The sequence below is a fragment of the Clinocottus analis genome, unplaced genomic scaffold (assembly GCF_023055335.1).
Source record: "Clinocottus analis isolate CAN_PGR_092001 unplaced genomic scaffold, fCliAna1.0.p SCAF_23, whole genome shotgun sequence".
NCBI lineage: Eukaryota > Metazoa > Chordata > Actinopteri > Perciformes > Cottidae > Clinocottus > Clinocottus analis.
The window spans coordinates 2,465,775-2,537,863 of NW_027175965.1; the positions used below are offsets into that span (position 1 = coordinate 2,465,775).

The 72,089-nt window shown below is 41.1% G+C and overlaps 3 protein-coding genes and 1 long non-coding RNA gene across 6 annotated transcripts; 1 reads left to right on the forward strand and 3 right to left on the reverse strand.

The window, feature by feature from the left end:
* Positions 1–25,441: 25,441 nt before the first annotated feature.
* LOC137793423 (uncharacterized) lies at positions 25,442–29,388 on the reverse strand. 2 transcript variants are annotated; one of them, XR_011078220.1, is made up of 6 exons: positions 26,484–29,388; positions 26,340–26,389; positions 26,143–26,215; positions 25,942–26,061; positions 25,737–25,832; positions 25,442–25,632 (listed from the first exon to the last, which is right to left on the reverse strand). It is a non-coding gene; the product is annotated as an uncharacterized lncRNA (long non-coding RNA). The 2 variants fall into 2 exon arrangements; XR_011078219.1 differs by having other exon boundaries at positions 26,143–26,218.
* A 359-nt stretch (positions 29,389–29,747) lies between these two features.
* On the reverse strand, positions 29,748–32,963 carry LOC137793420 (proline-rich protein 2-like). The gene is made up of 4 exons (XM_068589567.1): positions 32,791–32,963; positions 31,906–32,052; positions 31,271–31,386; positions 29,748–31,062 (listed from the first exon to the last, which is right to left on the reverse strand). The coding sequence occupies exons 2-4, from the start codon at positions 32,050–32,052 to the stop codon at positions 30,012–30,014; spliced, it is 1,314 nt and encodes a 437-aa protein (XP_068445668.1). The 5' UTR covers positions 32,791–32,963; the 3' UTR covers positions 29,748–30,011.
* On the forward strand, positions 30,573–41,738 carry atpaf1 (ATP synthase mitochondrial F1 complex assembly factor 1). Its single transcript, XM_068589568.1, has 11 exons — positions 30,573–31,083; positions 31,240–31,392; positions 31,929–35,735; positions 37,226–37,334; positions 37,712–37,774; positions 38,236–38,298; positions 38,405–38,455; positions 38,909–38,956; positions 39,049–39,144; positions 40,053–40,160; positions 40,398–41,738. The coding sequence occupies exons 3-11, from the start codon at positions 35,521–35,523 to the stop codon at positions 40,581–40,583; spliced, it is 939 nt and encodes a 312-aa protein (XP_068445669.1). The 5' UTR covers positions 30,573–31,083; positions 31,240–31,392; positions 31,929–35,520; the 3' UTR covers positions 40,584–41,738.
* On the reverse strand, positions 41,004–56,713 carry rhpn1 (rhophilin, Rho GTPase binding protein 1). Of its 2 annotated transcripts, none has more exons than XM_068589566.1 (16): positions 56,506–56,713; positions 56,205–56,304; positions 53,530–53,645; positions 49,338–49,466; positions 47,963–48,038; positions 47,377–47,454; positions 47,075–47,199; positions 46,425–46,591; positions 45,815–46,002; positions 45,574–45,730; positions 44,983–45,108; positions 44,621–44,815; positions 44,457–44,533; positions 44,187–44,333; positions 43,433–43,585; positions 41,004–43,315 (listed from the first exon to the last, which is right to left on the reverse strand). In XM_068589566.1, exons 1-16 carry the CDS (start codon positions 56,523–56,525, stop codon positions 43,109–43,111), a joined length of 2,061 nt encoding a protein of 686 aa, XP_068445667.1. In that variant the 5' UTR covers positions 56,526–56,713; the 3' UTR covers positions 41,004–43,108. The 2 variants fall into 2 exon arrangements, with proteins under 2 accessions (XP_068445667.1, XP_068445666.1); XM_068589565.1 differs by having other exon boundaries at positions 41,005–43,318.
* Positions 56,714–72,089: the final 15,376 nt, after the last annotated feature.

Sequence of the window (72,089 nt, forward strand, 5' to 3'; positions counted from 1 at the left end):
ACATCTCTCACCCGTAAAGAGACGGAGCAAAAAGCAGCTGCCTCAGCACCTGCTGGCCCGCAGTGAAAATCAAAATATCAATAAGCTCTTATAGCATTAAGGAAAATGCCTAAATCTGACACTTTCTCTCCCTCCATCGCCTCCTCACTCGCTTTGCCAATATCACTCAACCACTTACTCTTGGCATGGGCCCACTGGAGAGTTTTACATGTACATTAAGAGAGGCTTTCTGCCTCTATTTGTCCTCCTCCGCCTCTTCCTCCTCTCCACTATATCTATTAAAGTAAATATACACTGGCTGGCCGGTGACACATAGTCCATCCTCATTCATTTTTGAGCAGGTGATTGACATGACTTGAGTTATCGCTTAAAGGAAATCGCCACAGAATAGGATTCCCTGCCAGTCTTATAATAAAGTTAATGTTTTATTACATGAGGGAAATAGTGAAAAAACAACCCGACTGGTTGTTCCTGGAGAAGAAGGTGGGAATCAGTCATGTTTAGTTAATCCATAAAGCACCGGTCGACCTCATGAAAAATTGCCTTGCCAAGGGAAAAAGGATGAAGATATGATACACATAAAAGAGCTGGAAAAGTGGGCAGAATAAGCAAAAAGAGATATCACAGAGCGAGAGGAGTTTAAGTAGGGAGTAAGGTGTGGAAGGGAAGAATGGCCGAGGGCAGGAAGTGGATAAAGAGAGGGATGAGGGACAGAGAGAGCGAGAGAGAGGTGGTAAAGCTGAATGATTGCTCTGTGAGAATTATTATTGATGATTCAGGCAGTGTGAATTATTAATGGGGAACGAAAAGCATCTTTGAACGTGTCTCTGACATTCAATACTGACAGAGATCAATGAGCTGGCGTGGACATGAAGAGAGGAAGGAGGAGGCGAGTTAGGAAGAGAGGAAAAATTAAAAGAAAAAAATGAAGAGGAGGAGGAGGAGGAGGAGGAGAGAGGAGAGGAAGGTGTGTTTGGACAAGTGGAGTCCTTCAGATGGGGGCTTGTCAGAAAGACTTAGGAGGGAGGAAGCATGACGAGACGGCCAACTGCGGGGAGTCATGTGACAGTGTTGAAGGTGATTGGCTGTGACATTGTCTTGGGTCTAATGCTCCTCCTCAGACGCAGGAAATAGCAGAGCAGCTCCTCCCTCCCCCCACGTCTTGGAACCTGTCTCTTCTTCCTGTCTACCACACCGCTTCCCTGCTACGTGTGTGTGTGTGTGTGTGTGTGTGTGTGTGTGTGTGTGTGTGTGTGTGTGTGTGTGTGTGTGTGGTTTGTCTCACAACATCTCACACACATGGTTAAAAATGGTACTGTACATGTTTACACTGTCCACCTCTGTAATACCATACATTGCCTTTGCCTCCACTTCTACGCGGATGATGTCCAGATCTATCCATTGAATCCATTGTCACTGCAACTCACTCTGCACTGGTCAGTTGCCCTGCTGATTTGCGAACTTTAACAAATGTTGTCTTTTCAACACACGACACATGAGTCTGTTTCGAGCTATTGGATGGTACTTTGTGTGAAAGTTGTATAAAGCCTATTTCTGCTAAACAAGGCGCTGCATGAAGTTTTCTAAAATGCCTCATTATAGATCTCGTGAGTCAGCGTCGGTTGGGCAAAGGACGATTGTGATTGGATTACAAAAAATACATACAAGCCAGCGCGTTCTTCTCTCTAATATGAGAATGATAATGTGTGGACGGACCAATTCCTTTAGCTCTGACACAGTGCTGTGGAGATGGGTCTACCTATGTGGGTCTACATTTTGGAGGATAGTCTTTCAAATGCCGTCTATCCAGAGCCGATTGAGAGACCTTTCTTTTACACATAGCCACATGAATTCATCTTCGTTGGTCATTTCTTCAATCTGATTGCAATCCGTCTTTGGGATCCTGAGCTACATTAGGTTTGTCTTTTCTCCAGTACAGATGGTGATGCAGCTGAAGCTGCCTGGTAGCTGCCAAAAACACCAGAAGAAGAAGAACTAATGCACTTAAGTGGTTCAGTCACATCACTAAGAGCAACTATCAATAAACAAACTCGAATTTGCGGATGAATCTTGATCACTAGTGAGATAAAAGATCAATTTTGCCTCCTATTTCTGTACATCTACCGTACGATAGCTTAATGTAAAAAAAAACAAAAAACTCCCGTGTGTGTGTGTGTGCGTGTTTGTGTGTGTTTACGTGTGTGTGTGTGCGTGTGTGTGTGTGTGTGTGTGTGTGTGTGTGTGTGTGTGTGTGTGTGTGTGTGTGTGTGTGCGTGTGTGGAGGCCAGAAGGTCATGCAGGAAGGATTGATACTAAAGGACAGACTGCCAGGGCCACTCAGCTGCTCCCCCCAAAACACAAACATATACACACACACTCACGCCATTCGTTTGGACTGACATGACATGGACGTCGCCGGGGCTGACACTAAAAGGGGACAGAGCTCAGCTCCTATCGTCACGGTAACAGGCTGATGGGGAGACAGACAAGCTCCAACCGCCACACCTGATCATGCAGCGGGACCGGAGTTTCTCTGAAACAATCGGGAGCTGCACACCGAGCATTCGCTTTCTCTCACTGTCATACACACATACTGACATGCATTCAGCTTGACGGGCCAACATGGACTTTGCAACATGTGTCTTGTGTGTGTGTGTGTGTGTGTGTGTGTGTGTGTGTGTGTGTGTGTGTGTGTGTGTGTGTTTCCAGAGACATCTGACGGCCATATTCAGCCATTTCTGAGGTTAAATAAAAGGTGGGCTGCTGGGCGGTGTGGGAGGAGCCCAACTAATTGTTTTACATTGAGTTTTGTTTCACCCTCCATCTTGTATTTGTGGCTGTCCATTTACGGGGGTGCTGATTTAATGTGGGCTTCAGCTATTGTGAACGAGCAAACGCTTTCAAAAAGTCTCTAGCTTTAAAAATGCTTTCTGTGTAGGATAATCTGAGCGTATTGGTCGCGTTAAAGCAATAAAATATGGATCAATCTGTACTTGAACGTGAAAAGCATGCAGGTGTTTTTTTGTGCGTAGCCTATTACCAAATATAATCCTGCTGGCACCGCTGGCAACCCACCCGACCCATCTCGAAACACGATCCCTGTCTCGTTCACCATGCCTCGAGGGTGTGACATTTTGCCGTGACATCACTTTTCATATCTATTCGATGCATTTAAAATGAAATTGATTAATTAATAGAGCACAAAGTTCTTCATAAATGTAGCTGCTTTTTGCTCTCAAACTGCACCAGCATGATTTGAACATAGACTGCTTAAGGTTCCCTACACTCTCATGGTTAGTGACTGAAGTGGTTGATCGGTCCCTAAGTTCTTGAGTGTACACAAAATAGATGTTTATGCAGTTATTTAAGTTTGGGACATGGGGTCAAAACACTTGTTTACTACCAAAGGATGATGGTGTGCATATGAATGATGAACATATATGACTGAGCGCTCACGGCTGGCGCTGTGTTCATATCAACGTGTTTTGTTGAGGTCTGATGTTCAGCTTCTATCGCAGCCTGAAAGTGGCTGTTATGCATTTATCTAATTTTGTTTGTGCAGTACTTTTTCCCAGCTCTCCCTCTCTTTGCTTCCAGGTTTTTCTCAGTTCCCATCACCAGGCAAGCCTGAACGCTGACATGCCTGTTTTTTATGATCTGAGAGCAATGTGAGCAAAATCCAATTTTTTTTGCATCCAGATACAGTATGTCATTTAATGCATAAAAACTGCATTGAGACGGTAACTGTAACCAGAGACTTCACAGACATGTCTATTTGTAGTCCTTGAGTCAGATGAAATGTTTGTATGTAGTTGTTTGCAGTTGCTAACAAAGGTGTTTTCTTTTGTCATTGACAGTGTAATTGTTGCGATATCAAGGGCCTTTATTGTTTGTATAATTAGCTTTTATAACTATGAAACAATATAACAGCTGGTTGCCGATCAGCACTATTTGGAATTCAGGGAGAGGAGAATGTTACAGTTTCGTTCCAACATTACAACATTTCTTATTGTGTATTTTACCCACTACAGAACTGTCAATTCAGCAAACGTTCTGCAGTCAACTCTAAGATCTCAGATGTTGGCGCCTCACACCAATGCACAACAAGTCAACAGAAGACTTTGCAGGTGGGCCCAAATGAAAATATGCTTTGAATTAAACTAATCTGTCGAAAGAAGCAGTTTTCTTCACTTCTCGTCTCCCAGAAGCAGCTCTTATTCGGCCTCAACCATATCTTCCTGCAGGGGTAAACACTACTTTTTGGTTCATGGGGACCAAATCTGTTGAATCCCATATTTTCCTTTAAACTACATACTTGTATAGTGTGTGATAGGATATCTTCATGACTAACTTGTAATGTGTAACACATACACAGCAACACATAAATAAGTAAGAAGTAAGTGTCCTACTGCTGTCCATGATACTTACATGTCCTTCGAGCCTGGTCATGTAGTTACCTCATGTAGTCACCTCAGCTGATGTTAAGCAGTAGTTTTGGCTCTACCTGCCTGTGACTGGAAACTATAATACCTCCTGCCCTGTCTCCTCCCTCAGCTCCCCCTTGTCCTGCTCCTCCTGCTGTCTGTCACCTCTGAGCTTTAATACAAAGGGACATGTACGATTGACCTGGCACTAAAGCACTAACAGACTGTCTGGGCCCTTTATACGGCCAGTAAAGGGAGACGGACTATTAACCTCCATCACCTTCTCCCCCCTCACCCTCGCACCTTGTCACTCTCCTCTCGGTCCCCCTTTCCACTCCACCATCACTACCTGGAATTAGCAGCGGGTGGGGTGTGAGGGGATGGGGGGAAGGTAGGGAGGGGGGGCATGAGTGTCGGCTTGGCCGAAAGAGAGGGGTTAAGAGCAGGGTCGGTGGCTTTATGTGACATGTCACCCCGGTGGTTTTATAGGGATGTACAGCAGAAATGATCGCTCTGCCTCAAAGTACTCAGTTATTGGATTGATGCAGCCACTGATACAGGAGTGCAATCATGTTGTAGCTGGTGAATCGCAGCGCCTTCAGTGATGAAAACCATAAGCTCACAAGATATTGTTTTCCACGTTTGTGTGAAATGGTGGTGATGCTGGATGAGGAAAACACAAAATAACAGATGTGGACTGTGACAGGGTTTTCACTGTATCTAAAATCCTTCCCTGTGTACTACCTTGTGTTTACTACCTTTTTGGATTGGCGTGTAACAATATGTATTTGTTTTTTAATTAGGATAGAAATAAGCTATGATGTCAGCTCCTCTGCAACCCTTTAATATTGACGCTACCTCTAACCATAACTAGATAAACCAAACTGCCATTCTACATTTTACTGATTATTACATTTATTTGTCTTCCCTGATGTTGCAAAAAGCTTGATGATTTCTTTTATCAGGTTTCAAGGTGGAGAAACAAATTGGACCTGATGTCATAAATAGTAAATGTAGAAATGACACTGCCCTAGAAAATGACAGATTCAGGAAAGTGCCCCAAAACAACATGGCTTCAAGTGACAAAGCCCTCTAGCAGCCGAGGTCTGGTGACAAAGCCACACTTTTGAAGTTTTTACATGGTTCCCCATTCATTTGTTCAGGTTTTTAATATGTCACTTGTGTGTATGTACAGGATAGTTTCATTTTTTACATTAGATTCTTGAGACAAATGATCAAAGTTGTATGTTTATACAGTGGTATGTATCACATTTGTTCACTGTCATCTCTTGTCAAACACATATTTGATCCGTGGCTACTGTCCTTTGTGTTTGACTGACTGCCTCCAGTTGAGGAGAGATAAATCGCGCCTCATTTGGAAGCAATTCTCATCATGCATCATTTGCCCTGTTCATGGGGCGTTCGCTAAGAGGAACACAGAGAGTACAATCAACAGAAAAGAGTCATGGAGGCAAACAGGGTCCTCAGTCCGCACTGGAGAGTGGCAGAGGAGTCCCCATAAAGCCAAGGTTAATTCCTCTGCCTCTCCATCCATCACTGAGCATCTGAGAGAGGGGGGTGAGGAAGGTGATGGACCACTTTGAGCCATATCTATATCTATATATGTGTGTGTGTGTGTGGGGGGGGGGGGGGGGGGGGTAAGACAGAGGGGGGTGACGAGAAATACAATTGAGAGAGAGAGATGGGGGAGAAGGGTCTGCATCGCCCCATTGTCTCCCCAAGCACCCATAAAGGGCGTAGGAGGCGAGGGATCATAAGCCTCATTTGCCAGGAGTTATGGCTGCCAACAGAAGGCGAGTTGGAGTAGGCAGGCTGGCAGGCTGGCCCAATAACAGCTTAGGATGTAGTTGTCACGGTAACCGGCAGGTACTGATGCCGACGGGGTCAGGAGGGATCCCGGGGTGGACGACGCAGCGCTGCCTGAGAGAGACATCACTGTCACTGGGGATCAATGGTCAGCAGAGAGAGAGAGAGGAGGGGGTGTTAGCGACCCATCAAGAGACGCATGGTGAGTGACGATGACCAGCACAAAAGGTAGTAGATGATGGGAAGAAGAGGAATTTGGCCAGTTTAGGCTTCTTAGTAACTTGAGTGGTCCAGATTCAACAAGCCCACTGTGAGGATTGTGATGTGGAGGAAAACAAAGAGTGATACGACTAAAAAGTTGAACCTGAATGATCTTTTCCACAACACAACCCAATGTGTCATCTATTGACAGACACAGACAAGTATACACAAACATTACTTTATGACCTAACAAAATGAATCACGCTGTAATAACTCACTGTATTAACTCACTGTATTATAACCCGGCAACTCATTTCAGCTTCACTCCTTCGGTTTTTACCTTTCACAATAAAAGCCAGGCTTAATATAGGAAACTCAACAAAACATGTTCATAATAGCGTCAGAAGACTATATACTCACTCATCTGCCCTCTTGGCAAAGCTTCTTGTTCTCTTTAAACTCCACTTTATCTTTGGGACCTTTGTGCTCTTCATGGTAATGCCCACACAGGCTCAATGATTGCGACAGCATCCATCCTAAACATGCAAACAGTTTGAAGTTCTTCCTCACCACCAACTACATCACTGGATCCAGGATGTACAAGCAGATTTTGCAAGAGGAAACAGAGCTTTCTCTGTCAATACAGCGGGCACTGAGGAATGTATTGCTGCAGTCAAAATATGTTTACCAACACTGATGGGACATCCACATAAAAAGTCTCTTTTAATGAGTATACTCAAACTGGACATCTCACTCTATTCGTTGGTTTAGGTATTTTCTGGGATTTGTTGATAATAACAAACATACAGAATAAGTTATCCTTTAAATCACAGCTGAATCATACAGAATCAGCTTTAAATTGGTGTGTTATGACTGATTGTGCGTGTTTTCTTTTTTAGCAGACCGTCATCCAGAGGGACAAATATACACCTCCTATTAGTTTTTTATCTCATTGTTCCTGCAAACATTTCTTGTGCCAGACAGGTGGATGTTATTTAAACCATGCTATGCTCATTTTACTCTCTCTCTTTCTCTCTCTCCTCCTTCTCTTGCTTCTGTCTCTCCCTCGTTCTGTATGTCTCATAGGGTCATTTGCTTGTTCAAGATGAGATTGTGAGCTATAATGGAGGAGGTGTGGAGTGCTGAGACAAGGAGAAATGGCCCACCATGCAGATAGGAGATTTGATGGTTAGTCGATAGCGCTTCTCCTTCGTCAGAGAGAGGAGGAGAGCATGGAGATGGGCATGCATGGACCTTGATATTATATAGGAAATGCATTATTTTTGAAGATTACCTGAAACGGTCTCAGAAAATCATTTTAGCATGAACTAACCTTGAACACTTCCATACTTATGTAAATGATCTCCATCAGTGGTAATCAATGGATGGAATAGCCTTGAGGGTCTAACATGTTACTGAGAACATTTTAGATTTAAACGACATTTCGTTGTCAAGTTGGTTATAACGGCCTTGTATGACAAGATGAGGGGTCATTTTGCTTCCAACCCTTTTTTTCTCCTTTCATAATGATCATTCAAAAAGGGTTTGTTCAATTGAATATGTGTCCATGTTACATTCAAGTGCTGTTACTCATTTGTCTTGCACTCGATCAGTTTGTTCCTGGGCTGGAGAGGAGAAAGGTTCTTTGTCCTTTTGCTGAAGACCCGTTCACATCGTAACCTTTTTTGTTCAAATGGACTGATGCACTCTGTCAATCTGATGCAAGCTGTCAATCTAACTCAACTTGAAGTATCAAGCTCTTGTGAATCTTGGCACAGACCTTAGATACATATTATAAATGGAAAATGTAGTTCTTGGTGTGCTGCGGTCTAAATTTATGATTGACATTGTCTCAGATGTTGAAAACATCTTGATAGTGAACACATTCAGCCTCGCCACAAATTGGTTAACCAACCACTGAAATAGCTATCCCATAATCTGAACAAGTTAGTGACTTCATTTTAAAAGATGCAGCTGGAAGGATGGAAAGTTCTTGTGAACTGTCAGTTCACATCTGGACTGTAGTGTCATGTTCATCTTATGTCTCTCCTGATACGCCAGCTTTCTGAGTGGAAGAAGGACATATTGACATCAAACACGTGAGGGATAAGCTCGTCATCAACACTGACAGGAAGCATGAATGACACCTGACACACGGCTGAACTCAAAGAGTGCTGCCTGCTGCTAACAGCTGCCTGAAAGGACTCTGATTGACCAAACCTGACACAAACACAAGCGAACACACACATTCACACACCCACACACATGCAAGGATGATGGCACATTCAAGGGCAAAGGGTACATGTGGCTCAATAACACAGCTGTGTTGCCTTAAATCTCACTCACGAATGCCATTTTTGATGCTATATTGTTGTCCCCACATAGCTAGCTCGCCAGCAAGATGCCGACTGCATTATTAATGCTGTCTTTAAAGCTCTGATTGGTTGATGGGTTCTCCAACAACTGGAAATAACTGTCCACGAGCACAACACCAGTCTATTTGTGCCACTGAATACGTTGGAGGTGCTCCAGAGATCTGGGCGCAAGCTAGCTTTAATGGTGCAATGTGTTAGATGTGGCAGGATTTTAGTTCATAAGATTAGCTTACATTATCAACTGAATTTGATGATTGTAACCCACCATAGAGGTGAAAGAAGTATATGTGTTGCAGAAATATCAACTGAAATGAGCATGCCCACAAGCTAGCCCAAGGCTGTCTTGCAATACCGCTTGTTAGCAAAAGGCGATAGTGTGCCGCCCTCAGCTCAGAGGACGAAGACGTAGAGCTACACAGAGGGCTTGTCAATAATACATCCATAGTCCATGTTTGATAATTTGTTTATTGGATTAAATCTAAGTGGCAGACATGAGAAAACGACTCAACCTCTCCTCACTGGGAGGCAGCTTGACTGGGAGTCGAGTGTGGGTAGCGGGGCGAAAGTACCTCCAGTTAGCAGTTAGCTTGAATTCAGCCAGTGCAAGTTGTAGCACACGGGGGTCTGATCCTGATGGACTACGCTGACTTCCCACCGGATCTGCAAACTATCTTTGCCTGCCGACATACAGGTTTGACCCAGCGCTGGGCTTTGTGCTGGCTGAATTGGAATGGCTGCAGCGGCTGACACGTGGTCCGTCTTAGCAGGTGGATAGGCAATAAACACCTTTGCTAAGTGTGTTTTGCCAATACTTATGCATGTTTTACCAGTTTTAAGTGAAATTGGGATATTTATTCTTTTACACACACATGAACAAAACTTCTCAGCCGAGAACTAATTCTGTCCTCGAACACTCCCACCTCTGAAGGCCAGAGCGCCCACTGTGTTGTGCGTGCAGATTTGTTAGTAAAGTCCTATGTGAGAATGTGTCTAAAATGCATGTGAATGTGTGCAGTGAGCTGAGTGAATATGCATCGCCGCACCCACTTTAATGCATGAAGGCGATCTGCTGCTCATTCATATTTATCTGCAGCACATATGTATGCATCCGGACACACAGCTGTTCTTGTGTGTGGAATCAAAAGTTTGCAAACAGTTTGCGTGAATGTATTCAGTATGAAGCAGCAGCTGCGTCACTTATGTGTGTGTGGCTCAAGTGGAACAGACAGTAGCAGTAAGAAGAAAACATGACACTCACACACACACACACACACACACACACACACACACACACACACACACACACACACACTTAGCTTCTGTCATTGAGAATATTGACGTGGTGATCAAGTGGAATCAAGGATTATCTTAACCTTCGCCCTGCTGCTCCCCAGACTCCACCAACATACAGGAGGCTTTATCACAGTGAGAATTATGAAGGCTCAAATTGGACTTATTATAGTGACTAGTGAACAAATTGATAAAATGCTCAAAGAAATCAGGTTTAGCAAATTTTAGTTTACAAATGTTTTATAAATGAACTTCACATCCAATTTCATTTTAACAATCATAAATCTAACACATTTTATTTTTCCATAAAATAAATGATTGTTGAGATGACAGCAGGAGAAAACATGTATACATATATACATACATACATACATACATACATACATACATACATACATACATACATACATACATACATACATACATACATACATACTTCATCAAACAATTTTATTTCCGATTTTTAAAAAAATGGCCCCCGTAGTCTTACCCCTCACCACATACTTACTCTTTTGTTATACAGAACACATTCATTACTACATTCATAACCTGACCTAACCACAGCATGAATTGGTCGACATGACTCTTTCCTTGTCTTTTTCTAGAACCCTGCTTATTACTCCTCACCTCGCTCCAAATACCCTTACATTATGCCTCCCACACTCTTGTCCTCTCCCACCATATCTCCCCCTCCTCATCTCTCTCTCTGTCTCACTCCGCCTCTGACACCCTGATCAATTCCCCATCAAATCCTAATGCTGCGGTTTAACTCAAGTGTGGCATCTTAATTAGAACGATAACTGCACACTGTCAGGGTCATCGACTGCGCCGGCCGCCAACCAATGCTTCTCATCGACAGACTGCCAGCGCTCAGAGAGGCTCTGAAAGCTGGGGACAGATAGACAGAGGGGGGACAGAGAGGGATGGATGGACAGGGACAGAGAGAAGGGAACAGACAGACCGAGAGTAGGTGGTGAGTAAAAAGAAGGCCGTTTAAATGTTTAAATGAGAGACAGTGGGGTTTATTTTCGAGGGGGAGGACAGACTGAAGGTGACTAAAACAGAAGAGGGTGTCTGGAGGGAATAAAACAACCTGGAGATGTTTCATTGTTCTGTCAACCTCGTGTCCTCAGCAGCAGACGGCTGTCCCTGTCAACCTCTACTGCTCTGAGACTGAATGATGGGCTGCAGAGCCTCATATAACATCTCAATGAATGTGTGTGTTTTGGTGAAAGAAAAGCAAATATTAGGGAAGAATAAAGGAAGAAAGAAATTAAAGGAAACACTAGCAGAATGGAATAAAAGAAAACAAGGACAAAAACTAAACAAAGCAAGACAGAGAAAGAAAAAAATTAAGCAAACAATTTGAAAGGAAATTAATTCATTGAAATAATTAATAGACAGGGTTATGAATAAAGGGCAGAATTAAGTAGCAATGCAGGAAAGGCAGGAAATGAAATGAGGACGAGGAAATGACAAGAAAGAAGGAAGGGAAAGGAAAATAAAGGAAATACAGAGAAGAAAGAAGAAGAGGAGAGGAATTATGGAAGTACGATGGAAAAGGAAAGGGGAGGGAAAAAAGGAGAGAAAACATGTGGGAGTGAAAAGAAGAAGAAAGGAAGGGTATACAATTTTAACCCTGCTGTATTTTTATCACTGTAAAAACTGATGCAGTGATAAGTACTCCACACACACACACACACACACACACACACACACACACACACACACTCTCACACACACACACACACACACACACACACACTCACAGGGAATTCCCTCTTGTTCAACCTGTCAAGTGGCGATTTGTCCTCCCTTGTTTTTTTTTCAGAGAGGACGGGAAGAAGAAGACGAGAGAAAAAAAGAGGGAGACATGAGGAGCGAGTTTCCCTTTTTATGTGACAAATAAAGAAATCAATAAATCATTGTGGGCCTTTGACAGGTTGTGGTGAGGAGGGGCCGTTCGTTCCTCATGGACTATTTATGAAGCTGTCGCCGCTGTCGCCGCCGTCCCCCCCCCCCTCTCTCTCTCTCTCTCTCTCTCTCTCTCTCTCGCTCTCTCTCTGTGTTGGCTGGTTGGAGGCTGGTTGGTGAGCAAGAGTACTGTCTAAAATATTTAAATGTTTGCGTGCACTTCATACCGGACCTGTGGCCCCACGGTGGGTCGGCGGCTAGGTGAGAGGGAGGAAGAGGAAGACGAGGAGGAGGGTCCAGGAGTCAGTTTATGTTCATGTTCACGTTAACGTTATTGTGAGACTCATACCGTCCTCTTGATTCATGGAGCTACAGATAACGTTTCTTGGACTTGTTAAATCAGGATTTTCCTCTTCACTTTCTCCTTGAGTAGTGTCAAAGTTACACATTTGTTGTTTTGCAATATGTCGGCCTTCGTCACGGTTCAACTCCTCGACTGCACCACATCGTGTTCATGTAGCATCCACACAATATTGTTCAGACAAGTAGAGGTCAGGTTTATGTAATGAAAAACACTTGGTTAGGAATAGGAAAAACATCATGGTTTGGCCTAAAATAAATAGGCTTTATTAAAACATGTTATGTGTCAGACATAACGTGTCATGTGACTCAGTGACATTACCCTGTCAGTAAAAATCACACTTTTGGTTTCAGGCAGGACACGGATGACATTCCCCTCAGTAAAGGTGATGTGTATATTGAACCAATACGTCACCTCTCCCACTACACTTTAGAGGACGTCTCACGCTCAACCTTTTTCGCCCCAAACTCCGTGGCGCCCATTATCGGCAAAGAAAAGAGAAGAAGAAGTCAAGTGACGTTACCTACAGGATCTCCGGAACCACAGCGTTGACTAACTTCATTTACACTGCTGAAATAAAGCCTTGTGGGAGGAGTTATATCAACTCAGAAAATATTAAACTTACCGTTAAGTTTATGTGGCCGTAACGTTTCACTAGATCGTTAATAAGTACACTTTATAAAGTCGGATTTCCATAATAGACTCTTCTTCGTAACCATACAAGCTTGTATAGTCTAATAAAGCATTATAGATCATTGTGTGTAGTATATTAGTACTCCCTTTGACTTTTTCGAGTGCAGCGGCTTCCATGGTCGGGGGAGGTTTCTTAGAACATGTCACGCGACACAGTTTATACAACTGAAACTCCTTCGAAACACCCCAATGCTTTGTTTTATTGGAATTTTTGTTGCAGATGACAATTTTTTGAACTCCTAATCTTCTCAAAAAGATGTCTTATTAATATGTGGGATGGTAAATAGAATAAATTCTTAAAAATATATATATAAAATAATAACACAAGTATTAGAACTCATTTGGGGACTTGAGGCCTTTTGAAGATTGACATCTTCCTGAGGAACCAATGGGGAGCTGAGAGCCACGGAAGCCACAGACAGGAAGCAAGACCTAGATTCACTTGATTTTGGCCTTTTCTTGAATTTGTCGGCAAATCTATTACAGCTTTACCATTAAAGATAACGTTGAACAAAGCCTGTCTGTGTAATAACGGACCCAGCGTTGGGTTGAAGCTCCGAGCTCCGCTGAGTCCCTCTGTGTCTCTAAGTAGTCCTTGAATGGGCATTAGTCGATTAATGAATTAGAGTTTAGATCCAGAGGATGTCTCTGACAAAGAGTACAGTGTCCTTAACCTGCTGTAATCCAGCTATTACAGGCAGATTATCCTGATTATAACACCAGTACAGGCTCACCATGTCCTGAGCTTCAATTACAAAGAAGGGTTGGTTGAAAGATTTCTCCGTTTTTACTTTGGGATAATCCCTAAATGAGAGTCATTACCCTGTAAAACCCGCACTGGATGTGTTCACCGTCTGCCAAGCCGCACTTTAATTTTTCGTCATTTGAACTGCTGAGTCCTGAGATAAATTGTTAAAAATCGACACATTGGGAGATTGTTATTTTTACAGCCACAGTTTCTTATTCTGACGCCGTCCTCGCTACACCAATCACTCGTCCCAGCCTTTCCATACTTAAGATAATTCCTTATTATTGTTGTTTAATATCTGTGTCCACATTAGCTTGTTCGATTTGCCCTTTTGATAGCTTTGGTAATCCTTTTTTTGCTGTTTTCGTAGGTTATGTCATATTAATTAAGGATCATTATTTTACCGATTTTCTTTGTTCATAGGGCTAGTATAAAGCTTTAATACTTAGAAAATACAGCATGCCAAAGTATTAACATTATTATCCCTATTTATCCTCAGCAGGCTTGCAAAGCCGGTCCCTATGGGCTTTTATACATTTTCCATTTCACTTGATACGCTGCTGTTACTGCGGTGTGCGTTTGGCTGCAGTTGTATTCACTCTGTGGCCCAATGTATGCAGACACACATGTGTTTACTCCTTCTAATGCCAATGAAGTAGAACCTTAAAGCTCCAGCATGAAATGACATTTTAGACAATAGTAAGCTTCCAACTATGAGTTTATCCCGTTTCAACATGGCAATGCTCCTGTGCACAAAGCGATCTCCTTAATAAATGGTTTTCTCACTTTGTTGTGGAAGAATTTGACTGGAACCGGTTGAATTTAGATGTTCAGATAATGATGGCGTCATTGGTGTCCAGTATGTTCCCTTTCTAAAGACATGAAAACTTCTCTAAAATATCATGTTGTTCTTTTTTACTTCTGTGTTGTGTAACCTTTGAAGCCCAATCTGTGCAGTGTGTGTAGAATGTGTGTGTGTGTGTGTGTGTGTGTGTGTGTGTGTGTGTGTGTGTGTGTGTGTGTGTGTGTGTGTGTGTGTGAGAGAAAGAGAGTGAGAGAGAGAGAGAGAGCGAGTGCAAACAGTAGATGAAGCAGTCTCAGAGCTTGCGGCAATGCTGAGATTTAGACTCATTCTGTCTATGGCTCCATCAGATAACGAGCTGAATCAGCACGCGCTGAGGATATGCACAGAGTAGGACACTCACAGACACACACACACACACACACACACACACACCGAGAGAGCGTTAAAGTGAGCATACATCTGACATTTATAGCGATACAGGAGGGAGGCATGGACTGACACCAGGCGTTATAATGAGCAGGAGTCCCTTTACAGACACAACTGTCACTTCATCCTCATCCCGCCATTGTTGTGTTTTTTTCTCCTACTTTACTCTTCTCTGTTATGTCTCTCTCTCTCTCTCATCCAATCTCATCCCTCTAATGCATGAGTGCCCAACACCAGGTCACAAAGTAAATGTGAGGGGGATCTTAAGATGATGAAATGTGCTCTGTCACGTTTTCTAAGAATTAGAATTAGAAAAGTTTTTGTTGAATTCAATGTTTCGCTTCAAAACTTTATTAAAAATGATGTGCATGTGTGTGTGTGTCTGTGTGTGTGTCCATGAGGCCTTTACACAAAGTTATACTGTACACGCTTGCAAGTACACAGAAGTTGGCTCGGGTCCGGGTGACATCAGAGTGGTCATCAGAGGGCGGACGTCCTCTGATGACCACTCTGTGCGGACTTCCACGTACCGCCCATTTGTTGCGACTGCTCGTCTGGGCTCGTCCTCGCGGCCACCACGCTAAAAGTTGCAGCTTCGTGATCAATTGCGCACGTGTGGAACGTGTCCTCCAAGCAGACGATGCAAACAGAATGGCATCTGTTCTGTCCACAGCTGTCCATGTGACACGTCCGTTTGGGAGGATAACCATTGCCTTGTAAGCATTTCCTTTCTCACAAAACACAAAGCTCCATAATTAGTTTTACTCTCCATTTCAGCTGGAGGTGGTAAAATGTTGGCAGGTCGTGTGTGTCCTGTGCTGTCGCTCTTGCTCGTTTATTATTGGTTATTGTGACAAGAAATAGAATAAATATGGCCTTTAAAAGTTTATTTTGTCCTAAAAAATAACTTGTAAATGTTCAACGGTGACACTGGTATTGTTTGCACATTGTGTGTGTGTGTGTGTGTGTGTGTGTGTGTGTAAGTCATCTTGGACCCACTGTAGCAGGATCAAAGAGGTCGCTTTGAGTATTTTATTCTTCAGTCTGTAGACTGATTGTGTCACAGCGATAACGTCACAACTGTGGAAGATGCAGTCACAAAATGAGTTAGAAGATGGGCGTGGTCCAAGCAAGAGCAGTGGGGAAGAGACCGAGCGTCTCGGTTGGTGTGATCCCATCACAACATGTTTTTATTTAACAAATCATCATTTTTATTGATTTCTATTTAGCCTAGGTAGGAGTTAAGAAACATTGATCTGCACAGGATCTGGACCATGATCCATTCATTTATCACAACTGTCATTGTTGTGAATGCTCATTATTAAAAGCTTTAAAACATTTAGAACTGGATAAAACATTGATGATTATATATTAACCACTAATAAAATATTATCTTTTTTTCTGATCACTTCAAGGACTTTTTGTCATTGTTGGCTTAAAATTTGAGATTTAAAAATGTTCTATTGACCATGAAAATGTGTGATGTGGGGATTTTTTTCAATTTACTTTACTTTTACCTGAAACATAGAACCTTTTGCCTTTTCCATTTGGAGTATGTGAGGATTTGTACTTCATCAAGATCTAAAAACCATTAAAATGAGTGCCCATAGCCCTTAAAGGTGGTGAGCCTGTGTTCTAATGGTTCCCATCCTCCATATAAATGATCGTCCTCCATCACCGCTCCTCATCCCCTCTCCTTCCTCCGTCGTTTTCCTCCTTCTTGCACCGTCTTGTTTTCTGCCTCTCTGTTAGCGCTCCTGCTGGATCGCTTTCAGAGTCCTGCTGTCAGTGCTAACCACACTGTGACCCCGCTGACCCCTCTTATATCCGCCGCCTTATCTCCACCAACCCACCACAGCACCCTGCACCTCAGCCCTCACCACATACTCGGATGCTACCTCTCCCCGTGGAGGAAGAGGGAGAGGAGGAGGAGGAGGAGGTGGTTAGTGACGCACTGAGCTTCAGGCCTGTCCCTGCTCATTTCAGGTTAGCCCGTCTGCATTAGCACCAGCCAAAGTGACAGCTGTCAGCGCCACTGAGCGCGCTCCAGATGCTCCCCCTCCATCCGTCCTTGGAGCGTGGCCAGGACGAAGGAGAGGAGAGGTAAGAGGAGGAGAGGAGAGGAGAGGGGAGGGAAAAACAGAGAGATGTTAGGAAACAAGATTGAGAAGACAAGAAGAACGATGAGTAGAAGGGGAAAAATATTGATTTGCAATCAAAGGAGTGAAGGGGAAACAAAAGAAGGAAAAGTAATTCTAAGAAAAGGAAACAGGAGAAATGAGGAAGGAGGAAATAAAGAAAGAACTAAAGAAAGAAAGAACTCGAGGAAAGTAGGGAAGAAAGACTAGAGAAAATTTGATTTTAAGTGAGCAGAAAGTAATGGAAAAGGAGCAGAGGAGAAAAGAAAGAATGGAAGTGAGGAAAGAGGACAAACAAGGAGATGTGAGGAAAGGAAACAGGAAAGCAAAAAGCAAAATAAAGGAAGAGGAAGTAGGAAAGGACAACGGCAGACACTAAAACCTTTAAAATCTAAATCAATTAGTGGAGGAAGCAAGGAGAGAGCGCAAGGAGATGAAAGAGGAGAGAAGAAGGCAAAGGACAAGAGGGAAGACATGAAGGAGAGGAGCAATTGAGAAAGGAAAGGCAGTGGAGCATTGAAGAGAAAATAAGACGTAAAGGGGGACTACAAAGTGATAACAGAGTGAAATAAATCCACATTTTGGGGAACTATTAAGGAGCAGCGGCGTGGAAGCAAGTCCTCACTCAGCTGCACTTTGTTCAGCAAAGTAACCGTAAGATGTGTGTGTGTTATGTTTTCCAGAACAGACGTGACCTCCATGTGGCGGCAAGCTGTTGTTGTGCGGACCTGCTGGTCCGCTTTGGCCCCTCTGTGGCCTCGCAGCGCTCGCCAGGTGGTTTTGTATGCGAGCAGCACCGCCTGCTGGCCGGAGGAGGAGCTGCAGCCCGGCGGCAGCATCAACGTCTGCCGCAGTGCTGTCGCTCTGCTCGGTGAACGTCACACCGATCCGGTAACGGAGCCGCGAGGAGAGCAGCCTGTGACGGTGAGAGGAGCTGTTAACGCTGCTGTACTGAGACTTGTGTCTTTTTTTTTTTATATAATTATTTGTTTATTTGTTAATTGTGTGAGTTTGAAAAATGAATCCGAGAGAACGTAAATGAAACGTGTTTGTTTGGTTGTGGTGTAACAAACACAGGCGTTAAGTGTCGTCCGTGCAGCTGATGGGTCATTTAGTTATCATCTACGAAATGGATCATTTGCATGTGAAATTGGACAATATTCTGTGTTTCAACTCGGCTTGACTTTAGGCTCACGTGTGTCAAATGAGTAGAATTATAAAGACTGCATTAAGTTTTTTTTTAGGATATATTAATAATATTTACTTCAGTAAATAGTTTTGAACTGTTTCTGACAACTTAGAAATATGTTATATTAGTATGTTATTTTAGGTAGTTCAATAATCATAGTTCTAAAAATGTCATTTAAATTGAATTGAAAACTTTCGATCTGACAGCTGATTTTTTTTTTTATTCCAACTGAAGCTGAAAGCAATTTAATGTACGTCAGTCTTTGTTTTTTGTCTTTTGTAATGTACGTAAGTACTTTGTTATTTCTTATTTGAGGGGGCTACAATTAGAATTGATGTTTCATCTCACTTTTGAAGCAGGTGGATGTGACCACGTCCAACCTGAGTCTAGTACAGACCAAACAGCACGCAGAGAAGCAGCTTTTGACCTGACAAAGACCTTCATGGTGGAAAAGTTAAGGAAAAAATTGAAGAAAAAAAAGGAAAGTATTTGAATCTCGCAAATTTAGCATCCAGCGGGCTACTTCTCTTTTTCCATAACCCTGCATCCTGCATCATCGTTATTCTTCTCTCTGGTTCTCTTTGTGCCGCTGGTTCAGTGTTTCAACCTGTTTTTTTGTGTAAATGTAAACTGATGATTTTTATCTGAGCCAGAAACAAAGCTCCTGCACTCTTATATACCACACAGAGAATATTGATAAGTGGCATACCAGTCAAGTTTGGAGAAGCAGCAAAAAGGTTGTGTGTTTGCGGGATGGTCCCTGTGTAACGTCAGGTCAGAGGTTAAGTTCATTATCAATATGAAGACATGGAACCCGGCGATGAAGCTGTAAAACATTCAGATTTCATTCAACCTTCTACAGCTCGAATCAGCATGAAGTGAGTGATGCCCGTCACAGGATGCCTTAATAACTCTGTGCATGAATAAATAACACACACACACACACACACACACACACACACACACACACACAGAGATACACACAGAGCTATCGGCTGAGCAGCAGAGTGGGTGTCTTGATTCCTAGACAGACACACTCATGCACTTTTAATGGGATCCCGCTCTAAAACGATGGGATTCCTCTGCCGAGCTCGACCCTTTTTCACAGAGTGTGTATGTCAGTGGGTGCTTAAACGTGTGTGTGTGTGTGTGTGTGTGTGTGTGTGTGTGTGTGTGTGTGTGTGTGTTTGTGTGCAGGAGGTGTGGAAAAGGGTCATCCACTGGCCCAGGGGTGCGATTTCAGCTTGCCGGAGGGAGGGTAAGTGAGTGGTCCCAAGACCCCGAAAGACCCCAAGGCTTGAAATCAAACCTCGAACACACGTTCCACACTCAGACCGACACCAACATGGCAGACAGAGACTGTACATACAAATATCACTGATATGCTACTACACAAAGCAGAATATATATAGATGTTTTTTTTGTCTTGGTGAAAAGGATAATGCATTTTGAGTCATTTCACATGTATTTAAGCCTCTGAAGCTCTTTTCCCGCTCAAATTTCACCTCACGGTTCCTTAAGTTAAATCCTTGGTTTTCTACATATGTGTAACATCATCACTTATTCAGTATGCTGTGCTTCAGCTTGCTCCAACACTTCCCCGTGATTACACCACCGTGTTTTCATGCCATCAAACAGACGTGATGTCTCGTGCATCATGTTGTACTAATTTCCCCTGAAGAGGTTAAACCTTACTGAACAGCTGCAGGTTAAGTCATTACAAATGATTTTGCATTTATAAACATTGTCCAAACCCACAAAACTTTATTTTAAATCCAAAGAAAAATCACTAAATGTTCCAAAAATATCAGCTGTGTCAGGCTAAATTTTTGGGAAACGTGTACTCATGTTGATGACTTCCTATCGTTGCATGTGAGCTTCATCATCAGATGGAGTTTGCAGCTGTCACATTGATGTGGATGTGTTGTCAATTTTCTTTTTTGTTGTTGTCAATATTAAACAGGATATCAATTCACAGCAAGCTTTTTGAGTTTAGAAATATTGGGTCTGCAGAACATTGACAGATTCTAAGAATATGAAGATTTGAAAAGGTTAACTAAAATAAGTCAGAAGGCATGTATTGGATCTGGATATGAACATCTGGATCCTAAGATGAAGAACCCCGTCGACGCTTTCTTTAATCTCTGAAGAATCGTCTCCTTTCCACATAGGCAACACCACACATATGTCCTACATCACTCAAATGAGCGTGAGATCTCATTGTGGATTTGAACAGTTATTTTATAATTTCTAGATTTTTTTTTTCGTCTTTCCTATAGATCTAAACAAACAACAGCTGTCAGGACATGTTCTTTATCAAGTAATCTATGAGTTACATTTTTTTCTGTAAAATCCATCAATCATTTCATACACATAAAATGCCAAAAAGCGATCCAAATTTAAGTACAACTATAGATATATGTAATTTTCCCAAAAAACATAATACGTTTTTGAAAAGCTACCAGCCTCTTTGTTGTTTCGGCCATTTTATCTGGAATAAGAGAAATGTTCAATCAATACAATTCAAATACATTTTATTCATCAACTTTAAAAGGTTCAATGCGTTAATTTCTGCTCTATATTTAGTTAACATCATTTTTATTATTATTATTAATATTATTATCCAGTTTGCACCAAATATTTCAAATTTGGAAATTGTTCTAAAGCAATAAAGCAAAAAAAGGTTGCATTGTGTGTGTGTGTGTGTGTGTGTGTGTGTGTGTGTGTGTGTGTGTGTGTGTGTGTGTGTGTGTGTGTGTGTGTGTGTGTCAGAGAGAGAGAGAGATTTTGTGAAATACTTTGGGAGAAGCAGATTAAATAAAAAATGAAATGATAAAGCAGCCGTTCCATATTTATTACATGGAAGGCACTTAAAGGCTGAACATAGAACAATCTGTGCGTGTGTGTCGGCTGTTGCGTTACATGTCTGAGCACGCAGGGCAGTGTACCAAATGTTTGTGGTTTTTGCTTTTGCTTTATTTATTTATTCATTTATTTATTTGTTCTCTGGTGAGCGGGATTACCTCTGAATTATGGAACAGTCCCCTTTCTCTCCTTAAGTAAAAAATAACATCTGTCCGGCAAATGGAGAGCTTAGTGTTTTTCTATAATTAATGATAAAAGCCTCCAGAGCCGCACATAAAATATACATCCTCCATGCAGGACCCCCATGACAAAGAGAGCGAGAGAATGCAGAGAGAGAGAGAGAGAGAGAGAGAGAGAGAGAGAGAGAGAGAGAGAGTGTTGAGGAGGAGGAAGAGGAGGAGGAGGAGGAGGAGGAGGAGGAGGAGGGCAGCTGGTCACTGAGAGGAAAGGAAGAAAGAACAGAAGCAGAGAGTAGATTAAAGAAAGCTCTCAGTGTCTGGAGATGTGTTCACAGTCTCGGGCAAATCTGCAGAATACATTACAGAAAATAACATGTGATTGATTCATCCGAGTGAAATTCCAACAGTTGTGTGTTATTCTCTTCGTGCTCCGCTCTCCTGGACTACAGCTGACGTCCTGAAGACAGCCTCTCGATCTGTTTTAAATACTTGGGTCATGACACCAGAATAAGGATTTTATGGCTACAATAGAAAAGTAACCATTCTTTTATTTATTTTTTTACAGTATTACTATTACAAACTAGAAACGAGTGCAGATCTCTGCCAGGTCAGTCAGGAGACATACTGGTGGGAACCGTGTGTATGCATGAGAGTGGTGGAATGAAAGGCAGACAATACACAGGTTACATTACCGCAGGACTCTGCTAACAGCTCAGTATCGCTCTTTTTAAAGATATAATAGTCACACTATGTGACTATTATAGGCTTTTACCAGCTGGTTAACAGAAGAAAAGACTCAGCAGTCCATGAGGGTATTAAACAGTCAATGAAATTGTTTTTTTTTTTCAAAAATTGCGAATCATCAAAATCACGAGAGGGCCTTGAGCACGCAGCCTTATATGGGCACACCAAAATATAAACGCTGATGGGTCCAGTAGTAAACACATGTACACACAAGCGAACGCATAATCCCTGGCGGAGATAAAAGAAACTGGTGGATGGAAGCAAAAAAAAACAACAACAACAAAAAAACACATGGTAGTTAAAATTGGTTGATCATTAAACTGGTACACCAACTTAAATGTGGTAACACTGTGACCACCGCCTTCCTCTTGCAAAATACGTACACTGTTATTCGACTGTATTCACCAGCAGGTCAACATGTATTAGGAAGAGAAACCCACCTGATGCATCGTGTGATGAAAAGGCAGCGCGCTCGTCTCCTGTCATCATGTGAACCTTGCTGACCAACATGACTGTGATGTGTGTCATATAGACTTTAATACAGCATGCCTGTTACAATCTGGGCCTACATCCTGATCCACACGTTTTTATAATACTTTTTAAAAAAGAAGAAAAAAAACCATCGTAATTCATGATTTTGCAGTTCCATAAGTACAAAGCAAACTAACATGCAGCTACGTCTTTGGAATTAGAAACTCACTCTGAGCTTGCGTAGAAAAAGAATTTTTAAAAAAGAGAGAAAAAGTTCACAAAATATCACTTGGAGAAAGAAAAAAAAAGGTGACATTCAAAATGTGTCTTTGTTTAACACATTCAATGATATTATCTGTGCTGAGTTGTTGAACAGCTGCTTTATATACACACGCACACACACACACACACACACACACACACACACACACACACGCACACACAGCCACCAGTATTATTTACTGGGACCCCAGATGAATACAGGGAACAGCTCCCAGCTGCTTTGTTTATTGATTAGTGATTGAAAATGATTGGTTGTGGAAAGTAAACACAGAAGCACTCAGACGCTCATCAGGGAAACTTACAGTCATAAAAACTTCTAGCCAGCGTGGCGTCTGTAAGTGCAATGGTTCTCAACTGGTCTGAGGTATTACAATATACATAACAAAAGCCGGCGTACCCGGCATGATACAACACCTGTACATGCTCACTACCAAGCTCTCGGCACAGTTTTCTGACGGCATGGGTGTTCTTTGCACTTCGTTTGACGTTGTCTACCACTTGGATGACATCTTGTAATGTTTCATGAAGCACCGGGACCATATCATCTGCTGCCAGTGCCCCTCCAAGCAAAAAGCAATGGTGTCAAGTTGCATTCGGAGCTTTGTCAAGAACTCTCCTCACGACCCCTGAGTTTTTCCCTGTCACGCAGGGAGCCACGTCAGTTGTGAAATTTATATTCAGTCGGCTGTTTAATTTCATTATTGTAAAAACCCACAGTCTCCCCCAAATCAGGATGGTTTGACTGAATGTGGTACACTACGCTGAAAACATGGAGGGACGAGTGCAAAACAAGTGCCAGCGAAAAAACAACACTCTGCTGCCATAAAAAAGTCCCTTCAAAATAAAACCACAGGCCTGACCCACTGAAAACAGGTCAGCGACCCACCAGTTGAGAATTACTGCTCTCGTCCAGTGATTCTCAACTAGTGGGTCGCGGACCTGTTTTCAGTGGGTCTGGGACTTTTGCCTGGGAAAACAAAAATGCAGCGGAGTGTCATTTTTTTTTGCCAGTTCTGATTTCAACTTGTTTTGCACTTGTTCCTCCATGTTTTCAGCAGTGTGTGCCAGGTGGAGTCAAACCATCCTGATATTACTGAAGTGAGTGATGACATACCCCACATAAAAAAAAAACACATTACATTTGAAAGTCCTGTTTTGTCAGCTGTCCATGTCATCCATGGAGGCCACAAATCTACCGGCCTGTAACAAATAAAAGCAGCTGCCTGAACATGCAGCACAATAACACACTTTTATAGATTGTTTAGTTATCTTCAAAGCAAGCAGTGACCCAAGGACGTGAATGTCAAAATAATGTAAACGACCTACTCCAGTGCGGTAGGTGGAGCTCTTTACTTAAAAGTTGTCATTGCAATCTCCAACCCCCACCTCAACACCGTCCACCTGGAAATAAGATCATCAAAATATGGAGTTGTATATTTCTATGTTGCACGTATTTGAAACCAACACTGGCGTATGAAGGGAGTGGATATCTGCTCTGAAATTCTTTCATTTCGCTTGATTTCATTGTTCTCTGACATTGCGATCTGAAATGAAATATTAGACTTTGTGGCCAATTGTATCCCATAAAAACAAGAATAAAAACAAACCTTGTTGTAACGACTAGTGTGAGCGACGTGGGTGTTCGATCAGCAATACATTCGTCCAGCACGTTTTGGGTTTTCCTCATAACTTTAGTCAACTTTTAACACTCCAACCGCACAGCCAAGTCCCCGCTCTCACCTCCAGATGCCCAAACAGCGCCCACTAGTGGTCACAACTGTTACCAGATCATCAACTGAACAAAACTAAATACTAATACTAAATATGTGTAGACAAGATGATAGACAGCAATTCAATAACATACTAAACGTATACTTGCACATGTACAATTGATTAACCCTGTGTACGTAATTAAGTTTACATCACACAATTTCACTATTACACTCATGGAGCCGAGGGTTATGGTGCACTTTATTATAGTAATAAAACAATAACACAAAGCTCCGTACTCTGCACAAGACGCAACCACTTTATTTCTTTTCACACACAACAAGGACATTTTTTCTCTTCTCTTTACGGAGAGAGGATCTGTATCTGGATTTGTTCAACTTGGTCACGGAAAATGTTTGTTCACATGTGTAGATCTAAAGAGAAGCAACATCTTCTGAGCAGGCCCCATGTGTGGAACGTTTGAAGGGAGATAAAATCACTCTCCACTGTTTGGAAGTCTTGAAATGCCTTAAACTCCCCAGGAGAGGCCCTAACATGGATGAGTACCTCTGGAGGTGATCAGCTGACGGTGGTGCTTCTTTCAGGGTTTGCAGGTGAGAATGTTACCGTCCAGCTGGCTGAAAGGAAACTGCAACCTTCTCATGAAAGCCTTCACCGGGCTGTACATGTTCATGTGCAAAGAGGCCCTCGCTTTGCCGTTTGGTATTTAGATCATTCATTCATAAGTGTAACAACCCGGCTCTGAGTTCATGACCAATAATGGAAAGGACACAGTGGCTGATGGCGAATTAAAGGCGTTTATTATAATCAAGTAAAGAAAAGAGTACAACTGTGAAGTGTGTCAGTAACATCAGTAATGTAAACATGAACGTGTGAGCATGAAGAGTTGTGTCTGTCTTTGTCTCTGCCTCAGTGAGTCTCAGTCAGTCCTCTCCTCCTCCTCCTCCTCCTCCTCTTCTTCTATCCTCTCTTCGCGAAAACAAATAATAAAAAATGTGAAAACTAAATCTTTAAATCTAATCTTTGGATGATAAATGTAAACATAAATCATAAAGATAGAAATTGATATTTACCTTTTCAATAAGCGGGTTCACACATGCCCTCCTCTCTCTGTTTCTATCAGACAGTGTCATCATCAGTCCTCCTCCTCTTCCTCCTCTTCCTCCCCTCTTCGTAAAAACGAATAATACACATTGTGAAAATTTTTACAAATTTAGAGAATGAATGCAAACAAATTATCCATAAGTATGGAAAAACATGCTAGAAATTGATATTTACCTTTTAAATAACAGGGTTTCCACATGTCCTCCTCTTCTCTTCTCACTGTCTCAGTCTTTCCTCTCGTCCTCTTTTGTCTGCTCGTCATCTTCTCTGTCCTCTCGTCCTCTTCTCTGTCCTCTTTTTGTAAAAAAAAAACAATCATATAAAATGTGAAAAATAACAACTCTTTAGAGGATAAATGTAAACACCTATGTTTACCTTTTTAAAAAGAGGGTCCACACTTGCCCTCTACCTCTCCTCCTCTCCGTCCGTCTCCTTTCCCTCCTCACCTCTTCTTCGTGAAAACAAATAGAAAGAAATGTAAAATAAATTTTAAAAAAATATATAAAATGCAAAATCTTAAGGTGAACATATGAATAATGCATTAGAATGACAAAATATAAATAATTAATTACCTTTTTAAAAAGAGAAAGTTCACACTCACTTACCTCTCCTCTGTCTTTCTCTTTGTGAAAAAAACAAACAAATACAAAATCTTAAGAGAAAATAAACATGAGTTATACATCAATATGAAAAAACATTATAAACATTATATTTACCTTTTGGGAGGCTTCACACTCTGACTCCACCACCTCCTGCTCCTTTGAATACAACATAAAACATCTAATAGAATGTACAAATTAAACTTAACACAAAAATACATCAAATAAAGCATCAAATAAAACTAAATACATCAAATAAAACATCAAATATAACTAAACAATTCTAATAAAACATCAAATAAAACTTAACACATCAAATAAAACATCAAATAAAACTAAACAATTCTAATAAAACATCAAATAAAACTGAACACATCAAATAAAACATCAAATAAAACTAAACACATCAAATAAAACATCAAATACAACCTAATACACTGAATACATCTTCATATATCAAATACAACTTAATACATAGAATACATCTAAATACAACAAATACATCTTAATACATCAAATACATCTTAATACAAAAAATACAACTAAATACATAAAATACAACTTAATACATCAAACACAACTTTTTTTTCTTCTTTTTTTTGTTGATGTGTTCAACTAAACCTGAGGTAGCCAACACGGTGCCTGCGGGCACCTTGTCGCCCGCAGCGACCACGTGAGTCGCCCGCGAGACGTGTTCTAAAAATCAAATAAAAAAGAAAAAAGAAAATCGTCAAAAAAAAAAGAAAAAGTTATCAACCGACCATGGTCGCGTTAAAACTCTGCTCTGTATCGCAAACAGCGGAGTTCCGCCCCCAACACGGGCTCGCACAGAGCACAGACAGACACGGCGCACACGCAGGTGAGCACAGACACACACGAGCGCGCACAGAGCACACATTAATTCGAATCTTGCTTTAGTCGGACTATGCTCTCTTTCGGGGCAACTGCTGTTATCCGAATATACATGGCAGTGAATAAATCGAATCATTGGCCGAATGCATGTCATATCCGATACGACAGGTGGCGCTGTTTTCATTACATGTAGTGGTGATACAGCCATCTCCGCTTGACCTCTTCACTCTTCATAATGGAGAGAACCCCGCTAGCTTCGGTGGTTGTCGGGGAGCTAGCAGCAGCGCTAGCTGGCTACATCAGGGAGCTAGCAGAGACACCCACCGAAGGTACCTTCGGCTCGTAACCCGACTTTTACGTTTGTTTGTTTGTTTCTGCCGGCCGTGACAACTTATCGTCTCTTTCGACTTCCGGGTCACGACCTGGGAGGGAGATAGGGAGGGAGGAGGCGGCGGGATCTTGAGCATGCGCACAAACGCATTGTCCAGTTCCGATCCGATTCAGCGTTTACATGCAGTGTTATTCGAATTATCAATCGAATCGAATCGAGTTATCCAGGGGTGTTAATCGGATCGTAGTCGGACCACAGTTATTCGAATAAAGGTGTTCACATGAACTGGATAATTCGATTTTAGTCTGATTAAGCCAGTTATTCGAATCCATGTAACCGCACAGACTCGGCGCACACACAGGTGAGCACAGACACACACGAGCGCGCACACAGTGGAGAGAGAGAGCGGCAAAAAATATGTTGCGTGCTTTTCAATGGGATTTGCTACTTTAGCTAACACTATTTTAAGCTAACACTATTTTAAGATAACACTGTTTTAAGCTATCAGCGATCAGTTTAAAAGCCGATCAGTTCATGTACATGCGGGTCAAGACAAACAGGCTGCAGCCTGCAGCTCCATGAACAACGTTTCTGACTTCGCATATCGAGAGTCTCTGGGCGCGAGAGGAAATGCTGATTTTAAAAGTTCACCGTACGCCGTTAACAGGCTGCTGCGCATGCGCGACTCGCCGATTCTTGGCATTTTGCCAAAAGCCGATCTTTACGAGATCTGCGTGAGGTCTTTCTGCTGTTGGCGTCTTTTATCAGAAAACAGAGCTCAGCTCATTAAGCATGAATTGAGAGTACGTATCAAATCTACAACCCTGTTTTAAAAAGATGTGGAGAGGAACGCAGCTCACTGAGCCATTGATGCAACCTGATGCTAACACATCTGCACTTATTCTGTTTTGTTTAGCACAAAAATAGCTTATTGTTTTCCACAATAATCTATTCAGTAATAACTAAATATTATTTGTTTTGCATGGATATAACTTTATTTTCATTTTTCTAACAAAGTGATAAAACATTTTTTTCTACCATCATTGTTGTGGAAATTGTTAATAATTATTGTGAAGAATAAATAACATTCATATATGGTCAGACAGTTCACATATTAAAAGGTGATCTGTGTAACTTTGTTGTTCAGGAAGTTTGTATCAAACAAGTAGCCCTTCGGATTATTTTGTACCTCAAAGTAGCTCTCGGTTTCAAAAAGGTTGGTGACCCCTGAACTAAACACATCTAATGAAACATCAAATTAAACTTAAAAATCTAATAAAACATCAGATTAAACATAAAACATCAAATAAAACTAAAGACATCAAATAAAACTTGACACGTAAAATAAAACATCAAATAAAACTTAACAAATCTAATAAAACATCAAATAAAACTTAACACATCAGAACATCAAATAAAACATCTAATAGAACGTAATACATTAAATACAACTAAACACATCAAATACATCTTAATACATCAAATACAACCTAATACATAGAATACAACTAAATACATCAAATGCAACTAAACACATCAAACACAACTAAACACATCAAATACATCTTAATACATCAAATACAACCTAATACATAGAATACAACTAAACACATAACATACAACTTAATACATCAAATACAACCTAATACATAGAATACAAATAAATACATAAAATACAACTAAACATATCAAATACAACTAAACACATTAAATACAACTTAATACATCAAATATATCTTAATACATCAAATACAACTAAACATATCAAATACAACTTAATACATCAAATACAACTTAATGCATCAAATACAACCTAATACGTAGAATACAACTAAATACATACAATACAACTAAATACATCAAATACAGCTAAATACATCAAATACAACTAAATACATCAAATACAACCTAATACATCAAATACATCTTAATACATCAAATACATCTTAATACATCAAATACAACCTAATACATAGAATACAACTAAATACATCCAATTCAACTAAATACATCAAATACATCTCAATACATCAAATACATCTTAATACATCAAATACAACTTAATACATAGAATACAACTAAATACATCAAATACAAATAAATACATCAAATACATCTGAATACACCAAATACATCTGAATACATCAAATACAACTTAATACATAGAATACAACTAAATACATCAAATACAACTAAATACATCAAATACAACTTAATACATCAAACACAACTTTTTTTTTGATGTGTTCAACTAAACACATCCAATGAAACATGAAATTAAACTTAACAAATCTAATGAAACATCAAATTAAACTTAACACATCTAATGAAACATCAAATTAAACTTAACAAATCTAATAAAACATCAAATAAAACTTAACACATCTAATAAAACATCAAATAAAACTTTTTTTTTTTGGGGTATGTTCAACCAAACACATCTCATGCAACAATCATGTCATTCACTTCCTAGGGAAATAGAATGAATAACGGTACCTGTGTGAATCCTCGTTTACAACCTTACCTGGAGGTGCAGTGGTCCTGTCCCACCAACAGCTGTACCACTGATTCCTCCAGTCCAGATAACGCCTCAAGTCCCTCGCCCAATCCGGTTCAGGTTGGTCCCCTAGTGGCCGATACTCACCAGGACTGACCGCTCCGGGTCCCTGTAGCTGTGGAGGGGTACTGTCCTGTCCGGGTCCACCGGGTCCCTGTAGCGGTGGAGGGGTACTGACCTGTCCGGGTCCACCGGGTCCCTGTCGCAGTGAAGGGGTACTGAGCTCTCCGGGTCCACCGGGTCCCTGTAGCAGTGGAGGGGTACTGACCTGTCCGGGTCCACCGGGTCCCTGTAGCGGTGGAGGGGTACTGACCTGTCCGGGTCCACCGGGTCCCTGTAGCAGTGGAGGGGTACTGACCTGTCCGGGTCCACCGGGTCCCTGTAGCATTGGAGGGGTACTGACCTGTCCGGGTCCACCGGGTGCCTGTAGCGGTGGAGGGGTACTGACCTGTCCGGGTCCACCGGGTCCCTGTAGCGGTGGAGGTGTACTGACCTCTCCGGGTCCCTGTAGCGGTGGAGGGGTACTGACCTGTCCGGGTCCTCCGGGTCCCTGTAGCGGTGGAGGGGTACTTACCTGTCCGGGTCCACTGGGTCCCTGTAGTGGTGGAGGAGTACTTACCTGTCCGGGTCCCTGTAGCGGTGGAGGGGTACTGACCTGTCCGGGTCCACCGGGTCCCTGTAGCGGTGGAGGGGTACTTACCTGTCCGGGTCCACCGGGTCCCTGTAGCGGTGGAGGGGTACTTACCTGTCCGGGTCCCTGTAGCGGTGGAGGGGTACTGACCTGTCCGGGTACACCGGGTCCCTGTAGCGGTGGAAGGGTACTGACCTGTCCGGGTCCACCGGGTCCCTGTAGCGGTGGAGGGGTACTGACCTGTCCGGGTCCACCGGGTCCCTGAAGCAGTGGAGGGGGACTGACCCTTGAAGACTTCCCGGGTCTCTGAAGTGGACTAGAGGATCTTTGGAAAACAACAAAATAGGTCATCAGAACAATGCAGATGAAACACAATGTTACATAACCAGATGACATGGGGACTATTGTCCAAAACAAGCAACCGAGTAGATTGAACCAATCAATACTTGAAAAGAGGAATATTCTTCGATTAAACTAAGACGTAGGTTGTTCTTTCTTACAGAATTTTGGCCTTGTGAAGAAATACAGCTTACCGTCTCTTGCCTCGCCTTTGGGGGGATGTTGGGGACAGTCTGTGGATCAGAGGGACGAGCTGGAGGTCACCGGGCTGGTTGGGGTCCAGGATGAGGAAAGATTTCCTTCCACCCGCCTGAAGGTTAAAAATCAGATCACTGCTCCACACATGGAAACAAACCAAGGACTGTTGCATCATATGGACTCTCTCACATTATATAGTGAATTAAGGGGATCAGAGCGACTATGCAGTAATACATCATTGAAGGTAAATGTCACACAATAAAATAGAAGTTGTCAATTAAAATTCTAGAAGGTCCAGTTATAGATCATTTCCTCATGTAAAAGTCCATCAGAATAATGTCTAACGTGCACTTTTATTTAGTCCCATATATATTGAAGTAGCTTAACAGTTGTATTAACGTCTGCATGTAGTTATTTCCAATAAAGAACATTTTACTGAACGCTATCAGTTCAAGCAAACAATATTTACTGTCAGATTTAGGTGACTTACACACAATTTATAGGCAATTTGTTTTGAGATCATTTAGAAACAGGACGTCTGAAGTAAACATTTGTCTGGGAGATGATGAAAGAAACACATCAACGAAGTGTTCAAATAACCGCGTAGCGTTCAGGTTCTTGGCGTTCTTACCATGCTTCTGGTTGCACTGCCAGGGTTGTCGTCAGGTTGGGCAACACGTGAGGAGGCTGGTCCTGCGATCTGGAGGATGGACCGCCAGATTCCGGGCCGGCAAAGGTCCGGGATCCAGTCGCTGGTGTAAGTGCAGCGGCGTGCCATCTGAGAGTAGAAACAAACAACATCAGACCATAGTCATTTATAACATCACACATAACCGTAAATAAAACAATCCAGTGCTAAATGTTTATTTTGTATCAGCTGTTTGATCTAGACATTAATATGTGTGTACCCAAAGTGGTCTTGCAGAAGTACGCATAGATATTACTATTATCACCAGCCTGGAAGCTTTATTACAGTGTATACAGGGAACATCTCCAATCACATACTATTTTCACAGCGGAATTTACACCAGACTACATTAAAAAATTGTTATTTAAAGTCTTTCTGATTGACTAGAAGTCAGAAACACATCAGCTTTTCTATAAAAAATTATATTTTTTTCGGCCGTTTCACTCTCTGCTGCTCATTGTGTTAAAGTTTGGGGCACAGTGACACAAAAGTGACATATGAACGTCTTTTTGAGTAAAATAGCCTCCTGAAATATGAAGAACATCATAGGATTGTTGGTTAAAGTGTGAATTATTAACATTTTCAAACAACAACAAGTTCATATATTGTCATGTGTGTATCATTTATGATCTTTTGTCACCTAAAAGCTATATTTAACACAAACAAATAATATGTTTTATTAGTATTTCTCAGTGTTTACCACTACTGGGCAGACACCGAAAGCAGCTTTGGTTGAGATAAACTTGTTTAAACTCGTTCACAACAGTGGAAAGGCGACCCTCGTAGCTAAATATATACTAATAATAAAAAAAAGTGAATAAAACTCACATCTTGCTTGTAACAAGTCTGCTAGTAGGTCTTCCAGTAGGTCTGCTAGTAGGTCTGCAAGTAGGTCTGCCAGTAGGTCCGGGTGCAAAAACTCACAGTTTTAAGGTTTTTTTCAAAATCTCGTTGAAGGAAAGTAGAAATATCTGCTTAAACCACTTAAAGATTTTTCAAACATAAACAAATGTACGTTCGAAAGGCATATAAACATTATGACCGTCCATAGCAACATGACTTCACTCATAGGTCAGAACCATGGCAACCTTCAAGTTCACTGTCAATCAAACACAGGCGCGAAAAAAACAAAATGGTGGAGACGCACCGTCTCCTGTCGTGTCTGAGACATGTGACATGTCCAGGCACGGGTCCACCACAAATTAATAACAAACTTCTTACAAAACACGGTCTTAGATAAAGTAAAAATAATATAGAAATACATGTTTGGACCCTGTCCGTGGTCCTCATTTATAGCGGCTCCATAGAAAGAGTTTTGCCTTTGCAAGTCCACAATTCATACTCCTTCAAGACAAATACAAATAGGATATAAAGCTCACTGCAGGAGGACATTTCCAGGAACACTGTTGTAGCCAGTAGAGCTGGAGTAGCTTCATCAAAATGTCGTGAAGCTTTGTTCTTCCTCCCGGCAAAGGGTGGCTCCAGGTCGGCCCTGGCCTTGCTGGTTGCTCTCTGCACCACACAAAAAAAACAGCAGTTCTTCACCATTCCCCCACAGTCTGTTGTTTTTTCTTCTCTTTTCTATAAACACATTACGATGATGAGATGTCTCCACCGCAGACGCAGCACGGCATCTCCAACTCGTACTATCTGCACACTGTCCAAAGTTAAGCTAAGTGCGTGGCAGCAGTGGCTAACGTTAGCTAACTAGCTGGCTCCCTTCAGCGAACTGCCTTCTACACGTGTCTAGATTGTCTCCCGATGGTTTTCTTATTATATACTTCAGATTATTGATAAAACAACTCGATGCTGCATTAGTTTGCACAAGACTGCAACCAACTTTTCACATACTTCAGCAGAACATTTCCTCTTTTTCCGCTTTCCCCTTCACAATAAAAGCCCCAGAAACACACATCAGGCCCAGAACCCTCAATATAATAGCTTATGTAATAGTATATCCACGTGTAAAGAGCGAGTATTCTGTCCCATCGTTTGAAGCCATCCGCTCAGCTTCAGAATCGGTCTCCCATTGTTTACCAGTTCACATATTAATTTTTGAGAAATGTTTAGCTTGGATATCTTCCATTTCTGTGGTCAAAGCTAAATATAAGAAGAAAAAAGGCAGAACAAGCAAGAAGCTCTTTGCCTCTCCTTTGCGGTTTTGTCAGGTGAGCGAGACTAAACAGGTTCCACACGTGAAATACACTTCCTATTATACATAAAGAAAGGACGTATAATAAAAGTGTCTACAAATATTGCAGTGGTGACCAACAATGAGAAATGCAAAAGGCTCAACCCAGTTTGAGAGGGATTGTGCAATCTGAGGTGAAGGATCGTCACAGACAAACAATAAATGTAATAAAACTACTGCCATGTTGGTGGTGTAGGTATCATATTTATTACAACATATTGGAAGAATGTGGAATACAGAGCACTAGAAAAAAAAGAGAAAAAACATTGCTATACTTGGCCAAGGCAACAAAAATAAAATAAAGTAGTGATGAAGTTTGGCCTGAAGGTGGCACCGAGGTACACAAATGTTACAAAATCCCAAAGTTAACCTTTTAAAAAGTGCCAGCATTTAAAATGTGATTAAATTGTGTGCAAAGAGAAAGGAGGTATATTTCAGAATAAACTACGATGCTCAATACAACACGAAATCCTTCAGGTGTAGTGACATGTTTACATACAGCAGCATGTTTCATCTGCATAAACTCGTTATATTGGGACTATTGGTGCTCCACCACCAATTTAACCAGTCAATGTCAGACTGTGTATACAAAGTGACCATTGCTGCAGAAATGTTGACATTTACAAAGTCAACAGAAAGCACCAACTCAATTAATACAAATTATATAAATACCAGTGAATCTGTGTTCAGTACTACGTTCTGTGAGACATCAGTAGAGAACCATTGTGTTAGTGCACTGCACACACACGTATACATACGTACACCAACACACGCACGCACACGCAGACAGCGGAAAAGATGAGTGCATCAGTAAGTGACTCTGGAGAGTTGGAGCAGATTGTTTACTGTAGCCTACTTATCTGCTCATTTATTTATTTGTCAATCCGAGCAGTGTCTGTGGAGGTAGATTACTGCAGTGATTCACAGTGTCCAGATAGCAGTGAGGAGCAGCTTTCGTGCTTGTGTAAATATGCAGACAGTTCTCAATGAAGCTGCATAGTGACCTCTAGTGGTCGCAACATATCAGGACAACAAGCGAACCGCTGTCGCTGATTTGAAGTTGCTAATTCTTCACTTGCAGGTCATACATATAGTGAACAATATTTTGAAAATGTTATTAAATATGTGAGAGAAAGGCTAAAAGTATGTGGATATTTGTGTTTTGTTTGCTTTTGTTCTCGGTCTTTTTTTCCTGGTCCCTCAGGATAAATAAATAAAGTGTAGCTACTATCTTATTTCTACTTGTCGGTCCATAATAGGATAACTATGGTTTGTTTTATGGGGTTACAAAACTGACGTAATTTCAATATCCGTCGCTTTGGTCGGAACCAATTGTTGGGAAGTCGTTCCCCACCGGAGCGCCACAGATGCAGAACGGAAGCGATGGAAAGATGGCGGCGGCCATTGTACAAATGTCATGTTTATACCGAGGGATGTTAGCGGTCAGGGCCACCGGCATCAGGACGCTGATCCCCGGGATGGTCCCGTCGCAATTCCGCGCCTTCTCGGTGCGGAGGGAGCCGGAGCTGGAGGAGAACCCGTACTTCAGCAAGTACCAGGACAAGATCCAGCGGCTGCGCAGGTCAGCAGCTAGCCTCACTACATCCGAATCTTAAGCCAAATCTTATTTGATTACAAATACATTCGAGTATTGGTAAGTGTAGATACGAGTTGGACTATCAGACATGATTTAATCGAAATTCGGATGTGATAATGACGTATTCGGTTCACATGTAAACCATCGAGCAGTGCATCTGCTCATTAACTTACATCTGAGTTTCTCTCATTGCTTCTATTTTCATGGTTTGACAAAGAAGTGTGTTTTCTGCTAGAGCTTGGGGATCAATTGTAACGTCAATTGTATCCTAAATTTAACACTATACCCTTTTGATTGACAGGTCTATAAGAAGATAGAGGGATTAAATAAACTCTTCCCGTTATAATACATTAATAAATTAGCCCTCTCCCCTTAGCATGCCATCCTAATCATACTTTAAGTTTGATCAAAATGTGAAATTGCTCCATAGACAATTAATTGGGGTTGACGTTGTAGATGACACAGCTCGTAATGGAGAAGGTTATAGTATGGCTACATTGTCTGTTTCAGAACTAGGAGCACTTCTACAAATAGTCATTATTTTTAGAAAATAAAACATTCTGTGCTTCAAGTATGGTATTTATTCTCGATAAACATCTTAAACAATCCCATTGTTTAAAAGCAAGAACTTTTTAAGAACTCACCTGGTTGTGTGTCACTGAGATTTCTGCTTATGAACAACAAAACTGAAATGATCACTTTCCTGCTTTCTAGGTTCACTAATTGATTTCCCCCGTTAGGCTGAATATTTCAGCACCTTGGTTTTTGACTATAGATATGAATGCTTTTAAGCAGCTGAGCACTAGAATTTTCAAAACTCAGAGAGCGCAGACCTTTACCAACACCAATCGTTCCAACATTGCATTGGTTCTACCTAGGCCCATGCTACACCCTTCAAACTGCTTGCAAACAGACAAACAAACCAGGTGAAAACAACATTACCTCCTCGGTAGAGGTCATAACAGTTTGGCATTTCTAATTGAAAGCTGATGCACGCTGAATGTTTCCTTCCTGCACAATGACGACGACGTTTTTCCCCCTTTTGCTGTTAGATGGAGATAAAACTTAAACCAGACACAAAAAAGGAAAGCAGCATATTTCCCCTGCCTTTTAATGAAACACTTCAGCCTCATGTAAAGACGTCAGACAGAAATAAACACAGAATAATGCATTTCATGTTGTTATGAAATTTAAAAAGGATTATCTATCTTAAACCAGACTGAAAATCCTTTCACGAGGTAATGAGTTTTCTCAATAATGGTCACTTGTCGTTAGGTGAAAAATGACAAACTAGTCGTATAATGCAAGCTGAGGACTCTTCTCTGAGTACTATAAGGAATGTTGGGAGTCACTAACTAAAGTACAGGTATTCAAGGCAGGTTTGCTAAAACTGTAAATTATTAGCACCTTTCACAGATTTTGCCTTCTAAAGGTTGCTGGTGTTTCACTGGTCTGATGTCTGACTTTGTTCTCAGCGCCAAACCAAAGGAGTTCAAAACCCGAGTTGAGAACCGGCACGAGGCCAAGAAGGATGTACTGGGACACTCGAAGCAGGCGGAGTTCGTCAGGCTCATGGAGCAGGAGGTATGAACCCGGCTCCATGCGGAGCAGAGAACACATGAACATATTCAGGAAGTCCTGAAATATCATAACATCTTAAAGTCAGAAATTTAAACACACTTTTGTTGCTTTTTTGGGGCATATTCTGAAAGAGATATCACTGAACCAATGAAAGTCTTCAAACTGTCTCCATAACATAACATATACATACACCTCATAATAATACATGCTAAAAGATCACTGTCATAGAGGTACTATAAAAATGATTCCATAGACTTCAGCTTTGAATTGGTAACAGTGTGCGTTGAAATATCCTCAATAGTTGGAAATGGATCCATTCCTCCATATGCCTGTGACGGAGTCATGAATGTGAAGCTCCTTCTGTTTGGGACTCTTTGCAGTTGGAGAACAAGGACAAGGTGGCCGCCAGCGATGGAGCGTCAGAAGGTTTCACAAAGAACAAGGTTAGCACATCAAGCAGCCTTCATCTTGCTTTTACTTCACCATTTCTACAGTGTTTTTTTTTTATAATACATAATAAATCTCCAAGACTCAGAACATCCTTAAAAACACATTTTCTGACTAATGGTTTTTTTTAAAAAATACATCACAAAGGTTTTTAATTGATGTTTGACCAAATTTCACATTTTGAGAACCAGTGAACTTTTGGCATTTATTTGGCTCAAATGATTAATCAGCTGTCAGAACTGTCACATTCATTTGACTGAATGACGACTGACCGCTTTGCTCCGATTCCCGTAGCTTCTTGTTATTCCTTTGGAGCGCTTCGTGGAATCTGGTCTGAACTGTTTTCCATGTGGCTTTTACAGAACCAACCAAATGTAAAGTAAACTGTTTTCAGTGCGGTGGTGGCGATGGTGAAGTTTGTCCGGCTAACAGACTTTGTAAATGTGTTGTTCTTCAGACTCTGGCCTCCATCCTCAACCTGGAGCTGATCGAGGACAAGACGGGCGAGGAGGTTGCTGAGGTGAGTCTGTGGAGGTCGGACCTCCGTCACCTGGTTTCCTGTGTGACACCAGTTAAAGAAAACTGCCTTTGGTTTGACCTTTTTTTTTTTTTTGTTCTTCTCTCAGCTTTGGATGAAATATTATTCGACTAAAGACACAATCAGTGCCGTCATCCCGGTGAGTGTAACACTAGAGACAGAGTCTCTCAACTTGTATTAGCTACTGATGCCATGTACGTCTTCTGATTCATAGATTTATTCCATTTAATTTATTCCATTTAATTCACAAAATCAGGCTTCTTTTCTTGAACAATAAGTCATTTAATCATTGTGACCTCTTGTTGCAGAAGACCCACTATGTGTTGCGCTCCTGTGAGTTTGTTTCTGCGTATTAGTCCTTTTTTGTTAACAAAATATTTTCATTGTGAGCTACGGAACAAGTGATTTAGTTTCTGTAGCTAAACCAGATCCATTAGCAACCCCCCCTAAATAATTAATAAATCATTGTATTGTGCAGTTGCACAATGGCACCTGTAAATAAACAGAAAGACAGTTCTTTAGATCCATCCGTGAACACACCGGTGAACATGTTGATATGTTGAACTCATAACCGGTCTGCTCTGTATTACAGACTCAGATGTACGAAGTGATGTGGAACAGATCAAAGTCGTGCCAGATGGTGAGATCACGGTTCTTTTTACACTTTACTTTTTTATTCTGCCACATGAAACCAAATAGTTTTTAAATCGGCCTCCCTCTCCGTCTCGTCAGTTCCTCTACGCTTTGCCTCAGAAGGAGGGCTACGAGTTCTTCTTGGGTCAGTGGTCCGGACACGAGCTCCACTTCACCTCCCTCATTAATGTCCAGGTGAGCCATCCTTTGCTGTTATCTGAAACGGCGTATCAGGTCCATCGATGGTATAAAAAGTAAGAATTACAAATCTGGGAGAGGGGGATAATATTCCAAGAAATAAACCCATATTTGTTGTGAATTTCTGGAGAGAAAAAAATCTTACAAATTTACAATAAAAAAAATTGACTCATTTGAAATTTAAAAGAGAAAAAAAAAACAGAATTATTCAGAAATTAAACTCTCTCATTATTTCATTCTACAAAGGCCCTCATGTGCTGTAGTCTGACATCTACAGTTTACAGATTTGTTTTGCACACTCTGCAATTTAGATTTGGAAGTATATGTGTTTGTTTATATATTTTAAAGTCTGAAATACAGTAAAGTAGAGATCAATACAGGAAGATGATACACAATTTAGTTTAGATTTTTTGAAAGTAGTGTGTCATGAGATATCCGTAGTCGATGTGTTACATCCTACGGACCCGGCCGCAGCAGTACATGACTATCTTCCGTGCTCTTACTCTTATGTGCCAATCGCCATCTTCTGCAGTAATACACTGACTATGGACGTGTACCTCATACAACCCCACTTGAAAAACTCAACTATCTCTTTAGTTAGTCATCAAAATGTTCCTTTAGAAATAACTGTCCATATTATTCGAGGAACTTGATGGTTTATATTTCCAAATATGTCGTCACTAAGGATTATGGTTTGATCAGTGGCCTGAGATGTCTAACGTCAGCAGCTTATGACAACTGCTTATAATTTCGGATACATACAAATATATATAACATAAAAAAAAACAACTGCACCCATAAGTTAATTAAACGAAATGTTGTGTTTCGCTTCTCATTAAGAAGATTGTTAGCTCACGTCACCTGGAGGTGTTAATCGCAGTTGTTCTCTCCCTGTTGGTGTCCAGATGGTGGGCGAGAACGCTCCCAGTCAGCTGATCCTCTACCACTACACAGACCTGAAGGATGACAAGGGTGTGGTCCTCATGACCGCCGAGCTGGACCCCAAGTTCATAGTGAGTCTTTTACCTTTTCTGGACCCTACACATGAAGGCCACGCACTCATTTATGGACCTTGTTAGGGCGGCTACAGAGCGGCTACAGAGCAGCAGGTTGAGCTTCACGGCTTTGGAATGGCTTGTTTAACGGATCAGATACAGGTGTAAGTGTTAAAGTCTCTGCATACTGTTTGACCGTGATGCAAGACTCTAACATTGGATGCACATTAACCCGTCTCCACCTCTCCTTCCCAGACCGTCCACCAGGCTCAGTGCTTGGCCAACCAGGTGCAGCTGTTCTACGCCACGCAGAGGCAGGAGACGTACCAATTGGTCGAGACGTTTAACCGCCACCCTGCAGACTTCAAGCACATGTCAGTGATAGCGGAGCTGGAGCAGAGCGGCTTGGGGTCGGCGGCGGCGGCCCCCGGGGGATCCTAGGGGCACCAACCAGTTCGCCTGCAAACGGATTCCCAGGAACCCACTTGTGTTCGTTTAAAGTGACAGTGATCCGCTTCTTCGCTCATTTCCCACGAGGATACACCCATCCTTCATACCGTGGAGCAGCAGCTATGATTCAGGCCCAAAAATATATTTAAGAGCGGATCAGTAGCTTCTCATGAACTCTGTCTGGGACTTGATCATCTGATATTTGAGACACACCTATATTGTGCATACAGGATAATAATGAGGTATTCATCAGTTCTATGATAAATAAATCCCACTGTTATCTACCCTCATGTTAGACTGGACCAGAAAAACTTTAATTACGTAGTTATCCTTTAAAACCCTATTGTACATTTAATAAATCATCTTCCAAACCCCAAATCTTTTGTATCTGCAACTAAATGTGTCTTTTTATACAAACGTCTCAAGCCAACACAAGACAGTGTCAAGTACTACAGGTTTAGTTGTTATAAGGTACAGAATTGTCAGAGGGAATAAGCAGACCAGTTTATTTTCATGCATAATTAGAGCAATTGTCACCAAACATGCACGTAATTCCCATAGTGAGTGAGGAAAGATCAATTGAGTTGACGTCAACATTTATTGATAGTCGAACTGATGCAGCTGATTGTAGCTCATTATTCACTTTTATTGTATTCATACGTGGAAAAAATAGTGTGCAAATCCCCAAATGCAGTCATGAAGGGATGGTCAGAGATTCAGTCAACAAACAGAAAATGTAAGGAGAAGATATTTCTCTTCACAACAAGCTTGACACACATTTACTTACTCGCACAAATACAGTAGATAGTACAGGAAGCTGAAGGACACATTTCAACCAGTTGTAGTTACTTTGTGATCACAACAGGACAAACTTGTAATTGCTAAACCGTTCATGAATGCAGAAAACAAATTGCGTCACAGAACAATTATGTTGTGATCATGTGAAAACAACATGAGAAATCCTTGTGTTTGTCCCCTCCGGCTTTTTGTACTCATCACAATGGACCACCGTGGCACACACATTGTACAGAAGCACAACAAAAATAACACAACACAGCATTAATTTTTTTTGCTGGACCAAACAGTAATGTGCTACTATTCTCATATTTCTAGCTGTATCAGATTTTTACAAACCGTTCAAATAATTGTAATTAAAAGAAGAGAAAAAATACACAAACATCATCTACTGTTGTCTATTATTGGCTGACTGTAACACACAGTACAGTGGCTGGACCATTCTCGGAAACCATTAAGGACACAATAGATACAAGACAATACAAAACTCCTTTTGAAAAAAAATGCAACGTTTTGGACACCATATGCTTTTCCTGCAGGGTCTCCCGGTATCACATTTCATTAAAAAAACTCCCAACTTCTCACATGTTCATTATTGAGACATCAAGTCAGAACTACATTATTAACCTCTTTGTCCTTTTCAATTTTCACAGTGCATGAACGTACCAAAACTACAAAACAATGGATCAAAACCTCTGAAGTGCTTTTTAATCATCTAAAAATGACAACTAAAACATTCCTCCAAGAACCTCCAATATCGTAGTCGTTATAGTAGACGTACAGTATTAGTGATACCTTTTCAGTTTGAACTGATCCTGAATGGTTAAACAGGACCGTTACAGAATGATGTAACCTCAGAGACCTGTTAAGGAAAATATAAGACACAAGAAATATGGAACTTTCTTTTCCAATTCTGCTTCACTCTCTCAACTGTACGCACCACATATGTATTGTAATGTGTAAAGGATGTAAAAGAAAAAAAAATAAGTCAAGGAGCCGGGCATTTCTGTTGAGACCTAAATGCTAAGTTTGCTTTCAAGTGTGAATTCTAATTTGCGGTTAGTTTATTTTACTTAGTTACTAGTCACCAGCTGTTGTTTTTTATATTAGTGTCAATAGTTTGCTGAAAAACTTCAATGAAGTTCAGTAATACTCAAAATGATTCTTTGAATGTCCGTGGCTTCCTGTATCACTGAGAAGTCCAAGTGGTGATGCATCAAAAACATTTTTACAGTGAAATCACTGCACTTTGTTAAGCACAGAGCCATGCAGGAGTAACAGCATTGAGTCCTGTCTCAAATGGTTTTGTTTAGCAGCCTGCATTTAAAATGGTCGTTGTGTTCTGTCTCAACGCACCTTCTGTCTCCAAGACAGTACACAGCACTGCACAGAGGAGTACAGCCCACTCCTCAGACGTGGGGTTGCTCAACTCCATTGTCCAATGACTGTGGCAGCAATAGTAAACTCTTCACTCATGCCAGGTAAAATGTATTCAAACCACCACATGTTAGAAGGTACACGGTATGTTTGCTTCCACATATTTGCTGAGCCAACACATTTTCTACAGACATGCTGTGCTGTAGCACTGCAAAGATGCCAGGAACAATGTTACTAGACAAACCGTGTGCTTTTCTTGTTTTGTTTTTCCTCTGATTGCGGTGCCGATCGTACCTCGTGCTCCACTGCTGTGATTCCCTGAGTGGTTCCTCTGCAGACATGTCTCAGTACATGGCCTCAGTGTCTCGGATGCTTCCAAACGACAAACTGAAAGTGCTTCCGAGCCTCTTGGTCACCCCGCCACCTTCCCTCGTCTTCTTCCTGTTCCAGTTCAACAGGGAGGCGGAGCTCTGGCCTTTAGCTCCACCCATCCCCCGCTGCCGAGTGTTTTCCTTATCGCTGCTGTGGGACAGCAAGATGGCCCTCCTCTCCTGCTGCAACACACACACACACACACACACACACAGGTAATGTCTTGGTAACTGCACAGGTACGAACGCACACACACACACACACACACACACACACACACACACACACGTACTTACCTGTGTATCATGCGAGTGCAATGTGACCACACTGAGCTCCACTCCTCTCTCGCTGCAGTTCTTCAGCATTTGAACCACCTCGGCATGTTTGGCCCATTTAGAGTCCTGTCCGTCCACTGCTACGATGTAGTCTCCTTCCCTTAGTCCCGCCTCCTATGACACACGGACAAATAAAAGTCATGAATGAACCACAAACATTCTGCCAATAATCCTCCACACATGAAGATCAACTACTGTTAAAACTTGTAATGCATCTCCTGCTTGACTGCGCCCACCTCTTCACTCTTATACTTTACTGTTAAACGCTTTACACGAGATGTATTTGTGTCTTCTTTACATCCTCTAGTGGTCATAAATGACTTTGTTGTATCTTTGTACACATTCATTACTGAAATTTTTATGATGCTGGTTATAAGATATATTTAACATAAAGCTCATTGTTTTACAATTGTAAAGGAAAACAACAAATAAAAACAGATTTAATTTAATTCAGTTTAAACAGATTTAGATTTTTTTCCAGCAATAGACAAAGAAGAAAAGGGTAAGAAAGCTCAAGTTGCAATTGATGTATTAATACCTATTAAACATTTTTTATGAAATGCTGTAGATTCTTTGCTGTTTTCCTTTAAAAATTGTATTTATATACCAATTGCAGTACAGTAATCTATAACGTTTGACCATCTCATATTTTACAGGCTGTGGGAGCAGGTCTGCAGTAACTGATGCACATAAAGGTCAGTGGAGTTTCTCTTACTGCTGCACAGCCTCCAGGCAACACTCCAGCCACCAGGACGGGGGAGTCTCCTCTGAGCGTCAGACCCATTCCGCCTTCTCTCCTCTGCAGACCAATCACTCGTACCGGACCCCAGCGAGCCCGAGCACAAAACACTGACAGAGGCCCCTGCAGCAAAAACAAAAGAAAAAAAAAAAGTAATCTTCAACTCTTGTATCAGCAGGTGCTGCCGGGTTTTACTTTTGAAGGCTTTTCTGATATCCGACTGTTCCAGCAATGAATACGTCTTACCAGTCTTTGGAAAATATCAGTAACTTGGACTGTAGAGAAGTTGGTTGGAGTGATGTCAGGTGTCTGATGGGTTTGAGCTGCGGAACAAAAGAACAAACCGCAATCACTTACTGCCGTATCAATAATATGATTCTTTGGTTAAATGACTTCAAACTAATGCTCACACTGTATCTCTGGGGCCTCTTCAGTTTCATCAAAGTCGTCCTCTCTATCCAGCTCCGAGTACTTGTCCAGAGAGCGCTTGTGCGTGAGCGACAGCACGTCCTGCAGGATGTCCATCTTCCTCAAGATCTTACACAGGCTGTGGACACGCATAGCTTCCTCATGTCTGATTACAGCTCGCCGCAGGTGAGCTTTACCTGCAGACATGTAGATGTAGGCAGACATCGTCTTGAAAGATGTTACCTCATGGCATATTTGGTAGATAAAATCAACCAAAAACATCTGTCTGTCTCTTTGTTTCACATATTGGCTTTTGATTTGTCTGTATGTCTGGACTAAATAGAAACATATTCCATGATCTCACCAAGCTTTCTTCTTTCCTCTGGGTCTCGTAGAACCTGGCCGAGTGGCGGCCCTGCAGGGCTGCTGACATAGAGCTGGAGGAAAGCCTTCTCTGCTTCATCATCACACTCCTCCTCTTCAGCAGATACTACAGAACAAGACGCTTCACGTAAGCGCGTGTAGATACAGTACATACATTACTGTTTTTGGTAAGGAAAACCGAAGGACTGACTCTTTAGTGAAATTCACTCAAAACCTTCCCTAGCATTTCTAAAAGGTGTCATTTACACTGCAGAAGCAGCTAATAGTTAGTCTTTTCCAAATGTCACCTAGTGAAGAGGGCAATGCCTGCACTGCAAAAGCTGATCCATATTATCTTTTTGTCCGTCTCTATTTAATTTAATGTTCTTAATGTTATTGAATGTAATTTGTTTATCTTGCTTTGACGACTCTTTGCACAACTCTTTGCTCTTTGCCACCTCTTCATTGTGTTAATGTGCAAGTGAAGACCATTCACATAAAAACAACTGAATGTGTCTGCACAGTTAACGGCAATGTGAACCCCCAATAAAAACATCTAATTTAATATCCGGCGTAGTTTGTTGTGGCTTACACGTGTGATCGCAGAGTGCAACAGCAGCGTAGTAGTGCGAGAGGGCACGGAAGTGTTCCGATTTGACTTGAACCATGGAGGCCCAAGAAAACGGCACGTAGTCCTTCATCAGAGGCTGAGTCATGGTCTGCTGCACCAACAAATAGACGTCCGACACCTACAGGACACACGCGCGCACGCGGAGTGAGAATCACTAACGACACAAGGACCAAGGACACAAAGCGGAGACGCGTGAACTCACCCGTGCAGCCTCCTGTGCTAGGCACAGTTGCGAAGTGAAGTGTGTGTCCCGAGTGGTGAGTGTGACTCGCTCAAACACACACTCCTGCACCTGGGAAACCATCAGACGCACCAGCATGCAGAGCGACGGACCGCTCATGTCCAAACTGGGAGCGTTGGAGAAATTATCTTTCAGGTAATTAAATGCACCTAAAAAAAACGTGCAAAAAAGAAAGAAAAACGCGTATATTCAAAATATTGTGTTAGTTCATTCATCAATGACTTAATTGCCATCTCTGCTTCGGATATTTAAGGATTTGATGCGTGTTATACCATAAGCAATTCAACCTCTCTAGGTTTTTTGGGACAAATAAATCAGTTACAATAAACACCACTATTCTGATAGATTGTTTATTCTATTCAATGTCAAATTAATTGAAGAAGATAATGGATGTATTAATATATGAGGGAAACAAATAGTTGCTGCCCTAGCTGATGCAGTAGTGGTTAGTGGATAACTTCAACAGAGAGCTGTTTTTGTGCAAAAGCAATGATCCTTGGATTCTTGAGTCCCACATAATCACTTAATAAGGCTAATATAACTGTCATGTAGGTATGTGCTGTTTCATTACCTGCAGCTCTCTGGAAGGCATCTATTGCTCGGTCTATGCCAGCTGTTGCAGAGCGGTCTTGCCGTGCTCCAATCTGTGTGTACAGGGCACCGATGTTGAACAACACACTTCCTTTTTCAAACGCCAACGTACGCTGACACGAAGGGACGCCTGTCAGGGAGTCGTACCTAGAGACAGAGAAGGAGGAGTACATGTCCTCACTGCATTGCAATGCTTAGATGGTAACGATACCTTGCCTTTTTTTAATGGCATACTTCTTTAATGTATTAATGCAGTTCTACGTCAAATATTTGCCTTTAAAATGAAAAGTAGCGCTTGCCGGAGCCTATTGAACTCCATCAGCTTGGGGAGACACGCATCATTTTGACCAGCAGTGGGAACTTTGCCAGAGGAGAAGCGTTTTGCTGAAGCAAGCCCCAAGCACTTTATGTAAGCAGCAAAACAGAGGAATACTGAACATGGGCTGTACCAAAGAGCTTTAAGCTTCACTCATAAAATTGACATTTGAGGTCACAAGGACAGGCAGGCAGGTACCTGTCCATGCTGTACTGTACTGCCACCATATACCATATACTACACAACCAAGCCTCAGTACTTGCGACGCAGGACTGGATGACCTCGAGGCTTTTACATTAGTGCTCATGTCCTACCAGTGGAAGTGCACACCCAGGTTCCTGTGTAGAGGAAAGAAGCGTTGGTCCAGGTAGTACAGCTGGTTGTAGTACTCCATCAGTAGCTCCAGACCGGCCTGGTTACGACTGGGGGTACGCATGGCCTGAGTCAAACAACACACACACACAGACGTACATCTGATGTTATAGGCACATGACTTCAAAGACTGCAGTGTCTTTGTACCTTTCATTTTTCTTTTCCCACAGTTTTACACTACGCTTCTACAACCATCCTTGAAAAGATTTGTTTTGTACTTATTTGTGCAAGTGCATTTATTAACCTGTCTGAGCTCCATAAGCTCTTTGAGCTCCTTGTCGTAGAGAGCGCTGTCCTCTCCATAGTGCTCACAGATGAAGTCCTGTGAGGGGAGGCAGACCGTTGCGTAATGACAAATCAGTTTCACAGCCGAGGTATTCTCTAATATTTAGAGAGATTGCAGAGGATTTTCCTGAGCTTTCAGTGCCCCTCAGCAGCCTTCATATAAAACAAAACAAATGTGAAATTGGACAAGAACTCCCCAGAAATCAATGACAGTGTCTTTATTGTAGCGTCTTCACACAAGTTTAAATCTTTGTAAGTTGTAAATTCAAGCTTTGACACATGTCTAAGTCATCTTTATAGGACACATTTGTGATGGATTGCAGATTTTTCACACAAGAAAAGACCTTTTCAGTTCAGTTTTTAACACAATAAACAAAGTTGCTTGTGTGTTGTTTTAACTTTAAAACGTCAAAACTGAAACACAGCTTTTAAAATGATTTAGTCAGCAATGTTTTACTCAAGAAAGTTTTTTTCTGAAAGAAAGAAAAGGAAATTTGATAATTGAAATAATCCAAGGGAGGTAATATATGAGATGTCATCTTCACCTGGATAGAAACTGTGAAGTCCACCTCTTTGGTTTCTTTTAATCCGAGTGGGATCATGGGAACGTTGATAGCCTCACTGTAAAAAAACAACAATTACAGCATGGTTACTTACATGTGTGTAATCTTTTACAGGTTACCTTATGTAAACACCAACATGTAAACACCAACATCATACACAGGTTCCGGTTATAGACCCAGTCAGCACTGCCATCTGCTAGTCTTTAAACACAGCAGGCTCATCCTGCTAATAGACAAAGCTAAAACCCAGCATTAACCCGTACAACCCTAACAACCCCCCAAAGTCACCCCTTCCCATTCACAATGAACGGAAACACGCACACACGCCACACGGCCATTAAGGAACCCTCTAATCGGGGGATTTATCTTTCCCGTGACCCTCCAGAGAGAGAAATCTCCTGGCTGTGAAGGACTGTACAAACACGCACACACACACTTACTGCTATATTTGTAATTTCCTAGCCCCTTAACTTAAGCTTGACCGAAGCTTTTTTCTAAACTAAATATTAATATACAAACTGCCCTTTGAAGAAATAACAACCAGACAATACAAATGTGTCCCCACAAAGACAGGTAGACGTAAAGCAGATACACACAATGCTCAGTGTGAATACCAACATGTAATGAATACTTGTTTTCACCAATTATAATTCTGATTAAACTAATGAGTGACCTGGAATTCATGGGACAAATAATAATTGGGACATAAATAGGCCATGCCATTGTGTGTGTGTGTGTGTGTGTGTGTGTGTGTGTGTGTGTGTGTGTGTGTGTGTGTGTAGGTGTGTGTGTGTGTGTGTGTGTGTGTGTGTGTGCGTGTGTGTGTGTTTCCCATAATTACTAAGACTGTGGCAGCCCACCATAGTCTTTTTAATCCCACAGTTTCACAAATAACCAGAACTATTTATACACCTCTCAACGGGTGGGCTCTCGTTGTCCTCAAACCGGCCCGGGGTGAAAGAGCACCGAACTCTTATTACCAGAGACCTCATATCATCTAGAAACCAACCACCACCACATAGTTCCACTACTTTAAGCAAACGTATTGATATTATCCCCCGGGCAAGGCTCTGAATAACATTCGTCGATATAACAAATAGCATACTATATATATATATATATATATATATATATATATATATATATATATATATATATATATATATATATATATATATATATATAGTTTTGCCCTTAAATTGCACCAGATGGATGCATTTATTCTTAAAATGTACAATATTTTCATGTATGCATGTCCCCGGATTCCCCTAGGGTCAGAGATCTTATGTAGTCCTGTGGTAAACACCTGTGAGTGTAAGCATGCGTGTGTTTGCGTGTGTGTCTCAGAGCTTTCTACCTGTCTGTCTGGTAGACCTCCATGTTGCTGTTGAGCTCTTCCAGCTCCTCTTTGAGCAGCTGGAGGTTGGAGTTCACAAAGCTAAGCTCCAGAGCCACGGTCTCCTTCACCTTGTTGTTGGTTGTTGCCCTGCACAATTGAACACACACATTAATTCACATGCTTCATTAACACTAACTTGCAACACACTATGAAAGACTTGCTTCTCCAAAGTGAGACGAGGAGTTTATTTCAACTTCACTCCTAAATCAACAAGTCAACTGCTTCAAAGGGTAAATCTGAGTACTTGACATAAAGCAGGAGAAGGTTCAGTTACAAACATCACAGACACTTTCACCTCCTTCCTAAATGTTCCATAATCAAAATGTTCTGAAATTGGGACAGACATTTATCATAACTGAGCCCCTTGCAGAACCTGAGGATTTGCTTCTTTCTTCTCATTAGAAATATAATATCTTGGATTTTGGATGGTTGGTCTGTGTTGGTCATACAAAAGATTTGAGGATGTCAACTTCTGCTAAATTAATTAATTAAGCATTTACAACCAAGATCATTGGATAATACAATAAGTAGTAGTTGCAGCCCGAAAATGTTTATTGTTATGCACCATTATCCAAACCACTTATTCTTGTTCGCTCATGTTCACACCAACGGGCAATTTTGTAGACTCCACACAGGAGGACCGCCCGATCGGGGAATCGAACCCTGGTCCGCTTTTGCTGTGAGATGACAGTGGTAGCCACTGCAAGACCAAAGTATGTGCACCATATGAAACCCTACTTGGCAATAACCCTGATGTTGACGTCTATCGCCTTTCTTCTTCATCTGAATGACACCTGTTGCTCATGTTATGGATCCCTGTCATGTTATAACAGAAAACCAGATTAGGATGTGTGTGAGATTGGAAATTGGTATTTCTATTGTTAGGTTTGTGCCTAAACTTACCCATGCAAACAAAGCACACGTTAGTGGGACAGTAGTGGACGTAAACATGACACAGTAAACACGATGAGCATTGTTGCTTCCATTGACAAAAAGCCTGTCTTTTAGCTCATGTCTCTGCCTTCTTCTCCACCCTCTTTTCATTCACTTCAAGACTTACTCGACCCCAATCACAGGAGCCAGCTCACCCTTCTAGGGGGTTTTGAGCTTTAACAACACACAATGTTCCTGGAAGTCTGAGGCATCACTAGGTTGCCTAGAGCCCCTCAAACAAATACCAAGGATCCGATGCAGCCCTATCATAAAATGTTACTGACTCAATGATTTATTGAGACAGTTGTGTGTCGAGGGCACAGAGAGGACCGGTTCACTATAAACATGTGTGATTCACAGACTTGCAAGATGACTGATATTTTGCACATAAATGCATCGTTCGAGCACAATTTCAAGAAGGAAGAAACAAAATATAATTAATGTTTTTGGTCAGGCAACCCAAATAAAATCTACATATTGGAATTACTGATGCAGTTTCACTCATGTCTGTGTTAGTTTTATCTGGTAAAAAGAGAGCTGAACCGTATCCGTGCTGAATGAGTCATTAGATGCATCATCAGGTGGAAGATTTAGGGAGGAAAGACAAACATTAAGCTGTCAAAGGCAGACAATTAAAGCTTCTTTCATGGCTAACTATGTTGCAATAATGCTCACATCAATTTGCAAAAGAATGGCAGCCGAAGCAAGACCTCTCTCAAAACAACAATATGGATGTTTGTGTATTTTCTGCTTGTTGATATTTCTATACTTGCACTTTTAGTTAGAATATATATTTGCACTCTCTTACTGTGAACTGTAACTGCTACACAACATGTTATCTTATCTACTTCATCTGACTCACACAAATACACACACACACACACACACACACACACACACAACTAGGATGAAGCCAAGGGCAATCTGATTAGTCAGCTTTAAATGGGCTGCCAAATATCCCCTTTACACACACACACACACACACACACACACACACACACACACACACACACACACACACGCACACACACACACAACATTCTGCAGCTTTTAAGGGGACGGGGTGAGGGGTTGGCCCTCTTTCTCTGAGTGAAAGACATGAAGTATCAAAAACAAATAACTATTTTAAAAAACAAACTAACTGATAAGAAGACCAGGATTAAACAAGTAACTGTCCGTCAACTGATTTCCCACAGAGAAACGCAGCCTGCAGCACAACGTGAGGTCTTCATCAGCCAATCACAAACCCTGAAGAGTTAATACCGCTCTCTCATCGGTAATTAGCACCCCCCGCCACCCCCTCCCCCACCCGCTCTGTCCCAGTCACCACCCACACGCACTCTTGCCATAAACTAGTTCCACAACAGTTTCAGAGAGTATGAAGTGAAAGCGAGACAGTTGGTGTGTCGAGACTATTCCAGTTGACCGGAAAGGGGGAGGATGGAAAAAAAAGGTCTGACAGTGCCAGACAAATAAGTGGGGGATGAGCTTGCCGGGGCTCCGTTGGGAATCTCTGCATGAGCGCAGGACAGGAGGCGGACACAAAGCCGGCTGATTACAGGCTGGCAGGCTGTGTGTGTGGGGAGGTCCTCTTTGTCTCTGTGACCCATCATCCTAATAGAACGGGCAGGAGCGCTTGTTTTATTTCCCCTAAACTGAGTCATCACCTTTTAGGATAACAGCCTAAATCCAGTCAAAAATGGAGTGTGTGTGTGGGTGGGGGAGGGGGGGAGGGGGGGGATCCAAAAGAAAAATAAATCACTATCCATTACAGAATTACTCCAATCTCCCTATTAGCGTTGATTATTAAAATAATCAATGAACACAACAACATAAATGAACTAATTTAATTTAATTTAACCTTTATCAAACCAGATAAAATCCACTGAGGAAAAACATATCTTTTGCAATGGCAAATTGGCCATGAGGGCAGAAAAGTTCAACGTCAAGCGAGAAAAGGGAAATGTCGGAGGGTTTTGCTTGAAAATTGTAATAAAATCTGATTGTCCCAAAAGTTTTTTTATTGATTTGAAAAATATTTGTTTTTATTTTGTGAAAATTAATTGGCCAAACAAGTCCCAGGGTAATATCAAGAGACAACCTTGGTTGTCTTTTAATCAAAGACACTGTTGTTTTCCATGTTGATCTTATTACATTCTGACATGGCACCACAAAGGAGGAAGAAAGTAGCTCATTGCTTTAATTAAGTGGCTCCTCCTTCTTCTCCTCCTCCTCCTCTTCCTCCTCCAAATTGAGTAAAAGGAGTGTGTTTTCAGAGAGTTTGGCACAGTGTGGACTAATCATGCTGTAAATGTTCTCACAGCTACCACAACAAAGTGTAGACCAAATGTATGCACATATATTAAATGTTTACTTTCAGCCTCCATTGTAATCAACCTCCCAGTGGATAACAAAAATGCAGAGCCTGGGAAATAGTCCGAGGGAGAAAGCAAAGACAGCGAGACATGGACAGAAGCTGGATGGAATAAAAATGACGCTAATGTTCTCGGATGAAATACTTTGATGTTCTGCCACCAGTTGTTTTTTTTATCCCTTTCCCTCATTTCTCCATGAATAAAATGATTGTGTGAAAGAGACACAGCACAGTTCAGCTAGCTAATCATTGGTGTATGAGCAGAAAAGTATGCAATGTTCATTTTTTTTACAATTAAATATTTGTAGGAAAAACATCAGAGGAGACACAAACATACACAACATGATGAGAGCAGACACACAAGCAGACAGACACAGTGAACACAAACAGGGTCATAAAACTGGGTGGTGCTGGTGTGTGTGTGTGTGTGTGTGTGTGTGTGCGCGTGCGTGTGCGTGTGCGTGTGTGTGTGTGTGTGTATGTGTGTGTGTGTGGGGAGTGATCTCTGACCTTTTCCCATCACAGGACACCACCACAAAAGTGACTGAGCCAACAAGCTAACAAAGAGTCGCCAACACAGGGGAGACCAGAATAGCATGTATCATCACATCTTAAAGCCCGTTCTAACAAAAATTAAAAAACATAAATAATATGTCCAACAATAAATTATTCGAAACAACTGATAAACACATACCAACACATTCACAAATCTTCACTTATTTCCAACAATACTATTAAAATACTTAATGTTCCATTCAGGAAAAGTCTCTCAACAGATGAAGCAACAATAAAACTAACTCCAACTTCACAGAATATTCTAGAGGGGAAAAACAAGAGCCTCACCTGAACAAGTTCTCTGCTCCAGCTCTCATACGCATCTCCTTGTTGATCTGCTGGTTGATGCGAGCTCGCCGGTGCTGCAGTTTACTGCGCTGAGTCTGGGCGAAAGGATCACATCCCTGCAGAGAAAATTAAAAAATAGAGCCGTCAAGAAAAGTGCTGGACTGGTGAATTGATAAATGATGAATGACAGCAGCAAGTCTGTCTTTTTTAAGCATTAAAGAGGTGACATAGTGTTTCTACTTCAGGTACCTAGTACAAGTTTTAAATAACCAGTTAGTCTGCTAATTAAACCCGCCGTTCTTCACCTTACCAGACACCTTTTCCCACTGGACAAAAACCCCATTAATACCTACTAACATCTGGCTTTTGTGAGAAATGGTAGAATCAGCATTAATTTCTGGGACAAATGACTATGCAGTAGACACGGGTATTCATCCCAGGTGGACACACATTTTTTGACACCTTTTTGAGGCGTGAATGCACTTTTCACTATTCCAACAATCTCTAACTCTGATTTGAGAGTTTGAAAGAGAGAGTGAGTAAGTTACAGATAAAAAAGTAACCACTGTAACATTTTCATGACACATTTGGGACTTCGAATAAAAAGAAACAGAAAGGCATATTCGTCTACTGCCAATTTATACATTCATGACTGGCAATAGGAATGTAATCAATCGTGTATTTTCAGCAGTTGTTTAAAACAAAGTCTGCAAATACACACTAAGTGTGGTGGAAAAAGGACATAGGTGATGTCAAAAATGCTGTTTTGCTGCAAGGAATAAATGACGAGGCAATATAACGTGACCTTAACACGATACCTTTTACCAGGAAACTATAGCATGTTATTTGTAAAGCTTATATGGTTGCAGTACAGTACAGCATGGACAAAGGGACGACTAAAAGGCTCACTGCAGAACACAAAGTCGACGCTGGATAGCACAGCGTGCCACAGATGATGTCCAAGGGCGTGTCAGAGCTGTGGGAGCTCAGACAGGGAAAGCCTTGTGAATGCTGTACATAATAACTTGGCATGGTAAGACAGGAGGAGAACCTTCTTCTCAGAAGGATAATAAGTTGAACAGAAAAAGGAGCCGGTGATGTGTCAGAGCTGTGTGTCCGTCTGAAGATTTAAAGGCCTCTTAAGTCTCGCTTCAACACCAGAACAGCTGATTGTTACATGTCTGCTCACTAAACTAGCAATCTATTAAGCAATGCACCACTGTTTCAAAGACAAAAGGTAAACAGATGTACAGCAATATGACAGATGGAGCAGCTGTACTCTAAACATGCTGAATACTCCCGTTCTGTATCCCTGTGCCTCCTTCCATCAACTTGTATACGGATGTTTTTCATTACCCTCTTACCCTCTTTCCCCCCCTTTTATCTTTCTCGTTCCCTCTCACCCAGTTAAGGTGTTTGTTTAGCATGCACAAGTCAAGTAATCCTCAGAGTGCCTGTGTGGATTAGCATCCTGGCCGAGCTCCCTCTGCTCAACCATCAGGAGGGCAGCCGGATGGAGGCTGCGCAACATCAGTGCAGAGGTAGTCTAAAAACTTAACGTGTTAAAGAACTCTTCATGTCCAGGTGACTTTCTCTTAGCACACACATTGTTTTTCAGACACAGATATGCGAAAATGTAAATTGCTGCTTCAAGCACAGTCTTCTACCCACTCAAGCAGCAGAAGGTGAAGTGGCTTGCTTAAGGGCACCCATGTTTTCCCCATTCAAACCAGAGATAAACTATCCTTTGTATAAATGCCTGATATACTGCACTTATACTGAGTGTGATGTGATATCAGTGTTAAAACAAATGCAGGTGCAAATTAGGTTTCACTTTTCAAAACACACCCACAGTATCATTTCAGATGTTACTGCATAAGTTGCAAGGTCTCGTCCTCTGCAGTTTTTGATGCCCCCTAATATAAAGGAAGGTGATCGAAATATATTTTTGTTGCTAAAAACACTTTGTAAAATGGCATTAAACATGTCAGCTATAATGCACCCTTCATAAAAACACTTGCTCTGTAACTTGTGTAAACCACAGACTTCCTTGTCAACACTGCCAACTATCTACTGATCAAATTGTCTCAATGAAAACAGTTAACAGTGAGGTTTGTGGATTATCCAGAGGAAGCAGGCAAGCGTTTCTTGAAAGACACTTTCCTGTTATGTTTTGCAAATGTTCCTTTTGGTTTTTCTTTCAACTCTACGATCAAAACTGCATTCAATCCACTGTATTGAGATTGTGGCAGCGTTTTTCAGGTTCCCGTGTCGCCAAGCTCAGGCAAATACAGCTGATAATACCGGCATATTAAGACATTATCAGAGGTCAGTGAAATAATGCGTTTCTTTTGTTTAGCTATTATTAACAGAGTGAGTTGATTTTATAGAAGGCCTAAGGATCCACGGCAAATATTGTTGTAAAGTTGCTTGTTTTTTTTAAAATGTATTTAATTATCACTGAAGAGAACAAAAGATGTCGGGCATACATAATAGTATCAGGATGTATAATGTCCAAAGTTCACTGTTAACTTAAAATTATGTTGATGTTATGGAGCCACCGAGGGTTCTCAAGGACCCCAACAAACCCTTTCCTCGGGTTTACTACATGTATATAACGGTGTGCCTGTGTGTATGTGCGTGCGTGTGAGTGTGAGTGTCTCCAGGTGTCTCACCTTGCGGATGCTTCCACTGAGGCTGCCATCTGTGGGTAACGTTAAGGGCATATCGTCGTCCGAGGTGACGTTACCGTCTGACAGGGACATCTCCAACTCTCTGTGAAGAGCAACGTTCATGTCAATATCATTTCACCCAAAAGTGTTCCTATTTAGACTTAACTTACTTGGTATATGTCACAACGTATGCAGAGAACACCTCCCACCTTTGAAAAATTATTAATTAACCACGACCACGCCAACACTATTTAACTTTAACTGTAAGTTAGGTGAGCTAGCGAGTCACGGTGTTCCCACTTGCCTTGTTGCAGGTTCCTCCATCGTGAGGCAACGACAAAGGCAGATAAAAAAAAGTCCCTACATTTCTCCCGACTTTGTGTAGTTCCGTGTAAACACAACGCCTTGATGGTTCGCCAATAATAGAGTTCGCTGAAATTAACAACTTTAAACTCCTCAAACAACCCAGCTTCAACTCATTGCATTATGCTAGCGCCTCCTCCGCTCTCCTTTTCCCCCCCGACTTGTGTGCAGCTGCAAGAGCTTATTCAACAAGGCGGGCCCGCAAATTAAAATGATAGCCAATCACGTCGCAGCTTGTGTGAGCGACGGTCAATGTAACAAATCAGGCGGAGGATCAGGGCTGACAGACAGCCGCATCTGACCAATGACAAGTTACTCCAGGCGTCCCCGTCCTCCGCGGCTCGTTGCTATGGCACCGACCGGGCTGTGGCTGGTGTGTGGGCTCCGAAAAGATTAGAAGCTCCACCTCCTAAAAACTGAAAACTTGCTATGAACGATTACTGCTTTGTTTATACTTTCTTTTGGCGGTGATTTTGTGAATTTCTTTGGGTTCCCTCGCAATTTGTTTTTATGTTTCCCCTTTACGTAGGAAGCGTTAGAGTGTTGGTCCAGTTCATAAAACGCCACTGCAGACACTTAAAAAAGGATCGTTTTCCATACGTGTTTTACAAATTAAAATCACACAGAATACAGTAAATGAACTACCTTTTTTTCATTAAATTATATATATATATATATATATATATATATATATATATATATATATATATATATATATATATATATATATATATATATATATATATATATATACATACATATATATATATATATATATATATATATATATATATATATATATATATATATATATATATATATATATATATATTAATTTTAAAGTAAATTAAATATTCTTTTGTCAGGATCAATCCCTGTACAATAATAGAACACTAAATACACTCAATTGTAACTTAAATAAATTTAATACCCTTAAAGTTTGAATACAGTCTCTTTAAGATGTTCATATCATCACTGTCAAATGCAAATCCAAGCACGATCTAAAATATCATAACCCCCTGTTGTACCACATGTATAGAACAATATTAGATTAGTTGCTGTTTACAAATGTCATTGTTGTTTTACTCAGTATGTATTCTGTATAGTGTATACGTTTTAAATATATGTCAATAATTTTTTTGCTTGTTTCCTTCCTTACAATGATACAAATTTTTCCCATCTTACACAGCATTATTCTTTACTAATTCATCCTGATTTTATTTATTTTCGGACAGAACAACATTGTTTAAGGGTGGTATGGACATAATGAAATTACCTGCTGTCATTCGGTCTTTCTGTCAGACAGAAGTTATTGCTCCACATGTTACAATGTGCCATGGCAAAACAAGAAATGACTGTTTCTATTCAAACCTTTATTATTAAGTATTTTAATCTTTTATACTGCAAAATTGATTTTAAGCATCCTTATATCTAACTTATTCTTCGTGGCAGCAATTCAAATTTAGAAACACAATGGAGGAATACAACATTACAAGAAGTACTGCAGTTGTTGATGGAGATATTTACACATGATTAGCTCTGACATGCTTCCAACTTAATACAAGAAATTATCATGCTTTTGAAAATATTACACATTACACATCATGTGTTCTCTGCAGCATCATGTTGTTTGGCCACTTGGGGGCACTTTTACCCTTTCATGTAAGTATCACATTGTGTTCATTGTGTGTCAATGTGTTCACTTTTGTACGCATACTTTGAACATATACTATTCACAATTTCTATGAATGTTTGGGAAAGGTTGACAACGTTTTGGGGTTCAGGACAATGATGGAAGTCATCATAAGAACTATTTAATAAATTGCCAGCTTCTAAACTGCAGCAATAAATAAGAGACCATAACTTGTAATTGTACCTTCTCCTCTTCAAACTGAACAACTAATTGCTCAAAGTGTAATTATTTAACTCAGTATGAACATGTTTGCTCTGGAGATCACAAACTAAAGCTACAACAGAGTCAGAGCCAGATTTAATGGGTGTGAATCAACATGTTCACAATAAACTGTGATGAAGTAAATGCCATGATGTAGTTTAGTTTTTCATTATAGGACCCCCGTTGACATGGGTGGTGGTCCTATAATGAAAAACAAAACAAAATCATGGCATTTACTTTATGTGAATTTCAGAGAGTTTGTAGAATCAAAGTTTTTCCACTCGCACTAACACACTCCCCCACTAGGTACGAGCCTGCGTGACATTTTCAAACAATCAATAATTGAGTGTGCTTTGCTTTCTTTCAGCACAAACGATGAGGAGGATCTGCTGTCCCGGGAAGAGATGTCTCTGTTTAGCTTTCCTCAAAGACAAGTGAGAACAATAAAGATTTCATGAGGTTAAAAAGGAGTAGAATAAAAGAATAGAATAGATTTCCAGCCTCATTTGGTGATCATTTCAGAGTACAGTATAAGACTAATTTAAACTAATGTCCTCCAAATTTGTATAGTTAACTGGACGCGTTGTCTTAATCTGTCTTGTGATGATCCTATAAATATCGAGTCCCCCAAAAACCACAACTTGTTTCCTCTGTGTCTGTTTGTTCTTCTGTGTGATACAACATGTTAATTAATTTGCTTTAGAGGACTCTAGATGTATTTGTTTACTTTTGACCGAGAGAGGAGCCGTTTCCTGCTCAAGCTTCATGCTCAGATGACCACATCTTTATTAGCTTTGAACCTCAAGTACAAACATGGGATTGGTATTGAGTTAAGTTGACTCCAGAGCATAGAACACTGAGGCCAGGGCATAGAACCCTGAGATCAGCAAAGAACCCTGAGATCAGCAAAGAACCCTGAGGTCAGAGAACCCTGAGGTCAGAGCATAGAACCTTAAGATCAGCAAAGAACCCAGAGATCAGCAAAACAATCTGAGATCGACAAAGAACCATGAGATCAGAGAACCCTGAGGTCAGAGTATAGAACCATGAGATCAGAGAATAGAACCTTGAGGTTAAGCATAGAACCCTGAGATCAAAGAACTTTGAGGTCAACATTTAACCCTCTCTCCAGCAGGTTCAAACCCAGAACTTGCTGTTGGGCTAAAGTGCCGCCCCAATTCAACCAATTCAATATAATTCAATATTACAGCATACATTATTCTGAAATGGTTAATTCTGTGTGATACGTTCTCTAGGTTAGGTTTTTTACTTGCATCAGAGTATTTCTACAGTGGTATTGGCTACTTTTAGTCGAGTCCTTGATCCACCCCTGATCTTCACAATGAAATATAATATATTTACTATTAAGCTTGTAATCCACACCGGCCTTTTCTAACGTTGCACAAAGTGCTGCGTGGATAAAACAGTATGCAATAAAAGAAAGAAGAATAAAGAATGAGCCAGCCGGATGCTGAGGTCCTGTCTGGTGGTTGGAGAGTGCAGTGAGTAGCAGGACTAGTCAAGCAAGAGGACATCTCGGGACGAAGCTGCTGACGTGAGGTCTCACTAAGCAAGCAAGGGGAAGGGTTCTGGAACAGATGGTTACCTGGTGGGCGGGGTCGCTGGCACTTCTTGCTGCTTTTTCATTAGCTCCTGTGTCATCTGCCTCTTTAACGGTAAGAGCAGCTGACAGGTAACATCAGCGGTATGGGTAACACGCTGGAGTTTGTCCTCAGAATACAGGCAGGCAGAAATACTTCAGACTGAGAAGTCGATTTAAGGTCGTGACAAATTTAGATCATAGACTTAGGGTTAGAGTAGACTAGACTGTCTGCTGTCAAATTAAATACATCGTGTTCCCAATGTTCTCCACTGGAGTTTTGTTCTGCCTGTTTGGATAATGTAAAGGTGAATAAATTGGTTGAAATCATTGCTGAGACGTTGGTTTTCCAGAAGGGTTCAGTCAGAAACTGATCCTAAACATTGCAGTTTTAAATGTTTTTAAAAACCAAAAAACTCAGAGTCTAAAGCCATGCTAGCAGCTCTGTGAGGCTGCACTTGCACAGCAGGGTTTTGAGCTAAAGGCTTGGCAAGAGTCAGAGAAAACAGTACTCTTGCAAAAGTATTGTTATTCTTCCAATACATTTTACAAGATAACACCAACCCTCTGTGTGTAACAGACAGATAACATCAACTCTAAGAAGAAGCTGCAGGTGTGTCAGCAGCCGCAGACACCAGAGAGGTGACCCTCTAGAAACCATTAGCCTGCTCAGAGACGGTTCAGAAAGGGGAAGAGTGTTAGGGTTAGACACATATGGCCTTTTCTTCATCGATGCCGTATCACGCGTGAAAGCAGTGTGCCGTGTGCTCATTAGTATTACCACTGCATCCTCACAGCAGTCGGTCACTGCATTGAAGAACATCTGAGACTGGAAGTTGCCAGGGGAGGAAACACATACTGCAGCATGCATCTTCAAGGTCAAGTTCCATCTATGGGTTTTATGGTTTTATAATAAAAGATGCAAGCTGTGCATCAGAGATTTTCTCCTCTGTTCTGTAAATATCGTGAGCATTATTTTAATGCTTTACTGGTCACCACTATTTTTAATCAGTTTAATGACATTTAAGACTGCCACTCACCGTGACCGGGATTTTGTGATTCAAGTGAATAAAAGCATGAAAGAAAGGAGATGATAATGATTATTTATGGCTAATGGATCAATACAGATTGTTCAGTCTGTTTCATTCGATTTCAATTTAAAATGTATTCACTATGGAACTAAAAAAGATCCATCTGTAATTGTTTAGTTATGAAATAGAAGTGTTCCTCAATATACAGAGCATAAAGTCAGTATATCATATGAAAATCATAAATAGGTGAGTGACAACACTTTTGCCCAAGACTATTTATTAGATGACTTTAGATTGATTGACGACATCAAAGTGAACATACATGTCTTCTGAAACATCTGGAAAACGAGCTCTGCTGCAGAGTTAAACATCATTGTAATACATTACACATAAAATAGGTTTCTATTCAAGGGCAACTTTACTCGGTTTCAATCCCAATTATGTGCATGTGTAAATCTGAGACAAAAATGTAGTTCATCTGCAACATAGGCTCCCTAAAGAAGGAGTGTTATCTATCCCGTCCACTCTCCACGGCAGTTCAGTTTTTCTTCCCAAACACACAGTTTACAGAAGCAGTGTGCAGAGTATAATGATCACAGCATGCACAGACTAATAAGTCACATTCGCTGGAGCTCTGAGTGATGTCACAAACTCATCAGCAGCAGTACATAGCCCTTAAAGGTGAGGTAAGAAAGGTAAACAAAGGCTTTGACATTAAGCCGTTTCACATGAAATATTGAACATTAAAGATGAACATACAATGAACACTTTTTACTTCAAAGGTGATTCCATGTTCAGACATTCAAATCAGAAAGGTGGATAAATCATGAAGCTTCATAACTGAAATTACGTTTTTATTTTTTCTTGACAATGACTTTGATAGTTTTTGTTTGAATTTCCTTTTGCGATCAGGTGTAACCAGAGCTCTTAAAGGTGATGTAGCACGTTCACATCAAGCTAATGACATGAAACTACAAAATGCTTTCATTTTACCAACGTGTTGTGAGTGTTTGGCCAACAGTAGTTACAGCGTTGTTGCACACAAAAAAGAAGCTGGTGTTAACACGAGTAGCCTTCCTGTGTCATTGGAGGTGCTTGATACAAATTTTACAATAATTACAAAAAACACTAATCATCCAGGAAAATAAAAAAAGTGGTGGATGTGATTGTTTTATATGAAGGTGAATTGTTTAACCATGCAAGCAGCAATATTACAGTAAGCACTGATCGGGGTGTATTGTATAATCAGAGTGATTACTTACTATTTCTGGTTACTGTGAACTGTGAAAAGAGTGGTATTATCACAAGGGGTCAGGTCGATGAGAAAAAGAAACAGAAAAGAACCTCTTGTGTCTCTGCCTGCTTGTCCAAAAACAGCTGGAGCCGTCCTATTTAGTAATCTCCGCAGAAAGGAGTCTGATCACATACAAGCATAATCATCCGATTCCTCCAATGTTCCAGCGCAGGCTGAAAATTCAAAGTCCTCTTTGGCCCAACATTACACAGGTACTACAGCCCCATGTGATAAAACAGTGGATAGAGCTTCAATTCATGACAGACTTGAAAATCCACTTGAACAAGCAATGCAAGCAAACATGCTGCTTGATATCCCTCGAGGTCGGGAGGTCACAGGTTAAGTCCCAGAGTGGGTGTCCGGAGGCTGCTGCTGTAACGTCTCATCTATGGTGACGACTGTCTCCTCCGGCCTGTTGGAGCTCAGGCAGTTAGTGTGGTTCAGGGATATGTAGCTCATTTCCACCAGCCGGGGCCTCTCGCCCAACTCAGTCACCTCGTTCATGTTGTTGGAGATGCAGTTTACCTCAGTTTTGTTGCAGTTAGTAACTCGGCGTGAGCCAAACACCCAGTCTGAAGAGAGACAGAGGGATAATAGTGGTGTTACTCTGGAAGTCAGTGCAAATTTAACAATATAAATCTCAGTTAAAGGAAAGGAGAATGTCGATCTTAATGCGTGAAGTGAGTGAAATTACTCAACTGCTGTAAAGGGTATAGGTATAGTTTCTGAATCAATAAAGTGACATCTTGGATATGGGAGGGAAGTGACGTCTGAATTTGTGTCCACCAGAGACGATCATCAATATACGATAGCATGCGTTTCAATTAGTAACTTGTCCTGTCCTTGTGACTTTGCTGAAATTAGCTAATGTGAGCTAGCTGTGCTAATGTCGTAAAACAATAGCAAACTAGCGTTAGCTAAAATGATTTTAGTTTGCTAATGACTTTAGCGTAGCTAGATAACCTACACAGGTTAGGTCATTAGCCTCTAAGTTATTAGCTGCTTAAAGTAACATTTACCTAATTTTAAAAGTTACGGTTATATCGATTAGGTTTTAGTCTCTTGTTTACCTTGATGTTATTGGTGGAGATTATGCGGCATGGACATGCTGACAAACAAAGTATTCAAGAATTCAAGCTAACACGGGGCAAGTAATTGATACACCAATACCATTTGGATGTTGTAGTTCACCAATGTGGAGCCGCTTTGAGACACTTTGTCTAGTATTACATAAGCATATCACATCAAAGTCCTTTTTTGGTTTCATGAACAGTTCAAAACCCAAAGTCATTCATCCCACAATAAAACGTTGTCGAAAACACCAGCAAATGTTTGATCCTTTGCTTGAAAAGTGACTCAAACTATTATCAAAGTAGTCGCCAATTAAATAAATTACACAGAATAATTATTTCATCATTAGATTACGCTACTAGCTACTTTACATCTACAATCCCAGCAAACTCAAACACAACAGAATACTGTTACTTATCATAAAAACCTAAAAAATAAAATAAAAAAAAACTCCATTTCAGAGAGTCAAATCTTTACAACATTGTCCTGCTAATCCTCACACATTAATGCACGGGGCAAAACACAAGCATTCAGAGTATTTAGAACATGCACACAACATGACCGCATACTTCATCTGATTGAACACTATGATGGGTTCAGCTTCTGTAATTCCATTAGAGGCAGAGCACCATCAAATTGTTTCTGGGGGAGAAGTCTGCTGCACAGCAGCCCCATCATGAGCGGTGGAGCCTGTATGAATTGGGACACATCAATCATTGTTCTGTCAGATGAGGAGCTGAGATTAAGGCTGACAGTCGTGAGTGTGAAGAAGCGACAGAAGGCAGAACGTGATTCCTCAGAGCCACAGAACAGAAACATAACCACAAGGGACCACCTCACTTTCAAGTGTGTATACTCTCCCCCTCGCTTATAGTTTCAGGTCAAAGTGCGATGTTTTTTTCATTGCCTAATATCTCTGACACTTTCTGCTACGACTATTACAATTACTACAACTAACAATTTTAATGAAACTAATAATGCCGTGAAGCAGTGGTTCTCAAATGGGGGTACGTGAAGGCACTCCAAGGGGTGCGTGAGATTAAAAAATATTTAAAATGAGCATGCATCAAAAAAATCCTTTAAAAATAGTTATTTAATGAAAATTCAATACAATATAAGTCTAAAGGGTCCTTTACACTCGGGTTTTACACAGAGACGCAAGCACGCGAGACCCTCAAGAGCCCGTTGCGTAGTCCCGTGAGCCCTCTTGCGTGCGTCGCCCAAAATTTCGGACTATCCGACAAAGCTACGCAAGCCCTTCGCAGCCCGCAATAGTGTGATTGGTCTGCTAACCACATCCTTTCTGAGTCTCGCTTTTCCGGTTTCATAGCATATTACCACTATTTTTAAAAGCCGTAGCAGAAACACGAACAATGGATCCTGTTGAAAAATGTTTGGCTGAAGAGGTCCCAAAAATATGAGCAGCTATACAACTGCTAGTATACAAGTATAAGGACACGCAGATGGCGGTAAATTCCTGGAGGGAGATATCGGTGAATGTCGGTGTGCAAGTCGACTCTAAACGGTTGTTTCGCAACCTACTGTTCTGGCATATAGAAAAGGCACGGGAACTATAAACCAAAACGAGTTCGGCAATGCAACTGCGTAGACAGCCGCAGTTGCAGTTGCAAGAGTGTATATCGCCCTCAAGTTCAAAAACAGAATTGTATATATTAAAACAGACAATGAAGGAACAGAGCTCTTTTTTTTTTAACCTGAAATGCTTTGCACTGGTCATTGCAGTACTCTGCTAAAATGTTTTATTTACAGGAGTACATCACTGAAAAAAGGTTAAGAACTCTGATTTATAAGATCCATCATATTTTATAGATTTGATCGTTTGCAATTGTGACATCTTTCTGCAGTTTGTTGGTTGACATGAGGAACATTTGACATGAGGAACAAAATTGAATTCTAAACAATATTTACTAATGTTCTTTCCACCCATTAAGTCAATGAATTGGTGGACTTGGGCAATGTTTTAATGACTGATGATTAGTTTATGTATCCTCTCTTTGTATTCATTCCAGTTTACATTTACAAAAGTTTTATATGTTGACTATAACATGTCTACAACATGCTGTTTAGTTTTGTTTTCATGTTGCACCATGTCAGAAGAGGGAAGCATCTCTCTGTGAGCAGGAGGCTTTACTGTAAAACACACATTTACACCTCAGCAAAATGCCCAAGAGCCGAAACACTGCATCGTGTGTGCGCTTGTGTAAACGTGTACGTGTGAGTTCTCATTTGGACGCTGGGAAGATCGGGTGAGGTGCAGATAGACGGACAGATAAGCTCTTTCTGCTGACCAGTTGAAAATGGGTCAACAAGTCTCTGTGGCAAAGCTAAGTGCTGCAGACTGTGACCCATGTGAGCTTTGGTTTTTACCTGGTTCACTGGTTTCAGCACCGTCCCCTTCAGCAACCATCGACCTGCCTCCACCTACATGCAGTGAGCAAGAGAACAGGCCTGTTAGAGACTCTTCCCACGACTCCGTCTGTGTCTTGTGAAATGATAGAGCAAGAAGACAGAAACAAACGTCATTTAAACACAAGAGGCCATGTGTAATAATGTGACTGTGATACAGATGCTCAAGTCTGTTAGCTTTCTGGAAAGTGTTTTTTGTAAAGGTGTGCTCTCAAATTTAAAAGTCTTAAATCTACAAATTTGCTGCGACAATCCCAAATATATGTTGTCATTATCGCAAAATAGGTCTTGACTCCTGAAGTCCATAATACATTTCTAAAAATGTGTAATTATGATCCAATAATTGGTTGTAATGCACACAAATTCCCAAAAGTGGTTTGGTGTTATAATTCCAAAATGTCATATAATGGCCCGAATAATTGTTCTCATCATCACAAATGTTATGTTGCTTTGCCACTGCTCCAAAAATTAAGAGAACACTTCATCATCATCATCATCAGAACAACACCAAGTTAATTAAACTTCTGGGATATTAATCTGTCCAGTTAGGAAGCATAAGCAATTGTGAATAAATTCCACCTGCATGCTTTGGTGCAGATGAAAGCAAAGTGGATAGGAATGGCATCCGCAAGACAAACCACCCCAACCAGGGAATGGTTTTGCAGGTGTTGGCCACAGACCATTTCTCTCTCCTCTCTCTTTCTATCATGGTAGATTTGTTTTGCATTTTGCTCGTGCCCTTGTCACTACTGGTAGCATGAGGCAGTAACTGCAGTCCAGTCAGGTTGCACATAGTCCAGCCTCCTCCAGAGTGGCACATCCATAAGAGCTTGTGTCTCCTAACGCAGTCTAAAGACCATGGAGGAGATACCAGGAGACGAGCCATTACATGACAACTCATCAGAACATTGGATGGCGAGGTCGGACCAAACCTTCACACGCTAGCCAACCCTGAGGAGCGGAATGAAATCTTCAGACCCATTGTCAGACCACATGGTGCAGTGGCCTCTGGGTTCCTCTCGACAATGCCCTGCCTCATGCGGCCAGAGTGTGTATGAGGTTCCTGGATGAAAAAAAAGTCTTCCCCCGACCTCATTCCAATTTAGAACCTCCTGGCGCTATTGTGCATAGCGCCAGGAGCTCAATGAGCCCTCATCCAGGTCTGAGAGGAACGCCATCCACAAAATCATCAGGAGTATGCACAGACATTGTCTGGAGTGCATACAGACGTGAGGTCACGCACACTGAGTATATTATGAGTTAGTATCCGACTATCAGCCGCAATTCAAATTTTTTATTTTGATTTTCCGTGTGATTTTGAATCCAGCCCTTAATGGGTTAATGGTTTTGGTTGTCATTGACTAATTTTACGTCCTTTTGTCCTTGACAAATTATACAATGAATATATCAATATATTAATAAAGATTTTCAACTTTAATGTTGTGTTCATTGAGATTAGATGTGTGATTTGTTTTGAGCAGGGTATGAATGCTTCCATGGTTACGACCTCAAAACAACCTCAAAGTTTGTTGGCGCCCTCAAATCTGAAAAGTTGTCATTAAAAGAAAATTGTCGCAATTACACAATTTTTTGAATGCCCAATTTTCCCAATGTTGCTGTCCTTTTCCACAAACGTTAATAACTGTAAAATCGCAAAATATGGTAGAACTCTCATCATTAGTTTGTGCCATTATTCCAGGATTTGTTGTAGCACTTCACCATTTTGCTAAAATCTAAATTATTGTGGTGACCTCCAACATCAGCAAAATTACATTTCTTGGGGATCCAAGAAATTTGATTTATATTTTTCTCAGATTATATTGTATGATTTCCGGGGTCAATATTGGGCATCATAACTAATTCAATACTTTAACTGTAAAAACAAAAGAGCAACATTCACATTCATTCTGAGCGGCCGTGCTGCTGCGTCGTGCCTGTCCTGATCTGCCCCATGTGCAGCATCACTGAGTGATATCTTTAATTTTGCTTGAAATCATTGGATGTAATGAGCTGACTATCAAGTCAAGTCAGCACTATGGGACCTAAAAATAGACTTATTCATTCATTATGTATCAGCCACAGGACGCTCTTCAAAAATAGAGAAACAGCAGACCTCCTCTCCATTTCTCATACAGACACATGCTGAAAGTGGAGTTTGTCAGGACGTCTTCCTCACAAGGTCATTGGCTGAGAGCAGAACTATGGGAATTTACAATTTAGGAGTTATATTTTTTATGAGGGCAGACAAAATAATCTCTACAGTTCACTGGTTGGAGTTTACCCGAACACTATGTCCTATGTTTAATTATGAAAGAGCTGCTCGTCATCTTTAAAACGTGTCTTCAATGTATAACTGTAATATGTCTTACACACAATATTACATATATATATATATATATATATATATATATATATATATATATATATATATATATATATATATATATATATATATATATATATATATATACACACACATACACATATCATAAGTCTATTCATTGTCTGTACCTTTACCACCTTTTTTCACAGAAGGCTTATTTTCATGCTCTTTTGTTAATTCAGTGGGAGTAAACACTCACACACACACACACGCACACACACGCACTTACACGCACTTACACACACACACACACACACACACACACACACACACACACACACACACACACACACACACACACACTCACACGCACGCACGCACACACACGCGCGCGCCCTCCGAGTCACATACCGACAAACTCATTAACCACATCTTTGACCAGGTGCCCAACTATCGCATAGGCTACCGCCACCACCACCAGCGCAGCCATGACCAGGTAGAGAACCGCTTTGGGCAGCGGGATGGAGTCCCGTGCAGGTGTCCGGGAGTCTGTGTACAGCAAGTCACTCTCTGAATAGGAGTACTGGAAGACGTGCTCCATGCCCGAGGTATGGTTGGAGTTGAGAGGCGGGTTACTTGCGCTCATGGCACTGTCCGGCTGCAGCGCGGTCACCATGGTGGCCGTCACATCCTCCGCTTTGTCGATGTTTACCAAGCCGGTAGTTTTATTCATCAGAGGTAAAATCTGAGACAGAAAATAGCTCCAGTCCTTTATGGCACTTGTGTTACATAAAAACATTGTTTCTCCACAGGAAGGTGCGAATTTGCGGAGCGCAAAACAAAATCGCTCGAGTCGCAACAGACTGAGACAAACCAGACTCTCCAAAATGGTCTTCTTTGAAAGAAACAAATTGTGTTCATTAAAATCCAACAGGTTCCCTCGGATGCCAAAGTCTCCGTCTGACAGAAGCTCATCAGAGCTTCTGAAAACTTACCCAGCTTTCACCGACGAAACGCACAACGCCTCATTCATTGGAGGGCTGCGCGGGTTTTACGCACCAATAAAGAAGAAATTGTGTGCGCCCGATCTTTGACTTATTTCCATAATTAAAATAAAAACAATACAGTGAAACAGCAGATGTTATCCAAGTCAAGATACGTGCAATAAAAAAGAAAGAAAGTGTGGTGGATCTCCTACCGACCGTAAAAGCGCGTAAATCTCGGATGAAGGAGCCAGGAATCTGTGTACCCGCGTACCCGCGGCTGTCACATCCAGTGGCGATGACAATCACACGTGAGAAACTGCAGGAGTCACGACGCACCTCCTTCGCGCCTGTCAGAGGTGGTGCTGAAATGTGCGACTGCTGGGAGCCTGGGGACACCGGGAGACACTTGATCAACCTTCCCGTCGACCTCACGGGAGACGATGTTCCTCTGGAGACTGACGTGAGTTCAAGTCTTTTTCCACCACACGCTGGCGTTGGACTGGGTTGTCTGTGAGCTCAACGTTGAAAAAAGATCAGAACAAAAAATGACTGTTGATGTGATTTTTAATGAGTTCCAGTGGAGCAAGATAAAAGTGGTGGCGCTCTGTGGTCGGAACTTGCACAAAAGTTCAACCTATGAAGAAAAATAAAAAATGGGCACATTGCAAAAAGATGTGGAAGAAGTAAACTGTAAAAAAAAAAAAAAAAAAAAAAAAAACATGAAGAGAAATACAAACTTTAATAATTAACCGCAAAATGAAGACAGATCTTTAAAAAAAAACCACAAATGTTAAATTACATTTTATTTCAGTTTTTTTGGGAAAACAAATGATGCTATCATAAAGCAGAGTATCCGCTCATATAGACAGACTGATTGGCAGAACCATCTTTGTTTGGATAAACCTCGTGAAATTGTTGACCTTAAAAAAAAGCACCATATTTGGCACAACACATGAAACACACACATATGTCCACGTGGAGGTATTTCATTAGATCAGTGAAAGGTTTTACCTGTGTTGCTAGAGAGGAAATGTCAGTCCCTCCTCCAGAGTATTCTTTTTTTTTGGATGTAAATTATGTTTATTCTCAAAAGCACAGAGTACACAGTCATGCATTGCACATGTCATTTTTTCCCCTATTTGCCAAAATGGTGTCACAGTCTAAATACGTACGGCCCTGACTCTATGTACCATGGTGATTCATGCAGTAGTTGTTGAGATATTTCTGTTTGAACTAAAATGACCGCCGACCTACATTGCCATGCCGCAGGATATCCGCACTACATAATCATCTGTTAGAGACAATGTTGATTACTTATGTGTAGCTGCAATTTTCAAATAGTGATAAGCTGTGTATTAGGACAGATGTGACGTTCACTTGTCTTTTTGATTCTGCTGTCAGGCGACTTTAAAATGGGGATTTGGTTTTCTCACAACAGAAGAACAATGTTCTTGTTTGCCATATAAAAAAGAAAAAAAATCACTTTGAACAGAGAACAGCTGGAAAACTATGTGGACAAACGTGTGTTCTGATCCGAGCGCTGTCAGTTATCTCTGTTATTGTCCCTGCACCTGTGTGGATCCGAAGGCTGTTCTTCCTCTCCTTCTCTTTTCCCGGGAAGACGAACTCGACTCAATTAAGATCACATCAGCCGTTCAAAGATCGGCTCAGAGGAAATACATTGGACTCACTGACCCTTAAATCAATCCTGGCGTCCAGTGAGTCACTGCGGACGCCGCCGTGGCCTTCAGAAGTTCAGCTGTCACAACTGAAGAGGAAAGTTTCTTTTTAGGATTTTCAACTTCGTCAACCAGCAGTCTCAAAATGGAGGTTATCTTCTTCTGGACTTCACTGGTTTACTGGCAAAATCACGAGATGAGATAGCAATGTAATATAGAATAAATTAAAACAATGGTCAACGCTAAATTATGTTCATATTTACCAGGAACCGGGGACACATTACATTTAACTTATCTTTCGCAATCATATATTTTTCATGTTTGAGCTGCTTACGACACATTGTTCCATCTACAAGATAAGAAGAAGCTGCTGCTCAGGTATTGTCTCATTTGTCTTGACTGTTGTCTTATCAGAGCAGTGATTTACAAGATATTTGCTGCTGCTGAAAGTATTTTAGGTATTTTGTCATAAAATTCACTGGTGGGCGGTGGGGGTCTTAAGTGCAAGACATAAGAAATAAGAACTCTGGTCCACACTTCAGCTCAGAGACTGGTATGCATCTTTATTGATAGCATCCACCTGCCATTAAACCAAACGAAGAAGTCAGAATCTATGATGAGAAGAGTTCTTTACCAACAAGAGAGATGATCAGATGATTAGTAAAGAAATCCGGAGATGGCAAAGGCAAGCTCCTAGAAGAAAAAGAAGTAGAAACACAGATATAAGAAGAACGACAGGAAGGCTTGACTAAAAGCACAAAGACAAACTGGCACAAGGAGAGGGGAGCTCATGGGCAGAGAGGCTGTTTGGACACAAGTGGAACTATTTTGGGACGGGCAGTCAATCACAGAGGGCAGGAAGAGAAGTTAGTGAGCTGAAGTTATTTAACGAGAGACAAAAGGTGAGTATGAACAGGAATCACCAAACTAGAATGAATGCAACAGGGCGGGGCACGAGAATAGGAGAGACCAAGACTAAGTCTGAGACAATGAAGAGAGAATAAAGAAGAAGCAGTTAACTGTTTGGATTTAGTTTTATTCAGTAAAACTTTAACATTGTGTGTATCCCTGAGGCCGAAAAGTGTTGTTTTTCCTCATAGAAGAATATGAGTCCATCCCATTAGCTTCTCCTTCATTTTCATTTTTATTTTTGCATCAGTATATTATTGGCACTGGCACAGTGATGTTCCTTTCTTAATCTCAATGAACTCTGTTTGGTT

Excerpts from the sequence above, each read along its gene's own strand:
- LOC137793420 (XM_068589567.1), bottom strand. The coding sequence starts at position 32,052 with ATGGCACGCCGCTGCACTTACACCAGCGACTGGATCCCGGACCTTTGC. Across the intron at positions 31,387-31,905 it reads GCAGTGCAACCAGAAGCATG|GCGGGTGGAAGGAAATCTTT; the intron begins GTAAGAACGCCA and ends TTTAACCTTCAG. Across the intron at positions 31,063-31,270 it reads CAAAGGCGAGGCAAGAGACG|ATCCTCTAGTCCACTTCAGA; the intron begins GTAAGCTGTATT and ends TGTTTTCCAAAG.
- atpaf1 (XM_068589568.1), top strand. The coding sequence starts at position 35,521 with ATGCAGAACGGAAGCGATGGAAAGATGGCGGCGGCCATTGTACAAATG. Across the intron at positions 38,299-38,404 it reads CGGGCGAGGAGGTTGCTGAG|CTTTGGATGAAATATTATTC; the intron begins GTGAGTCTGTGG and ends TTCTTCTCTCAG. Across the intron at positions 38,957-39,048 it reads GATCAAAGTCGTGCCAGATG|TTCCTCTACGCTTTGCCTCA; the intron begins GTGAGATCACGG and ends CCGTCTCGTCAG.
- rhpn1 (XM_068589565.1), bottom strand. The coding sequence starts at position 56,525 with ATGGAGGAACCTGCAACAAG. Across the intron at positions 53,646-56,204 it reads TCAGTGGAAGCATCCGCAAG|GGATGTGATCCTTTCGCCCA; the intron begins GTGAGACACCTG and ends TTTTCTCTGCAG. Across the intron at positions 46,592-47,074 it reads CTGGGTGTGCACTTCCACTG|GTACGACTCCCTGACAGGCG; the intron begins GTAGGACATGAG and ends CTCTGTCTCTAG.